The 72,089-nt window shown below is 38.7% G+C and overlaps 1 protein-coding gene, 2 non-coding genes and 1 pseudogene across 3 annotated transcripts; 2 read left to right on the top strand and 2 right to left on the bottom strand.

Annotated features, from left to right (window-relative positions):
• Positions 1 to 1,423: 1,423 nt before the first annotated feature.
• On the top strand, positions 1,424 to 2,020 carry LOC105075270 (ubiquitin-conjugating enzyme E2 E3 pseudogene; annotated as a pseudogene).
• Positions 2,021 to 19,163: 17,143 nt separating this feature from the next.
• Positions 19,164 to 19,236, bottom strand: TRNAV-CAC (transfer RNA valine (anticodon CAC)). The gene has a single exon. It is a non-coding gene; the product is annotated as a tRNA-Val (tRNA).
• Positions 19,237 to 38,802: 19,566 nt separating this feature from the next.
• Positions 38,803 to 43,419, bottom strand: FOXG1 (forkhead box G1). The gene has a single exon (XM_010963025.3). It carries the CDS (start codon positions 41,813 to 41,815, stop codon positions 40,352 to 40,354), a length of 1,464 nt encoding a protein of 487 aa, XP_010961327.3. The 5' UTR covers positions 41,816 to 43,419; the 3' UTR covers positions 38,803 to 40,351.
• Positions 43,420 to 59,767: 16,348 nt separating this feature from the next.
• TRNAN-AUU (transfer RNA asparagine (anticodon AUU)) lies at positions 59,768 to 59,840 on the top strand. Its single transcript has one exon. It is a non-coding gene; the product is annotated as a tRNA-Asn (tRNA).
• Positions 59,841 to 72,089: the final 12,249 nt, after the last annotated feature.

Genomic DNA, 72,089 nt, shown 5'->3' on the forward strand with positions numbered 1-72,089 from the left:
AATGGTTCTAGAAACCAAGATCTGGATGCTAAGTGTATTTGTTGCTACTAGGTGTCCTTGCTTCTGGGCTCTCATAGCTAACTGAATACGAAAATACGTGGATGTACGTTAACCTTTGTATATAAATATGCAGACATACTTTGAAGACATTGCAAATTCAGTTCCAGAGCACTGCAATAAAGCAAATATCACAATACAGAAAATCACACAAACTTGGGGGCTTCCCAATGCACATAAAAGTTATGTTTATACTATGCTATGATCTAGTAAATGTGTAATAACATTATGTCTAAAGAAAACAGTATATATACCTTAATGAAAAAATACTTCATTGCTAAAATACGTTAACCATCATCTGAGCCTTCAGAAGGTTGTGGTAGTAGCATCAAGAGTTGCTGATCACAGATCACCATAACAAAGACACCAACAATGAACAAGTTTGAAGGACTGTGAGAATTATCAAAATATGACACAGAGACATGAAGTGAGCAAGTTCTGTTGGGAAAATGGCACCGATAAACTTGCTCAGCACAGGGTTACCACAAACATTCAACTTGTAAAAAAGCAATGTAAGTGAAGCACAATAAAACAAGGTGTTCCTTTGTCTATAAGTATTCTACCTGTGTCCTTCTGAATCTATAGTAAGCTAAAAATGAGTTTATGCTGATATCTCCAACTGATATTTCCAAATGGATCATTCTTGCCTTATTTATTTGTATCCTCCAGCTCTAGCAATAAGAGACTTGGCTCTCACCATCTGCCTTCCATCTACCTCTCTGCTCAATTCTAGTATATAGGCATGGTGGCTTCAGCATTTTTATTCCATACCCCCATGGGAAACAAAATTAACTAAAGCACACAGTTTATGTGAGTTTCTTCCTTTGCCTTTAGTCTTGTATCTCCACTCATTTCCAAATTTAATTAAGCCAACAACTTTTCTCCCCATTCCTTTAGTGAGATTGTTTTGTACTTGTTTTATGATTAGATTGTTTTGTCACAGTATGCATTACATTCTGGGATCTGTCAACCTTCTAAATGATTTTTTATTTGCATACATTATAGTTCGTTTTTGTGCCACGGGTTTTGACAATGGCAGAGTGTCAACCATCCATAACTCCAGTATCCCTGCCTCAGCCCAAACCTACCTGCCCCCAAACACAGTCAGTGACCTTGCCCTTAAAAAATAATAACTCCTCTGGAAAAAAATCTTAAGGAGCACAATCCCCTTCTACTTTCAATGTTCCACAATCCCCCGCCCAAGCTTCCTTGGCTTTTTACCCCCTATTCCCTCACTCTCCCACCTTTAGCTGCCTCCACTATCCTAAGAAAGGCTTTTTTTCCCCCTCTCTCCTGCCCTCACACTGTAAGAGTGCATTAGCAGGCCAGGTACACGGTCGATTTTTTCAAAAAGTAATGTCACAAGATGTCCAATAATAAGCAAAGATCCCATCATGACAGCACCAGCACCAGGAGTGTTAGTTCAGATGCAGACCAGAGAGACGCAGCTGCAGAGCTTAAGGAACAAGGAAAAAAGAAAACCTTCTACCATCCAGCAAAATAAAAACATTAAGCTCCACAGCAAAACCACCCCAAATGTTCCACTAGCGCAAAAAGAATTCAGAAGGACCTAGCTGAAATCAACTTTGATCCTTCTCCTAAAGGAAGTGCTAGATCTAAAAGAGTTAGCATCTACGAATGGAGACTGACCATACCTATTTGGTCCATCAGGTTCTGTGTATGAAGGTGGTGTGTTTTTTCTGGATAGCACATGTTCACCTGATTATCCATTTAAGCCACCAAATGTTACTTTTCACCCCAGAATATATATCACAGCAACATCAGCAGTCAAGAAGTCATCTCTCTGGGCATCCTTAAAGACAACTAGAGTCCTGCTTTGACTATTTCAAAGATTTTCCCGTCCATTTGTTCCCTTTCAACAGACTGCAACTCTGTAGACCCTCCGGTTGGAAGCGTAGTTGCTTAGTATTTGACCAACAGAAAAGAACATGACAAGAGATAGGCAACACAATTCACATAATTTGTATGCAGTGTGAAGGATCAGAGGCATCTTCTCACTTTATATATCTTTATAGCCTTTACAATATGGACTTCTGTGTATGTGTTATGCTGCTGATTCTACTCTCTGCTTTTATCCTTTGGAAACTGGGAGACTCCCCTAAAAGGGCAAGTGCTATCAAGAATAGAACTTTGTAGCTGTAGAGTATGGTTAAAACACCTACTTGCAAGTCTTGCTTCTTTGGATATTAAAATCTGTTTTGTAATTACATAAGATACTTGTCTTAAAGTCTGCCAAATATTATAGTGCATTGTGGCTTAACTCATTATCTGCATGAAGTTATAAAAGTAGCCATAGATGACTAGGAATTAGATCATTTGTAGTAAACTCACATCTGTTTCTGAGTATGTGGTTCACACCGTTGTGAAAAATGTTACACCCTTTACTTTTGTCATTTAGTAATTAGAGGATTTTCTCTTATCCTTTGTAGCTCAGAAAGCACCTGTTGTATCATCTCAAATACAATAAATAAGATCCAGAAGGGGAAAAAAATTAAGGGTTTTTGCAACAGCTTTATAAAATACAGAATTTAAAAAACTATCGTGTAATTGCTTCTTTACATGCTTATAATTTCGTGAGAGCTTACCTATCTTATCATGAATGCCCAGCACATGTCTAGCACATAGTAGGAGTGCAGTGATCATTTCAGAATAAACATACTAGGCTCAGTTTATCTTAATTAAAATAACCAATACAGAGTTTTCATTTTGAATTTTTTTTCTGATTTTCAAGTTTTTTAATATAAAATATGGAAAGGTAACTAAAAGCTTGAGATTCAATTTATTTTCTATAGGCATATTTATAATATAACACATTACTTAGCTCTATAGAGTCTTACTAACTCAGAGGGGATTCTGTATACACATAGTGAATATTTCATCATATCTTTGCATATACATTGAAAAATGTAAATAATTTTCAATATTTTAGATTTCCACTTTCGCAATGCTGCAAGAAATTTTGAATAAAGAAATTATATATTTTTATGCTGCAAATAAAAATATTCACAAACTTTATTTCCTACATTTGGAATATGTTGTTTCTACAGATAAACAAGGTCAAGCTTATAATTTTCATAAATGTGATTTTGCAAATTTTATAAAAGCTAAAACTCTTTTTACTGAAAGTAATGAACAGGTGATGGTTACATGCATAATGCAATTTTCACAAATGAAGGTAAATGTAAGTTCATATTTCTGTATTCAAGAAAAATATGAACTAACTCAATAAAGATAAGCAATATTAACCTTGAGGAGTTAACCATCAGAGTGAATGAGGGAAAATAGTATAATTAGCAATATATGAAGGTAGTCATTAAAGTGAACCAAGGCACATAATATAGTTTACAATATAATGTAAACAAAAGCCAAAGTTCCCATAGCAGCACAAACTTTTCTCCAATGTACACATACTGTATTTTGGATTACCAGTTAGAGTTCTAAATTTGTAGTTTCTTATACATGTGAGTAGTAAGGGTATGTCAGCATGGTTCTGAGAACAATAAGGCTTATATATTCAGGTTCAGTGTGTTTAAATTTGCAAGCTTCACACTTAGTTTCCTATATAGTTGACATCCCCTAAAATTATACTGGCATTTCAAGTTAATGCCATGGAATTACATTTATCTCACTTGTGGCAATGTTTGTAAGTACCTTTATTATTTAAGCTTGTATGTTTTAGGATGCATATATTATGTGGTGTGTGAAGTTCAGTTTTTAAAACTTTGATGATTAAATTTAGTAGTGTTAAAATATAAAGTTATATAAATATTAGGAAATCTAATAGTCCTAAATTATTTCACATAAGCAATAAAATAGTAGATATCATAAAATAGTCTTTGCTCATCATGGACAATTATATTGTTACTCTTTCTGCAGGGAAATTTTTTTTCTACAATTCTAGCTCAAATAATCCACTCCATTATAGCTATATCTTTACTTTGTTTATCTTCTTTATAAAATAAAATAGGGCTGTTTAAACTTACATTTACAAAGTTTTCACAATTATTTGCATACTAATTCTCATAAAATTTTTGTGAATGTGCCAGACAAGTGGTACTACAATTACTTGTATTTTACATATGGAAAAAGAGGCAAATACCCAAGGTCACACAAGTAGAACAGATTTGCAATACAATTGTTACTTAACATAATCAACTTCAATTTATATATTATTTATAGATAAATAAATGGAAAGTGGAAACAACTGGGGGAAAATCTTGTATTTTATTTTATACTTACATATTTTATTCATCTAGACATAAATCCTTATTCATTTTTATTAGGAGGCCATAATCAAATGCTTAGAATATTCTGGAGAGTCCTAGTGGCTCTTTATTTCAAAGAGAAATTGAACCTTTCAAGGTTTAACTTACTGAAAGCGTTTGTTCATTTTAAGATGGAAAGAGTTTAAAAGATGCTTTAATTTTACCAGTCTATCCACCCTCAATTTGAATGCCTTCAAATATTTATGTCTTTTGAATTACATTATGAAAGAGTTGGAAGGATTCATCTTTAAGTGAAGATTAGCATGAAGTCTCAAGTTAAATCATTTTGAAATTAGAAATCTCAGTGGCACACAATGAGGCACATAACAGAGCATCTGACATATGGGAGATAATTTTTTACACTTTTAATAGGTAGAATAAACATATAAAGTCTTACCAAACTTTCCAGAAAACATAGGTTTGTATTCCTCCATTAGTTAAAATATATTTATTTGATAAATAAGGGTATAAGACGTCAGAGATACAGGGGAGGATATGGCTTAAGTGGTAGAGTACTTGCTTAGCATGCACAAGGTCCTGGGTTCAATCCCCAGTTTGTCCTCTAAAAGAAATTCTAAATAAATAAATAAATCTAATTATCACCCCCCTCCCAAAAAAAATCAAGAAAAAAAAAGTCGGAGATGCCAAAAATAAGGATAAGGGTTAAAATTCCTCTTCAATTAAAAAAGTAACATATAGTAGTAAGAAGGCATATAGATGACATCAATATTTTAGCATTTTCTAGCCCCTAGAATTGTTCTAATTGTGGTACAAATATAAATTTCATGTGTCAGAATACAAATTTTAAAACAATGATGTCCGATTTCAGGGGGAAAAAATCACCACTTTTGAAGATAATGATAAATATTCAAGTTTTCCTCTATGAATGTAATATTTTTTGTCTAAGTCAACATACTTTACCATTTTTAAACTTTTCTCATCATATTCTTGACAGCAGGTTTTCCAATTTTGACAGCTCTTTAAAAGTAATTTTAACAGCCGAGTGATTTCTCTTCTAAGCAAAGTCAGATTATGTGAAATGTCAATGTAAAAACTATACACTCTGACACATAATCATTTTTAGTTGAATTTACTTATTAATTTTGCTTGCTATTACTAATAAAACATAAGTGCTTAGCTAATTGTATTGCTTTTTGAAATATTTTAAAGGTATTAAAACTGTATCCTTTTCACTACAAAGTGTCTCACTTTATCACAATTAGTTACTCTTCTGAAAATGGAGAGGAGGGAGGAGTAGCAATGCTGGGTAGGTAAGAGGCGATTGAGAGACTTGTTTAAACTGTAAAATGTAATTAATGTTCCTAAATTCTCAAAAGCAAGTCTACTCATTCAACATGAAGCTATTATAAATAAGGTTGCCATGAATATTTGTATACAAGTTTTTGAGTGAACATATGTTTTTGTTTCTTTGGGGTTCATAGGAATAGAATTGCTGGGTCATCTGGTAACTCTGTGTTTAACATTTTGAGGAACTGACAAACTGTTATACAAGGTGGTTTAGCCATTTTACAATCCCACCAGCAAATGTATCAGTTTCAGTTTCTCCACATCCTTGTCAACACTAGTTATTGTCCATCTTTTCTACTTTAGCCATCCTCATGGGCAAAAAGTAGTATCTCATTGTGGTTTTGATTTGCATTTCCCTGATGACTAATTATGTTGGGAATTTTTTCACATGATAAGTGGCCAGCTTAAAGTTTTCTTTAGAAAAACATCTATTCATATCTTTTGCCCATTTTAAGATTGGGCTCCTTTTTCTTGTTGAGTTGTAAGAGTTCTTTATATGCTCCAAATACATGCCCTTTGTTAAATATGTGATTGACAGATATTTTCTCCCAATCTATGGGTCAGAATATTCTTTTAACCTTAAATTAATTATATTTTAAGATACAGCTATGTGAAATGATTTTGTGTGTGTGTATGAATGTGTGTGTGTTTGTGGGTTTGGGAAGGGATGTTAATTCACCTGACAATTACCTTGCACTTGAGAATAGAACAAGACAAACCCAGTTCCTACATTTGAGTAATATGCTTGTTTTCATATTATGCAAATTAAACAAAGTAGGTGGAAGGAATTTTGAGTGCCCTTAAGTTTCTCCACATTCTCTATTTTTTCTTTTCCACTCTCTGCCCCTTAGTCTATGGATGCAAATAGGGAGCTGAAATAGAGAGAAATTGGGCATTTCTTAAAATGCTGTTATAATGACAAAATAAAAACATGTGTACTGACGTAAGTGTTAAAAGAAACAAACTTAACAAATCAGCTTTTTCAAATTGAGTTTGGGAATAAGATCTTCCTCAAAACATCCTAGAAGAATGCAGCTTTATCACAAGTTATTCCCAGGCTTTTAGAAGAGAACAAGAATCTAAAACAAATAATAAAGGTAAAGATTTTTGTGAAGAAAACTACCAAAAACCTAGGTCAGCACGATATGTTTGCTCTATGTTAACAGAATGCATTTTTCAGGTGATGGATCTCAAAGTCTTGAATCTTACCATTATAGACTGTAGGGAGCAATGATATTTATATACGTGCCCGTATTTATCCTTAATGTCACCGCACAGAACTTAATGCATTTAACAACCCTGTGTTAAATACTTGTTATGCACAGACACAAAATGCAACAAGGAACAAAGCAGACACAGCCCCTGTTTCATTCTCTCAAGAGACTCAGTTTAACTGATTAAGTCCTATCTCTGGAGAGCAGAAGTGCCTAGCATAATAGACCCTTATTAGATGTGTGTTCATTCGTGGCCACTGAATTATATAATACATACACAAAATAAAGTAAGACAAAAGCTCTGCCTTCAATAAGTTTAAAGTCTATTTATTATGACAGCCTGAAAAACAGATAGTATCACCAAAGTGTGATACATATCATGATAGAGGCAAATACAGCACTTCACCCAGTCTGCAAAGCAGGAGGTGGTTAAAATAAGATTTTTATCAAGAAAGTGACAGCTAAGCTGAAACTTCAAGGAGAGAGGTTGAAAAGTTGAAAAAGGAGTCGAAGTATTCTGGACCAAGGGAGAAGTAGGTACAAAGGTCCAGAGGGGAAAGAGATCATCAACACATTCCTTCTGATTGTAATTTCAAACATTTCAGAATAGGTAAATTTAAATTACTCTTATTCATACAAATGAAGTTTATAAATAGCCACTGACTAGCATCCTTTTTCAATTGAGAAATCTAGAATCTGTAAGAAGATTAGATTATTACGTGCCTGATATCAGAATCTTTGAAATTAACTAGTACATGGCATTGTTGATAGGACAGACCAGAAGCATCAGAGAGGAAAAAGACATCATTAATTATTACTTCCCCAATCCATCAGACACCATACAATCTGTAAACAATTTTTAAAAATTAAAACTTAGTAAAATGTTGTCTTTAGGCAGCCCTCCCCAAATCTTTACTTATTCATCCATCTATTCATTAAACAACTTATATCAACCAGCGCCTTGTTATAAGCCCTGAGATTATCACAAACTAAGATAAAAGACAAAGCTCTGATACCATGGAGTTTCTAGTAGGAAAGACAAACAGCAAGTGACATAAATAATACATTTGTTAAAAGATTAGGAGAAAAATAAAGCAGGGAAGAGTCACAGGAAGCATGGCGGAAGGGTTGAATTTTGATCATATGGTCTATAAGGACTCATTGGCCTCTAGGTAAAGGAAGGGAGTGAGTCCTGTGTAGCTGCCTGCGTGACTGAGGGAGGGGAAACTTTCACCACAGAGGGAAGAGGAAATGCAAAGGCCCTGTGACAGGAGCAGTCTGTGTATAACTGAGACAGTTGGGAAGCTAGAATGGCTAGAGAGAACAATGGAGGAAGAGGGTAAATGGTTATGATGAAATCAGAAGGGTAAGGAAGAGCACACAGGTCACACAGGGCCTTGTATATCTTTGTAAGGATTTTGGCTTTTAGCCTGAATGAAATAAGAAAACAGTAGGAGGCTGAGCAGAGAAATGAGATTATGTGAGTTCGATTTGAAAATATCCTTGCTACTGGCAGAATTAAAAAAAAAAAAAAAAGCTAAAGAGAGACACGGGCAGAAGCAGAGTCTGTTGTAATAACCCAAGTGAGACATGGGGAGTGGCTTGGACCTGAGTTATGGCAATGAGGATGGCAAGAAATGAGTGAATTTTGTATACATTTTGAAAAGAGCACCAACAGAAATTACTGACAAACTGGATGTTGTATGTGAAAGAGAGGTAACAGCCAAAGACAATTCTAAGGAATTTTGGTTTGTGCAAATGGAAGAATGGAGTTGCTTTTCCCTGAAAAGGAAGAGACTGGGTGAAGAGCAGCTTGAGGGAGAATCCCAGAAGGTTGCTTCTGGACACATTGAACTTAAGATGTAAATTTGCTGTCTGAGTGGAGATGTCTTGTGGGTGGCTGTAAATAATGGAATTCACAAAAGAAATCTGAACTGATCATTTATATTTATATTTTTATATATGTGTATCAGCTTATATATTATATTTTATATGTAAGTATATTTTACATAATTTATATTTTTATATTATTACTATATTAAACATATGCTTATATATTATATCAATGGAAATTGAAGCCTTGATAGTGAATTAAGTCCAACAAAGTAGTTATTAAGGATAGAAAAGAGAATTGATGTATTTACTGAACCTAAGGACACTGCAGCATTTGGAAGTCAGGAAAATTGGGAGGAAAAAAAATCTGAGATGGAACATTCAGAGGGAGGAAAACAAAACAAACATAAAACACAACCACACTGCAAGTTTGTTGTTCTGGAAGCCAAGTAAAGAAAAGGGGGAAAAAAATGCTTTAAGGAGATGGTGATCAATTTGGTTATATGTTAACAAGAGTTCAAGTAAGATGAGGCCTGAGAACAGACCACTGGAGTTAGCAACAAGGAGTTCATGGTTGACCTTGATAAAAGTCATTTCAGTAGAATGCTGGTGCTAAAAAAAATCTGTTTGGAATGGATTAAAGAAAGAATAGGAGGGAGAAATTGGAAACCATGCTTAGAAACTTCTTTTTCAAGTTTTATTTTAAAAAGAATGAGAGAAAAGGAAAGGTTGTAAAGGGAATGAGCCAGAAGGGGAAGTAAAGTCAAAAGTGAGTTTCTTAGGCATGCAAGAAATAACAGCATGTATATGTGTTGATGTAAACCATCCAGTGTCAGAGGAAACGTATATGGTGCAGGAAAGAGGAGAATTGCTAGACCCACCTCAGAGAGTCGGTGGCAACGGGACAGAATCTAGCACACTAGTTGAGGGCTGGCCTCCTTTTCTAGGAGTATGGTAATAAAAAGTCAAGTAAATTTGCACATGTAGAGTTACATCAATAGATGTAGAGGTAAGAGCTCATGAAATGTCTCTTCTGCTTGCTTCAATTTTCTTAGTGGAGTAGAAATCGCAGTCAACAGCTTAGATGATGATGAGGAAAGAAGTGTCAGAGATTTGAAGTGAGATATAGAATATTAATGAGCCAGGAAAGTGCAGTATGATCTCTAGACAGCATGAAGGAGCCGCTTGTGAAAAGTGATCCTAAATTTAAGGTGAGATCAGTCAGTGTTGTTTTGGGTTTTTTTTTCTCTAACTGCATTCAGTTGCCGGTGGGCAAATGTTGACTAGGTTAAGGGTTTGATTTAACAGAAGTGGTGCTTTATCCCACTAAGCATGATGAAGCAAGAGTAGGGCAAGGAGTGGATGGTGTTTGCTGGTGAGTGATTATCACTGATAGAAGGTCTTTAGAAAGTCATACCAGTTTAAAGTCAAGACATATTCTTAGCATTTTTAGATTTCATCATTCTAAATGTTATGGTACTCCTTGGCAGGACAGAACAAACACAAAGTTTTATATGAAACTTTTCATTTTATGGTTCTAGAAAAGATGCTTTTATTCTCTGCTAGTCTTTAAATTGCATCATTTGAAAACCAGAACCCTTCATTATCAGTACAAGTATTAGGATAAAGGTTTTTCTAGAATAGCAAAAAGTTTTTTTAAAAAAAATCAAAGAACTAGTAATGTTAAATTATCCCTGAGCGCACATTATTTAGTTCCTCGTTAACTTAATTGTTTTCCAGTGAAAGTGGAATGTGCAATATGCAAATTAAATAATATTACATGTCAGAGTTTGAAAGAAATATTCATTTAACATTGGAAGAGGGTTTTTTTTCTTTCCAAAGGAAATCTTGTTCATTTATTTTGCAAGAATTTTTGTTTGTCGCTATTTGTTTAAAACATAATACAATTGTGAGACCCAGTGCCTGCTGGCAAAGTTGGAATAGCTGTCAGCAGGAAATGGCAAACTAATAATAAGTGCTGGTAAAATATTTATATTATAGTTTACTGGGAAGCTGAATGTAGTTTTGTATTTCATTAGTGCTTGAGGCAATACATAGTAACATAGCTCTGCTTCAAAATAAGTGGATAGAATTCTAAATACTATAGTAACTTATCTTTCAACTATCTGCAGAGAAGAGAAAGAATTAATAATAATAAAGCCTTTTACAAGTTGAAATTTAAGAAATTTTAAACGCAGTCCATAGGGCAGTAATTAGCAGCATCTCACATTCAGTGTTATTGGACACTAGGCTGTTGGATCAACCACTTCTGTATGAGGCCTAGTAATTTAGCTCTGGTTCATAATTTTCAATAACAGAGCTATTCAAGAGGGAGGGGTGGTCCTAAACCACCAAAGAACTCAGAAGTATGGTGATGTTCAAGTACAACACTGTGTTTATGTACTCCCCAAAGTGTATCAAAGCTCAGATCCAGAGAAATAAAAGAAAAGTCAAACAAAACAAGCATTAGACTGCGTAAAATAAGGTATGGACAAGGCAAACAGGTGAGGCATTGTTTAGGTGGCTAAGGTAGATCAATATCTATTCTTCCAAGCCAGGAATCCTGCCTGCTTTCCTCTGGCGCTCTGCGGATCATCTTACGGCTTGCAGACAGACTGTCGCCTAAACCCAGCTGACAGACAACCTATTTCACCCCTGTAAAAATCATACCCATCTTCTTTCTTTGTGGTTCACTGAGGAGAGAAAAAAATATAACTGCCAAAATAAAATGATTACCAGATTGGTTTTACCACATTTTAACATCCCTTTTCATGAACTATAATTATGCAAGACTGGCTCCTAATTTCTCTTTCATACATATTTTTAATTTATTCAATGAAATGTAAGTATATTGTGAGCATAATAATGTGTATACATGTGTGTACATGTGTGTGTATGCAGAGGTGGCCAAATTTATCCAAACAGTAAATAAACACATGTAAAGTATCTTGCACATAATAATCACTCAGTAAATATTAGTTAATATTAATATTCCTACCATAATTTTTAAAACACAACAGAGGGATTCATAAAGAATCAACTGAAAAATGAGAGAATAGATGTTTACAATTATAATTCATAGGCTAGAGGTAATATTTCAGTAATTTTTAAGACATTTAACAAGTTCATGATAGCTGAACTTTGAGTAAATGATAGAAAATTAGATTATGTTTTGTGACGTAGTACCATCAATTTGCTTTCTTCTGACAAACTACAAGTTCAGGCATAACCATTAGTTATCTTAGTTTTCCTATATAAAGTTTTAATTCTGGTGGGAAAATCAAAATCAGAAATGTTTTCTCAAAAATAAGTATTATACTTTGGTTATGTCAAAAATAACCAAAATACAAAACCTGTCTCCTACTTCCACAGGGCTTTAAAAAAATTATTCAAACTTCCTTGCAAATTGAGCATCACATAAAATTTTTTACTTTACATGTATAATTTTTATGGTGTTATTTTTTTCGCTTCATAAATTTAACCAGAAAGGAGATTGCCTTTACTATAGTAAAAGCAATGGTACTTGCTATAATAACAAAAGCTCTGTGTAAAGAAGAAATTATAACAAAGATTACTTAACAAAATCTAAACTATAAAAAATGGACACAATCCTCCTAATTCTGCTTTGGGAAGTGGGAGACGTTCGTATGTTTTACTTTTCAATACAGTATTTACTGAGACATAATTTTTCATACATGTACAATAATTTATAGGTTTCATTTTATCCAGATTTTTGTATCAAAATCCACCCTGCTTTTTTTACCCTCTAGGTTGACTAACAAAAGGAATGACAATTTTAATAAAATATTTAAAATACCAAAAAATCAAGACAAGTCCTTATTTTAGTAGTTATAGAGCTTTTGTCTTAATCATGGAAGTGGAAAAGGTCATATTTTGTAGACTAGTGCATATCATATCTCTGAGTAATAAGAATATGTCTTTTCATCACTGCTACAGTTTTCTGCTTACCTCTTTATGGTGGGAGAAATGTAATTCACTTGTCAGATTGAAATGTTTGATATAAATTCTTATCCTACCTTTTGAACTAGTATTTCTGAAACACTACATTGTAAACAAATGGCATGTTTAATTAAACAACTACTCAACTACTAACTGAATAAGAGAATATGATTGTATTAATTTAACAGCAAGTCATGTGACCAGAATTTAAAGAAACCATTAATTCAGCAAGAATGTATGATTATACTAATTTAAAATCAAGACATGTAGCTGGCATATAAACAAAATATTTTAAGTTCCTGTTCAGGATATCAAAAGAGTTTTCTTTTAAGAATTAAAACTAATATGATTTAGAAAATATTAGTTTACATGGAAATTTCTTCTGTAACTTACTAATCTATGTACAAAGCTGAATTTTAAAGTCAACTTACAGCTTACTCTAATGCTAAAAATTTGTTTTAAATATAAATATATAAATATAAATATAAATATAAATATAAATATAAATATAAATATAAAATTGTGATTTTCCAAGAGATTCACTTTACTTTCCTATAGGATTGATTTTTCACAGTTACAAGTTAGCAGTTCCAGAAGATACTAGCTCTGTTCTAACAAGAATGAAAATATGGTGATGTAAACTTAGCTGAATAATTAGGCAAACTTTATCATACATGATTACATATATGCATAAATGTTTATGTATATATGTATATAAATATACATATTTAGTATAAATATGATTTTTTAAAGTTAAGGATTAATTTTACCTTCAAATTTTAAAATATTAAATACCATATTTGCTGTAATCACTTAAAGGCATTTGATGCTGAAGGTCAATCCCTTTTTACTCATTTGTGGGAACAAAGAAAACTTTAAAAAATCATTTGGGTTCTGACCTAATCAAAACCATAAGTTGTTATTTTTAAAACATGCATTGTTAGGATCCTAATTATCTTATTTGTGTTTGTTTAGATAGATAAACAGATGAAACGTTTCTAATCCAGATGTAACAATCTCAGCACTGTCATTTACCTTTCAAGGATCATAGAATTTTTGCTTTTAACACATTCCCTTGAGTACCTACATGTTTTCATTATAAACCAGTAGTTGAGAAAACATGTCAGATGCTAAATTCAAAATCTACCATGCAGGAAACATGGAGAAATGTAACAACTGTTTTGGGAGAAAATGTCTTGAAGTCAACTTACATAAAATCTTTAAAGGTTTGCCAATGAATTATAATTAGCATTTACATTACAACTGCAAGTGCTAAATAATTTCTGCTTGACTACTATAGGGCTGAAATTATTTTTGTCAAATATTCACAAAAACTTAAGCTTAAATGTCTGTTGTGTAATATAAAAGTTTAGTGTTACAAACACAGAATTTATAATGTCAATTTAAGTTATGAAACAAAAGGAACACATTAGTTTAAACCTTTTAAATACTTAATATATTATATGAAGCTCATAAAGAACATGTAGCATTCAATGTAATTTCTGATATGAATGTCCAATAACTTGTATGTCCAAGTAGACTGAAAACTTAGAAATTCTCCTAGAGGTTCACATTTACTAGACTAAATAAAATGAATGTTTTAGGATGCCTGTGTAAAGGTCAAAATAACTCTAATCATTTGCTCTGTAAACACTTCCTCCTCTTCATCAATCATTATTTTAAAATATAAAGAAAATTATTTATATAATGCAAACAATATAATCAATGAACTGTTTTATGCAAATATAAATAATGCAAAACAACTGAGCTTTAGGTGCATAACACCTAAAATATTTAGTCATGGTTTTATATGACTACACACACTAATTTATTTCTACTTAATAAAATAATGAAAGTGTGATTTTACTTTCTAAAATGTATGTTTGCAAACATTTTCTCTCACAGAATTGTTCATTTAAATAGCACGCATTTCCAATTAAAGAATGAGTGTATTTATGAATATTCATTTTTCTACACTTATTTATTTAATAAAGGCTAAAGTTGGTTAGGCTAGAATAGAAACAAAAATTATGTCATTTTGAACTCTATAACCTCTTTTAATTTGCAAACAGGTAATTATATGAAAACTTGTAGAATGCACTAAAAAAGCAATTGAAAAACAAACATTTCACAAAAGAATTATTAATTAGTGCTATAACCACTAAAAACAGAAGCTTGCACATGAATATATAACCATCTAAAGAATGTCGGTCTTTAACGTCACTTAATTACTAAAATGGTCATTTAAGAAATCTTAATGAGTATCACAAACATATCCTTTGATTAAACATTAATAATAAGGGGCAATTTAATTTCTAATAAAATAGCAAAATGTAAGACCAATTTCATATATGCATATTAATTATAAGAAAATAATTAAAATATTTATGCATACCAAAATATTATCAATATAATTAAAAATACCCTTAGTGTAAATGAACCCATTAATCTACACAGCCAGTGTAACACATTATTGGTATTATGAAAATGTGAGTGTTGAGTGCTGGTTGCTATCATTTGTGACTTGTTGGGTAAAGTGTAAAATAAGCAGTTTGAATCGATTCCTTTAACCATGATGAATAAATACCATCATGAAAACATTAAAAATCTGTCTTTTGGAGAGTGCCTAGGAATCCATGTGCAAAACAGATTTTAATATAAGGAACTCTTTCATAAGTAAAGTGGAACCTTAGGAAAAGTCGTATTTTGGAGTCATAGCAAAGCTTGCATTGTGTGTAGTTTACTGTCACAGCAACTCTTCATAAAAAAATTCTTAAATCTAAGGTTGTCAATCTGCTGTTTTCTGAGTACTGTAGTCACTTAGAAATAGCAGTTAGCAATGAAAAAACCTCTTAAGAGCATTGACTTTTATACTTTATTCTAACAAAACAATTCACTATTTACTTATTTTACAGTTAATCTCCATGCAAAATCTGAAAGTATGCTCTCAATAACAACTATAATAAAAGAATGTTGGGATAATGACAGAAGATGATAAAAGCTAGGAAAATGCTCATTTGAGGATATAATCTCTTTCATATATACAAGCTTCAAGTAGAAATAAAGTAAGATAAATGCTCCACAAAAAGTTACCCAGAGAATTCCTACAGAACAAAAATTTACCAAAAAGTGGTAGAAAGCCTTCCTAGACTCCAATCTCTGTTGATAAAGGCTTTCTAATATGAGATAGAGAGCTTTATACAATTATGTGCAAATACATTTTGTAGGCAAAAGTTCCTCACCATCTTTAACTAATTGATGAAATATTAGAGAATAGTCATAAGACAGTTTTGTTGGTGGAAGTGTTTGGTTAGTGAGGTAAATATAACACTATGTGTTCAGCAAACCCATTATTTTTACTCCTAAACACACAAGTAAATTATATTCGCAAACCTTCCCTGCAATTAGGTTGGGCCTAATGTGACTGACTTCAGGCCAGTAAAATAGGTATTATCTTTCATAATCCTCAACAAGATTTCTTCTGTCCCTACCCAATGCAGAGTATCCAGTGGAGGACTCCAGGGCTCTGGAAGATGGCAGAGCCATTCTTGGGTCCCTGAATGACTGAATGAAACTGTATGAAACAAAAAACCACCCACTCTCTACCTGACCCACACTGAAGTGTGACATAAATGAGTGATAAATCTTGATAGTATTAAGCCACTGAGACTTGAGAAAGTCTAGAATATTATTCATTTTTATCTAGTCCTCAGAATATTATGAATAATAGGAGTTATAGAGGATAAAAATAAAATTTTGTACTTCAGTGGAAAGCAAAAGTGGTAACTGTACAGGGTCTAAATACTGGAGTAGGAATTGTTCTTAAAAACTGTATGATCTTAAGTATTTTACAATTGGTCTGTGTCAAAGTCTTGCTTCCCCAGTCATGTGCTGAACCTGTGTCATCTTATTATAAGAATATTGTTATTACTCTTAGTGATATATGCTTAAAGCATTAGCTAATATTCATTTGTCACCATACTTTGGGCTGAGTGCTAAGCACTTTATATGAATTATCTCATTTAATTTCAAAGTGACCCTATGAGGGAGTTTTGACAATATACTAATTTTATGAAGGAAACTGCTGTCTGTAAAAGTTAAGATAATCTCACAGCTAATAAGTTGTGAATCCAGTACTCAGAGTCTTTTTAACTCCATGGCCATCCTGTTAATATATAATATTGCATTGAGGGTAATATTTCATCCTAACCAATTATTACTTGAGCAATTCTAATTTACTTCAATAACTATCCTACCCACAAACAGAATCATATGGTTGTATGTTCATTGTGTAGGTCATAGGAAAGGCTGACAGGAAGGGTGGACCTTAGTAAATACATTATAATCCTGGGCCTGCTCATCATGGTAGAAACCTTACACCTTGATTTTATCAACATGCCAAAATGTATTCATCTATCAAAGGCAGATGTACAGTAATCACCAAATCAAAACTGTAATGTTTTGACCCAGAAATCAAATTATTCATTTATGATGAATAACTTAAATGAAAGTAACTTCCCTGAAGGCCTGGGACATAATTACTCACCTAAAGGTAACTACTGTCATAAGTAAAATATTTGAAATTCATGTGATTAGTGTGTATTCTGGGAACAGATACTTTGGAAGCCAAATAATGATCTGAATATTGCTTGGAAAAAATAGATTCAAAATGAAGGTATTTTTGTGGATAGAATGTTTAACAGCATCGAGTTTAAATATCCTGATATCCATTCACAATAAGAATTGCCTTTCATTGGACTGAAGTCTAATGGAATTGAGTCCATTCCCTCATCTCTGAACCATATTTGGATAGACTCTGCCTACATTGCTTCTAACTTTCATCTGCTTTCATGGCTAAAATTCTTTCCATGGATATGTCAATACCTTCAATTAGTTTATGTCAAACCCTGCTGCACAGGAATTTATCTGTTCTTTTAAGGAAACTGTGTACACATCCTTGTGCTGGTTGTGTTGCTCTGGAAATTTAACAATCAAAAGGCAATCTCACCTGTGTCCTTTATTTCAAATTTCTTGCTAATACCTCTCTCATTATAATTTATAAGAACAAAAAACAGCGACAAGAATTAAAAGATAATGTTCTATGAAAAATCATGCCTATTTGTGAGAAATGAGTGAGGATGAATAACAGCAGCTCTTCTCTTTTTCTTTCACTTACGGTAGAAACAGTATATCCACAAAATTCAGTTAATCATCTTAACCATCTTGATTGCTGGGGTAGAACTCTCCAAACTCTTCCTACAACAGGCACCATGTTTTTCTTCATGATAGTACCAATCCCCATACTAAGCTAGAACTTTTGCTCTGGAAGGTGTGGCCCCGAATAAATCAATGCTGGCAGATGATGCTATGCCAGATGCACCCTGTGAATGAAAACTAAGCTTGTTCAAGCTTTATGCTGCCACAGTCCCGTGCATTTCAAGAGCGAAGTCCAGTGCCACCGTCCTAATGTTCTCTCATCCAACTAGGCAAGTGCCAAGAGGAGGACTTCTCCACAAACAAGTCTGTGGGAGATAGTAAATGCAATAACAAGGCTAATTAACCCACCAGGGTGCTTCAAACTGGAATGATTCAGTCAGACAGAAACAAACAATTTTTATTCCTTTATTATAATTTTTTCTTTATTTGTGGAGCCAGAGTGTGGGAAAATGACCAAAAATTCAGATGTGGGACAGATCTGGATGAACCTAGGAACCTATCTAGTAGTTGGAGTATACTGAGGAGAGGAGTGTTCCAGAAACAAAAATTAAAAAAGAATGCTGAAGCATCATGCACACTTTGGCAATTCGCAGACGCCTTTCTGCCTGGATCCAGATACTTTCCTTTGAATTGGAGAACTTGTATTTGGAAACTTCTGACTGATAACAGCACACCAATAAGTAGATATCCTTTGATTCTAAGTGAACAATTGTGCCATCAACTTGCATTGCACCAGCCAATGAGAAGCCTCTGAAAATAGAAACATGGAAAGGACAAGAAAATAGATGATTAGTACAGAAGAGGCAAAACTTCTTAATAAGAGAGAAATAGTCAAAAATAAAAATTAACTTACAAAAGCAAAAACAATTTTAAACTATTAATACTATATTTGCAATTTTTAAAATTGTGGTATTATAGTATATTGTATGCTAAATTTTATTTTTATTATTAGAACTAATTTAATTCATAATGAAAGGAGGGAAATTCCATTAAAGTAAGCATTGTCTGTGGTGTCATTGTAAAACATTGATAAGATCTGAATATTCAAGCTATTTCGGTAAAGCAAAAAAGAACACATGTGAAAACTTGTTGCATTTCATTGAGCTTATGCAAAGTTACCCTCCCCAAAAAGGACGAGTAAGTAAATTAAAAGAATTTAAAAGAAAAAATGTTGAGTGACTTTTAAAAAATTATGTTACAGACCCTAAAAGTCAAATTATCTTACTCAATTCTTTTTTTGGGGTGGGGTTGGGTGGGGTAGTAATTAGATTTATTTATTTATTTTTACTGGAGGGACTGGGGATTGAACCCAGGACCTCCTGAATGTGAGACATGTACTCTACCCCTGAGCTATACCCTCCTCCCTCAACTCAATTTTTAGCCGCAGCAAAAGATGAGACACAGCGGACTAAACTTATCAACTATCATAAAGTTTCATTTAATTCTGCTTAATAACAGTTTCCTACAGTTAACAACAAGCTGAACCATATTAATGAATAGAAATCAGAAGAAACACAAAATTCTAAAAGGAAAAAAATATATTCTAAAGAAAAAACTTAAAGAAATATCCAATTAAACACCTGAAATATGAGCGAATTACTGTACTGTCTGGCAGAACTAATGAAAGGGGGAAAAAAATCAGAGCAGAATTAAAGTTTTACTACATCTTTACTACCACTGAATCATAAGCTTGAGGTGCTTGTCCAAAAGCTGTTTTTTTGGACAATGACTTCTGTGTTGTTGTTTTGTTTTTTTTTAAACACTACCGCTAAACAGTATGTGCATTAAAAAACAATGGGCCATTAAACTTTTCCTAAGACTCTTAAAGATTACTTTCAAGAAACCATCACAATTGTAATAGTGGAGGAAGTTTACACTGAGAGTAACATTAGCTCTATGTAGTTGTATTCTGAGAGGCAGGATTTGACTTTCAAGTCCTAAAAAGTCATCATCATGAAGCTCTACTTGAGTCATGTAACTGCATATTTGATCCATTTCCTTTTCTAAAAATGGAAAATCAAAAGGAATAAAATAATAGCCATATTTAATCTTTTCTTTAAATTTATGGGAAACATGGTGCCTACTGTTCATTATTTGAGTGGGACATTTGGTTTGTCTTGTCTACAACAATTTAGTGGGATAATACACAAACACGAAGGCCCTTTTAAGCTTTTACATTTTTCAGTCAGTAAAAAAAAGGCCCTCAGGTTTTGTGAATTACCTGTCCTGCTTCACAGGTAGCACCTGTATTAACACAGATCTGTGGAAGCACAATATCAGCCAACTGTTAATCAAGGATCACTTCCCTTCAAAGTGACTGATGATCCACTGTTAAAACAGCTTATAAAAATAACTTCTTCAAAAAGGTGCTTCAGGGTTTTCAGACACATCTCACTGTTCCTGCTAGCTTAATGCATGTTTGAAAGTTAATTTCTCATTAATATTTAAAGAAGAAATGGCTTCAGAACAAATTTTAAATGATCCATTACATTTTAGGAATAAAATATTATTGGCATTATTTTCATCTCAATTACAAGGAATAATAATGTCCAAGATTAAGATTAGCTTTTAAAACTGTTAATGAGCCATGGCAATGTGAAAAAAGATATGGATTAGGTAGATGTAATGAGATATGATTAAAGGGTGCGGGCACTGAAGGGTGTTGGAGAAATTCTTTTCAGAAAGAGTATAATTAGTGTCTGATAAAAGTACTTAGTAGATAAGATTTTTGAAGAAGAAAGGTTAAGATAAACACATGCTTTATGACAAACTTGCTGAATTTTTCCCCTTTGGTTCTCTTACATACTCAATATTGTGTTCAAGTTTCATACATAATGTTTGTCGAATACTTGATGCAATTCTACCAGACAATTAGAGTGTTTTAATTGCCAGACACAGAAAGCAGAAAATGTGTTGAAACATCTTATTCCATTTTCAGTGTACATTTCTTTGTTGATTTATGTAATGTAGCTAATAATATGCAACCTACCCTAGTTTTTAAACAAACAAATGAACTTCTAAAAAGCAAGCTTTCCATAAGTTGCTAAGCAACTCCAAAGGCACATTTTATTAATTTAATAAATAACATTTAGATGACAAATCCTTAAGGATGATTTCTAACTCTACTTTATAAAAAGTAGCAAATCCAAGCAAGTACTTTCTGATTTTCCTATTCCTAAGGCCTCAGGGCCAAGTAGAGACACTGCCATTTTCAGAGGTACATTAGACTCACTAAACAAATAGAGCATTTCTTCAATTGAAATTGTTACTATAATAGAAGTTAGGTTCTGGGACTTGTTGTGGAGCTCTCCAGACTTAGAGCTCATGCTTCATTCCCACAACTGAAGGTTTCTCAGCTTCAGCACTATTGACAATTTTGGACTGAATAGGATAATTCATTGTTGGTTGGGTGGTGGGGCAGGGTGCTCTCCTGTGAATTGTAAGATGCTTAGTAATATCTATCCCTGCCCTCTACTTACTAGATGCCAGTAGTGGCCCCATAGTTGTTACAAGTAAAAATGTCTCCAGACATTGCCAAATGTGCCTGGTGGAGGAGAGGGGAGGGTATCAAAAATCACACCTACCCAAGAACCACTACAACTGAATAATAGGTAAATAAGCTAAATGAAAAAGATATCTTGAGCTTAACTGGTGATGAAGATATCTCGTTCTATACCTAACATCATTCTATACCTAACATCCCCCAGCACTACCAACAATGAAGAATAAAATTGTAGTACTTACTCCATTAGTACTGTGGCTCTTGCTCTAATCAAGGCTCATTACTGATTTTATCATTTCAATGTAATTCCCATTGTATAAAAACTGGGAAGAAAGAGCCTAAGGATGGCTCTGTCTTTAGCCACTCTGTAGTAATATCCCATTTCAAAACTGCACCAAAATCTTTTCTCCTACTCTTTCTCCCTCAATTTTCACTATGCTCAGTTGCTGGCTAGAATCATTTTAAATATAAATCTCACTCTCAATTTTAATCATGCTGTCTTCTGCTTACAGGGCCACCACAGTCTCTATCACCTCTACTATCTAATACAAACTCCTCTGCATGGTCTTAAAACTTCCTACAAATTACCACCAAACTCCATCTCATCAAACATCTTTCTCATTCTTCTTTTATGCCTCCTTCACCCCCTCGAACACAAACAGCTTGCATATTCTAATCTTCCTCTGTTGCACATAAAGGACAAATACATTTTCTCCATGAAAGTTTCCCTAATTAATCCTCCCTGTATTTCTTATCAGTATCATATTTCTGTTAAAAGAATGACCTGACTGCAAATTAATTTGTGAGGCAATTGTTTACTGAGTGTTTTCAATATGCCACACACTGAATATTGCTTAGTAGTGGTTTCTATCAATTTACATTTACATTATTTATGCCCAACTAGATTGTAAGTGCCCAGAGGATAAGAACAGGTCTTATTGTAGCCCTCTCTGATGCCTCTTAATAATGATGCTAATAAATACACTTTAAACTTGTTTAACAATTAAAACCTTTCAGATTGGTTTCATGTTATCAGCTTATTGATTACATATTTTCACTATTTTACAGTCAGTGAAAGTGGGACAGTAAATGCCCTAGAGAGTAGTCTATAGGTTATAAACTGGTGCTCAGTAGAATATGAATTTATGATGTGCTGACTAACTGAATCCAGCCTCACAACTTCCCAACTGTAAAATTTCTCTCCTGTTATATAATGTTCTTACAGCATTTACAAATATATGTTATTGTAAAGAACAAGAACAGGTGAATGATACGCAGGACATAACACAGAAAAGAATTCAAGATTGGCAAGGATTAGACTATAACATAGAAGGAAAGCAAAAGAGGAATCAGTTTCTGCCTCAAACTGGCTACAAAAGATTAACTTCTCAAGGGCTTGACCTATTCCACAGAAAGTAAAATTTTAAACAGAAAGCAAAATAGGAAAAACTACAGAAGGGCTGATAAACCCCCAAATTCTAAAAAATCACATCAATTTACCTCATACATATGAAGAAGTTTCAATAACTCCAAGAGATTTCCTCCCACTGTTTTGGGGAGTCCCTAAAAAAAAATCAAAATGTCTGTAAAAATCATTTATTTATCACCCTCTCAACTGAATTCAACAAAACCCCGAAAGTCAAGTCAGTCGATTTCTCAGGATATCTACCAACCCTAAGCACTATGTGCCTAGCAGAGCAGCATCATTAATTCAGTAATTCATTCAACACTTATTGCATGCCTACTAAGTGCAGACACTGGCCTAAGCCCTGCTGGAAAACAGGCCTAAATCTCAGTTGCTGATGTGAGTTTGTGCAGGGAATTCACACAGGGAAATGGGGATCTGAAAAGACAAAAAAAAAAAAAAAGTTTTCTCTTCAATGGGCTTTTTCTCTCACCTTCTGGCCTTCCTCCATTCCACTCCCCACCCTCACTCTCACGTTTAAGGAAGTGAAGAAATTAAAGGAGAGTCAAAATAAAAAGAAATGAAGGGACAGGTAAAGTTCCCACCAGCTAGGGAGAGATCTCAGTGATATCCCTCAGCCCCTTGACTGGGCGGTAGGGCAGGAACCCACGGGCCGGAAGTGCTGGGGGAGGGGAGGGTCCGGGACCCCACGGGGACCGGAAGTGCGGGACCTGGAGTGCGCGGGAGAAATAGGTCTGGGCAGCGCTTGACTCCAGACCTTACGAGGCTTCTCAGGGGGTTCTCTGACCACACGGCCCCACCACACCATAGCAGACTTTCTGCAAACTAGGCATTTTGGAGCTTTTCCGAAGAGGTTCCTAGATGTGGCGGTCACCTTGACGTGAGGTCTGCAGCGAGGGCCCGCGCTCCTCTCCCAGCTTTTTCGCGGGCGAATCTGCGCCCCACACCGGTACGCGGAGGGGAACCGACGCCACGGCCTCGAGTCGCGCGGGCGGGGTAGGGGTGCGGCCCTGCCCGGCGTCGGCCGCGCGGCGCCCCTTCCCGAGGGAGGAAGACTGGAGTGGGAGGCGGGGCGGGGTCCCGGCGGACGGGGAGGTAAAAGGCAGGCCCTCCGGGGACGCTGAAAATGTGTGTGAGGCCGGGGCTCGTAGCGGGGACTTTGTCCTGGCCGCCCTCCTCTAAGGCCCCAGCCGCAGCGGCGGAGCGGGTGGCGGACCTGGCAGAGGACGGCTCACGCCTCGTCCGATGCCCGGGGGGGGGGGGGGGGTCCTTGCGGCGCTCTGCGAGCGGCAGAGGGGCACCTCAGGGCCCTTTTCAGATTAAATTGTTAAGAATGAAGTTGGCTGCAGGGTTTTTATCTGGGGTGTAGAAAGGAGGATAGAAACTCGGAGTCTGTCTCAGTTTGTCTTCCCCCGGCCCCGAATTAATTGTGAAGCTCTCGCCTGGCCTGCAAACGCAGGAGCCGGACGAGGGGAGCGCCTCTCTTTTTCGTCTCTCAGTCTCTCTCCCACCAGGGACCTAGTCGCCCCCGCCCCTACCTTCGCCCCAGACCCTTCATTGGACCGTCTTCGGAGACCCTTACATATTCCACAAGATAAAAAACATCCGTAGAGCTCCACTTCACTCGTTCTCAGCACTGGGCTACTTACTTACATCAGACTAGGAGAGCTAGAGGGCTTCTTACTGGTCTTAATAGAATTAAACTTCACCAGCCCCGTGTGTTCCCAAAGGCACGAGAGGGAAAGTGTTTGGACTGGGCGCTGATGGTCAGTGGATCTGCACAACATGGTTTATAACATCACTTTTAAACTTTCCCCAACCTAGTCGTCACTGAGAATTCGGGTGTGAGAGGAAATAGCTCTGGAGATGATTTTTCATCACATTAAGTGTATAACTCCTCCCTACTCTCTACTCTCTTTGAATGTCCAAAGATGGAGTGGAAACTCTAGGTTAATTTTCAAAGGTTAGCGACCCAGAGGGGCCCTAACTCAACTCCCTGCCTTTCCTGCACCCTATCATCCTGGGGATGGGGAGAAACACTGGTACCCGGTGGCTGCAGAACTGAGGACCCTAAAACTTCTGATTGTTGAAAGAGGGAGGAGGGATGGAGGAGAGAAAGGGAAAGGGAAAAAACACACACATTTGTGTTCATTTACACATTTCCTGTGCAGAACAAAAAAGTCCCACCATCAGCAAAAGAAGTCTCTTCCTCCAAAATAGCAGCCAAAGAGGGAAAATTAGAATATGCATAAATTTCTTCATTTTCATTCTCACAGAGCACGATTTCCGGCAGATTTGTATTTAAACTGCTCGATTAATCCCAATTTCTGAACAGCATTTTACTTAGCATATTCCCAAAACTCGCCTAAAGAGTATTGCTTTCCTCCCGCTACACTGTTTTGAAGCCTCTTTCCCAATTCTCCAACTGCCAATGAGAATTTTATTGATAAGACTTGTCACTTTATTTTTCCTGTCCATTGTCTTCTTTTCAAAGTTGGACTGGAGCATTAGATTGCACTTTAATACAAGCTGACTACTGTCTATGAAGCCATAACTGCAGATGAGAGCCTATCGGAAAGGGTATGTTTTTGAATATGCACTTTAAAGAAAATAAACGTGATAGGGCAAATAGTACTTGCAGCTCCTCTCTTGGCATGGGATTATGTCCTTTTCTACACTGGTCACATCCTTTCATCATTAGCAATAGTTAGGATGCTTGGACATGTCCACCCTCTCAAATCTCTCCCCCTCCCCCATTTTAAAGGCACATGATAGATAGTCACACAACCCTCTTCAAAGGAGTATTACTCTTCATAAATATTCAGATAGATTCAGTCCATTAAATCCCTCTACAGCCCATTTCTAGAATATTTGCTTTGCCACTTGTGCAACAGATCTGGTTATACCTGCCTTGAAAAATTCTTTGTTGGGAAAAAATGTTAGCATCGTTTGAAACCACTCCTTTTCTGAAATACCATAGCTTGACTTGGGCTTATTTTTCCTATCTTTGAAACTATATATTTCTTTTATTTAATAGTAGCATGTGAATGTTTAAAGAATGAAATTACTACATCTTGGTTTACTGCAAACATATATAAGACCTTAATTCCACTTACTCTTAAATCCCTCACTCTTGCACACCCCAAGACTGGAAGAAACCTATATTTGCTTCATAATACAATCTAAGCAGAATGCAGTGGTTCTGGCTTTCCTTCAGAGTTTACAGATCACAAATAAACAATTATTGGTAGTTAAAAAGCTAGAAATGCTAATTGTTTAGTTCTCAGATTCTATTAAAAATAAATACATATTTGAAATATATGCAGCATGGTGTATATAATATGTATGTGTAAGCATTTTTATATATTGGCTAAAATTTTTTTAAGATATTGGGATATTAATTTTGTTAAATAGGTACACAAACTGAGTGCAGGTGAATGTCTGCACAACTTTCACTACTTTGTGAGATACCTGCTTTTATTGTTTCTTTACTTTCTGTCAAGTATTCTCATTACAAAAGTGTTAACTTAGTTTCCTTTAGGTAAGCATGTCGCCAATAACTCAGAGGTTCTTAGTTACACACTATTAAAACCAAAGTGTTTGAAAATAAATTCTTAAAAACCATACTTTGGGGGTGTACATAACAGGACTGAGGGCTACTTTTACTGGTGATGTTGATTTCTTTTAATTTTCTTATCGGAACAATTGATAATTGTCTTTTAATCAAAGGAACAATCCAAACAAAAGACAGTAACAATATTTTCCACAAAATATTATTTTAATTAGTATTGGATTTTATATGGAAGGCTCTCGTTTGATTTCAAGTTGCATAGCTGTACTTACAGAACAGTTGAAGTGAACTTAGTCATTATTAGTTGTTATTAGTGCACAGAGAAAGCCTGGGGGTACCATTGAAGAGCAGAGCAATATACGGTCTGTGAAAGGTGAAGAGATAGATGCATGGTATGACCAGCAAGGAAATTGCGTCCTTCTTTTCCCTCCCTTTCTTCCTTCAGCTACTGTTTGGTTTAGTTATGGATTGTGTGTATTTGGTAATATCCAAAGAAAAAAGTTTTCTAGAGGACAAGATGGCTCCTGATACTTCTGCCTTTCTTTTTGTAGTTGTTTTTTTTTTTTTAACAAGGTGTGCCAAGTTTTATTTTCTCACAAATTTTCAGGGAAATAGATTTGCAGGAATAATTTGCAGGAAAATAGAACAAAGCAAAAATATTTAACAGTCACCCTTCCTTGCTCTCAAACTGTCCTTCTATTGCGAAGGTCCTTTTGCGTTTGGTCCTAGTTGCTGGGCTGCGGAGAAATTTCTCTTTCTCTGCTCTCCTCTCCCATAACCGCCCTTCCTCTCCTAACCAGCTTTCTTTTTCCTCCAAAATGAAAGCAGTTACCAAACAACCTGCTTTAACCCCAACAATTGCCTGACAAACACCAAATCTAATTCCTTCCTCACCCACTTTTTATTTTCTTTCAAGTCCTCTTTCTTGGGGGTGGGGTGCACAGGGGACTCAGGAGATAGGGAGAACTTTGGGCTCAGAGGAGAGTTCGATTCCTGCAAGTACAGACTCACTGGCAGATCGTTCCCAGCCTAGTCTCAGGAACTGGTGCCTGTTCTTGCACCTAGAGGGATAAACCTTGGCAGGTTCACAATTAACAAAAACACCCCTCCCTCCTCCTAAGGAGATGGGTTAGCATTACCAGCTAGATCACCACCAGGTACAAACATCTTTCACCTGGTCTCTGTCCACTTCTTTTCCCTTCACTTTATTGTCCTTTTTCCATCCCTCCATCCCTGAAGGAATCAAGAGTTCATCCAGGGGTCCTAATAGAATTCTAAGTTTTGTGTCCTGCCCAATGACCTGAGTTCCTTAGGGCCAGTGTTCTCTTTGGATTCACAGGAACCTCAGTTACTTTGCACTTCTCAAATCAGATTTGTGAACATGATTCCCAAATAGGACACCTTGCCCATTCACCAGCTGAGCTCCAGCCAGAGGCACCAGATCCTTCTATCTAAGAATCCCTTCACATGTCTGCCAGTCTCTTTCCCAGGTTGATTTTTGGGGAAATGGTGTCCAAGAGGGACATGCCCATAGCATTGAAGAGGAGTGGTCACAAAAGTACTCAACAACATTAAAAAGACCTACCGTATTAGACCAAGGGAGTCTCTATTAGAACACTTGAGTTGGGCCAGAATGGATCATCCATCTAACCAGTGAAACAACAAATCACAAGAATGTCCAATTGCAGCTGTGAAACACACATTTCAGACTGAAATGGATTCCATCTTCATCCTGTCAGCCAGAGAAATTATTTTAAAATTGTTTCTGCTATTATTGTTTGCATTATTATTATTAACATTCTATTTTTGTCATTATTGCTGCATTTTCTGCTATTTTATTTTTGTTGTTGTTGCAGCTATTATACTACTCAACAGAAGTTTAGAAAGATTAGTCAGATTAATTAGTTTATTGGTAATTTAAAGCTGAAAACTAGTAATTAAGCCAAAAACTAAAAATGATCAGGGATGATTCATACCAATGTAGGATTTGGGAGGAAGAGAATCTAAATTTTGGATATAAAATTTGGCAGCTGTAAAATAAACAGGACTTGAGGATCAGAACTATGATAATTGGAATATACTTAGTCACTCAATCTCTCCCCCAACCCTGCTCCAAATTCAGCTAAGATCGTTCTGTGGTTTGTTTGATAGAGGAGAAACATTATATTTGTTTTTGTTGACAAGGAACAAAGACCCCATGCTTGTTCTTCATGTAATTTGAGTTTGCACATGAATTCCCTCTGCTTAGGACTATCCACATACCTAAGGTCTCTCCCATCCAAGTTTGCCTCCTTCATCTGTTTGCTCTTGCTAGGCACCTCACTGAAGAGGGTGCATCATATAAGACAGGTATACAATTTCAGCCCTCTCCACAGACACATTCCATGGAATATAAATTAAATAATGCATTTCTCCCCACAGCAAGCTCTCTTTCAAATATAATTAATGTTTTGATAGTGTAGTTCTTTAACTGCATATATACACACAGAAACAGACGCACCCTCTAGCTTTGCTGTTTGTGAATCTAAAACAGAAATGGATGCAGCTCTTTCAGTGACTCCTAAAATTCCTCAACTCAGCCCACAGAGAAGAAAGCTGTTTAGGTAATAACTACAGTCTGTTGTGTGTCCAAAAATACTTAAAACAATAAAAAATGCAAGCCCCTAGTTTTTGATAGTCATTTTTGTCAAATTTCCTAGAAATTAAAGGATATTCTGAATTGATATTCTGATACAGACAAGTCACCAGATAACAGTCAAAATCAACAAAAACACTGTCCTAAACTACTGGCTGTCTTTTCCAAGTTTTGATGCTGGAAACTGAATTTCAATACCTTCCATTTTTTTCCATTGAGGCTAAATTGACAGAGATGTATGAAAACTAGCAACAATAATAAAACTCCAACGACTTTCATAGGAAATTGCTTACTCCATCAAATACCTCAATTATGTGTCTTAGGTGGGTTAATTCATTTAATTGCAATTGGTTGACATATTCATATGTGAAATAGATGGTCAGAAAGACAGACAGATATGTAGATGACAACATACCCAATAGGAGTTAAGTGAACAAATGCTGAGCTTCCATATTCAGGGGTATATCCCTAACATTTCTACAAGCTGACTACAATTATAAGGACAAGTGACCTTTCAGATTGTAGGACGTTATATGCTTTCAGTCTTTAAAGAACAATAATGCAATCTATAATACTTAGTTTTGAAAATGTAAACCTTAATATCCTCCTATTGTTATTGAGTTGAAGGAGCTAGTTATTTGGAACTGATACACTGATTTCCAAGCATCTTGGCCATTTTGTTTGATTTGTGAATGTATATGAGGTGCTGGTGAGGGAAACATTTTACATATTTCTCCTCTCCACAGAATTTTTAGAGACGATATGTAAAAGGGATTTTTTTTTTTAATTTTGAGGTTATATTTTCTTACTCATCACGTGGTATTTGATGTTTGGAGTTGTAAAAGTAGGTAAAAGAATGAACGAGGTAGGAGCACACGTGGCTGATTCCAAGTAAGTAGATCTTTTTTCTAGATGAGAAAGAAACAAAAATATTTCCCCAGTATAGTTGTGAAAAAAAGTGGGGAGGGGATAGTGATTCATGAAGAGTTCACTGTGCTCTTTGTTATTGTTTTAGATGATGGTGGCCCATCAGGGTTCCTTTAACATTACTTTCTTCCAAACTGTTTTCCTTGAAAGTATAAATGTGGGAACTACTTATCCCTTTATTCCTGCACAGGCTAATATAAACAGCAAATACTTCAGTTAAATTTTCATTAGAAAAAAGTATTTACAGGTTGGTTATTTTTGTCTTAGTACAGGACCACATCATCAATCCCAGTTGTTTAGATGCAGTTAACTTGATATTTGCCTCTAGTGAGCTTAGATAGCTAGCTAGCTATAGATATGATTTTTACAATATTGATCAGCAATGATACGTGAGCTATCAAAAAGATCCTCCATCAGACTTTTATTATTTGTTCTGATTTCTTCCTCATTTTCCCTTTCTTTCAATTTGTTTTTGAGGCAGTGACATGACTACTTCTCTGATTCTCAAATGAGGTTTTGTTTGGCTCAGATTAATATTAAAGAAGATCACATACACGGTTGGAAAATATTGTTATTTTTCTTTAATGGGGAAAATTGGACTCCCGCGTGTCAGATCTGTGGTTTTCTGAAGGGCAATGGAAATGGTACTGACATCACTTTGCACTTAAACAATCGGATTTGGTCAGGGTACAAGTTGTTTGTTTAACCCGACAGCTCGGTGCACCCCGTCGCACGCTTTGCACACTCATTAAAACGATTATTCACGACCTGTCGAGTGTTTTCGGGTTCATTCACAGGAAAGGCTTGGAGCGAGCAAGAGCAATTCAAGTCAACACTGTCCACTACCCCATGCACGTGAGGACGAGCTGGTGTGTGCGTAAAAAGAGGGAGGGAGGGAGGGATGGGTGAGCACGCCTCAGCTCTAAGTCCCGTTCATCTGATGCTCTGGAATCTCAATCTCGAAAAGATTCTGAGAGTGCTTGGTCTTACAGGGCCACATCGCTGTGTTAACTTCAGGGGCTTGGCAAAGGACAGAAAAACAAAATAAACCAAATACATAAACGCAAAGCTCTCTCTCTGCTCCTCCTCTCAACCTTCTTCAAACCTTAAGGTCCCAGGGCTCGCCCACCTTCTGCCTGCAGCCGCCTGACTGAGAGGCTCCACCTCTCACAGCGCTAATGCTGAGGATAAGTAGTTTCAGGAAAACTCTCGCTATGGTGAAGAGAGTAATTCCATCTCCCAAGGCCCTTTCGATCTTGAGAAAGAATTCAGTTATTTTCCCTCTCTGTATTCTTTGCAGGTACGGGGTGGGGAGGGCAAGAGCTGAAGAAAAGGACTGTTAACCGTATTTGGTAGATGTATTCCAAATTATTAACAAGGAAAAATTCATCCTCCAAATTGCAAGAAAAGACCTATGAAACAGAATAGCCCTCAATGAATTAGGCCACTTTTTTTTTTTCTATTTTCAACTCATCTTTCAACATTTTGTAATGACTGTAAGAGGACAGATACAAATGTATCTCAATCTCCCACTATTGCCTTGTACATATAAAAGACACACTCGTGGTCTTTAGTTGTATTTGTTCAAATGAACCCTGATTCACTTGTGAACTATTATTTTAAGGTGAATGTCTGTCTTCGTAAGGTATAATCGTATACACTAAATAGTAGATATATAATGTCTAGATCCATTTAATATGCACTGAAGAACCCTGGAATATCCTGTTCAGCATAAATACCACTGGCAAAACTTAGTGGTAATAGATGTTTTAAAACACTGCTATTTCTATATTCAGATCTCGTTGTTCCTTGATTTTTCATCTACAGCATTAGTAAACCCAATGGCCACCTTATTGTCATGAGGGTAAACTAGTCATGTCAATGGAAAAAGACTCTTTCATCAGTTTCACTCTATCACAGCCAACACCATAAAATCATCTGTTTTCCTATTTGATTAAAACACATCAATACTATGGAGGGAAGAATGGAAGCTTTCGAATAGCTTGAGGTTTTAATCAGAGACAGGATCCTAATTGCTAACAAGCAAGTACGAATAAGTAATTTCATAAACTCTTTGGGTTGCTATAATTCACTACCAAGTTTACTTAAAATTGATCTGTCAAATGTGTTCCCTATATAAGCTCTTTCATTAAAACCAACCTGTGATAATCAAGAGAGATGCTGAAATATGTAAGTAAATAACTGAAAGTCTCTGCATAAATACACACAAATCAATGCAGTAATAGACAACACTATCGATGCAGGAATGATCGATTTTAGTCTTCCCACCTGCAATCAGAGCTCCTGATGCATAATTAAAAGTGTATTTTTCAACTCCACTACTACTACTACCACTACTACTGGAAATAAATAAATAAACAAGACCTGCTGCCACTTCTACCTGATTCTACTTTATTCCTTCTAGAGTATTTTTGACGGGGTGGGTGGAGTACTCTACTTTTTCCAAGAAAGCTTTGCCGAACTTAAAACTACATTAATTATAAAAATTATAAAAGTATCAAATAATAAAATTACTACCTTATTCATGTTCTGAATTTTCAACCATCATAGCCACTAATTATTCATTCAGCATATTTTAATGGGAAAAACACGTGGAGTGCTCATTATTTTTAAAGATTTTTTTCAACTACTATAGTACCTTTGGCTTTAAAGATCCTTTGGGCCTTTTGTTAAAACAAATGAGGGGGAAAATGTCATTTCCTCAATATACCCTGGAAGCTCTCATGCCTATGCCTGCATATGCAAGCAGTCTGAAACAAGGAAGGGGGGAAAAGCATCTGCGTTCTTCCAAAATTGTTTCATATAGTGATTGCAAAAACAAACAAGTGTCTGACTCAAAGAAATAAATACACTTTGAATTTCTAGAAATTCACATCTACAACATTTCAGATTTTGCTTAAAGTTAAATTTCCTTTTTGAGAATATTTATCCCTGGAGGGCAGAATTAATTTAGATCAGCAAGCACCGGTGTATGATGAGTTTGGGTATTTAGGTTTTGTAGAGTATTGAGAATATGATGTTCATATTTTTTTCTTAATCAACAAAGATGCTTATTTACATTCATCTTTGAATTAGTGTGGTCCTTCTGAAGCACAGGCCTTTAAAAATGTCTTATTTATGAAATTCAGCTTCTTTGAAAATGATTTTTTTTCATACAGAATATCACCAGCACATAAATATCAATTTTGATTATCTTTATATTATTATGTGACCAATTTTGATATCTGTATATTATTATTTGATTCCCCTCCTTTCCATCCAAGGAAAAGAATTCAGGGGTGACGGAACCCGAAAGGAAAATACCATCAGTTATTGTTTAGGGTTAATTTAACAGATAATTTAACTTCAAACAACAATGATCAGGTCATTAAATTTCAGAGCAGTGAGAAAATGAAAGAACTGAGAGAGAATTCTCCCTAACCCCACTACAGTTTTTAGTCTTCCTGCTCAATCAACATAATCAACGCCTTGCCATACAGACGTGGAGCAAGATAGGTTTGCACCTAAACGCATTCTGATTCAAAGGATGGGACAGTAAGAAGAAAAGGGGGAGAAAACTGAAGACACCATCTCAATTCTGGGAGTGCTGGCCGCGGATGAAAATTCAACCTATATCGAAAATGAATACCCCAAACATGTCTAGCAACTGAACACTCTTTCATTCGGACACTAATCTACAAATCTTGCAATGTGCAATGTGCTTTCCTACTGCACAGATTTTCCGCAAGGCTCAAGACACGGGGACAGGCTTATAATTGTTCGACAACAGACCATGAAAAGGACATGGGACATCTTATCTCCCCTTCTACCCTCATAGGCATAATTCTGAGAGTTATTTGCTATCTTAAATGACTTTTTGATCAGGACAAATCTGGGATTTCTGCCTACCTCAAGTTTTGATAGAGGGCCAGGTCAGGATGGTGTTGAAGCATGGAAATTGGGTTTTATGGAGGACAGGGAGGGGGACATTCAGAAGTAGAAGAGCTGTATTCTGCGTGGTCCTTTACTTCCTGTCGTCTTTCCAAGGCTGAAGTTCACTGCCTGAGAATCCCCCACTCAGGCAGGATGCTCTGCCCACCTAACCCTCTGCCTCCGTCTCCCCAATCCAGGACTGTCTTTACTGCTAAGGGAATTACTACCCCAAGGCTACTTCTCTTCCCATAAGAATCCTTTGCTTTGGACCACAGGCTTGGGCAAAAAAGAAACAGGGGGATAAAAAGCGAAATAGAAGAGGAGTAGAGAGTGGAAAGGAGAAAAGATGTCTACCACAGAGAAAACAGTTTTATCAACCAGCAGATAAGTGCTGAGATCTGAAACTGCACCAGGTAAACAAAAAGAAACAACTTTCGGGGGGTGGGGGGAAGGGGCGTGTAGAACACAGAAGAATAAGAAGAAAGGAAAAAGGTGGCGAAGCGAGCCAGCCAGGGTTCTGGAGTCAATTTTCCTGGCATCAGCCAGTGTGAGCTACACAGCTCTAAGCTCGGCTTGTCCTGGACTAGAGCGCCCTCACCTTGCTGCTCCCTGCGCAGCGCCCGGCTTCCCCGCCGCCGCATCCCGGCAGCGCCTCCAGCCAGGCCACCGCACCGCCCGCACTGCCGCGACGCAGCAGCCTAAGCCACGTTTCTACGATTCCGAAATGCGAGAAAACAACGCTGCTGGGTCCCTGCAGCGATGACTTCAAGTCCCGCCGTCGTGCCCCTCTCGGACTTAAGCCTGGAGTCCCTGAGGCGCCGGGAAGCCTAATGGGAAACTGCGGAGAGGGCCCAAACTCGCTTCGGGACGAGGCGACCTGAGTCTGGCGCGCTCGCCGCCACTCTCGGGACAGCCAGGCTCTCGAGCTTACACGGCCGTCTCCTAAGTGCGCATTAAGAATCAATTATTTGTCTGAGATTCCCAAAGCCGAGAACTGGGATATTCCCCGTAGGGACAAAGTCAAGCCAAGCACCGTGCTCATTTCCCTATTCCTTCGAATAGAGGAAAGAAAGCCTCCCATCCCCGATCCGTGCCGCACTCTACCCGGAGCAGTGCCGCTAAATCCGGGAGGGACCCTGGCCCAACCCTGGCCAAGGAGCTGGGGATGGAGGGCCAGCTCTGGGGGAAGTTGGCAACGTTCGTGTGAAAATAGGGGGTGGAGGGGCGTTTCATGAAAGAAAGGAAGAAAGAAAGAGAGAGAGAAAAAAGAAAGAAAAGAAAACTTTAGACTGAGGCAAGTCCTTGGCTCTGGAGCAAAAACCTTTGTGTCAAATAGGGGGGGCAAATACCTACGGGTAAGTCCCGTTAGTGTATTCCCGCAGCTTCCGTAAGACTCGGAAATCATATTTCCACGAAATGAATTACTTTGCACTCTTGGACCTATTTCAGTCCACCACTAACCCTGCTCCATATAAATTCGTCTCCTTCTCCCCTCCATCTCCTTTTGCCATGTCTACATCCCCGTTATTTAGGGATCCACCATGACTTCTGCTGCCGTGGGGTGAAAATCACGCATTCTTTCAGCTACTTCTACTGATAGCGCGCCCTTTAAGAAAATTTTTCCAAAAAAAAAAAAAAAAAGAGAGAGAGAGAGGAGTACTTTAGTCCTGACCTCAAAGTCGAGGTTTACACCTTAGTCAAAAGCAGTCTATCGGGCATAGACACCCTCCCCTCCGTAAAGCACTTTCACTTACCGATTTTGGGGTAAGAGCGCTCCCAGTCCTTAAATCTTTTTCCTCGGCATCCTTTGGACAACCTCAGGCAGTCTTGGATGGAGGGGAGAAACAAAAAGATAGAAATCGGAAGGCAGAAAGACTCAAAACGCAACACTACATCATATATTCCCCGATATTTCCCGGAGCCACCTTGGCCTACATCCTCAGGACAAGGTCCCGGGGAAGTGACCGCTAGAGTTGGGAAAAGGTCGGTATGGGGGCCGAAAACTAAGAGGTAGATTATTTTAACTGCTGGTAGCTGGGGGGAGGGGAGGCCCAAAAGGGAGGATAAGGAAGGGAGAATTGTTGGGATGAGAAAAGAAAGCCTTAAAAAAAAAAAAAAAAAGCGCGCAAAAGAAAATCAAGAATGAAGTACTGTGAAAGATAGCGCCTTTGAACTCTTACAGGTTGCTAGCTCTTAGGAAGAATGCAGGCGTGTGTATGCGCAAAAGGAGAATCTAGATGACCCCTATTCTTTCCGTATCTCCAGGATCTGGCCTCAAGTAGAAAAAAGAAAGAGGGGAGAATTTTAATTCCAGTTTCACCTACCTGGCTTGTTGGAATGGCTGCGCAGATTTTCATGTTGGAGAGTTCCATCTGTCTGGCAGAAGCTGGAGTGGTGTTGGGGGCAGGTTATCTGGTGAAGCAGGAATGTACAGGAACCCCGCCCTCTAGGCACAGTTACACAACCCCAGCAACCCGTCTCAGTCAGCTCTAAAAACTCTAATGGTCTTCACCTTCACCCTTTGTTAGCCTATTTCCCAAACAGGCATTTAGTCCTAAACACAACCAGCCACTTTAGCTATTCATAAAATTAATTTCTCAAAAGCAAAATTATTTCCATGCATGCAAATTTCAACAATGTTGTAGAAAACACGCTTAAAAAACACATTTATATATTCAGAGTTCTAAATATCTTGGATTTATCCACCTATTTGGGTGAAATATCCACCAACTTATATATAATTAAATCAATACACTACAACTCTCATTTTTTTTTTGTCTCTCTACCCCTCGATTTTATGCAAGTCATAGAAACCACATGAAATCTTCCACGACCATAAATACATCTGTATTACATCTTATTAGCTCTGGGCTTCATGTTCATTTGATTTCCAATTTTAAAACAAGTTGAAGAAACATATTTGGAAGAATCCTTCCATTGCTCTAGTTTAACTAAATCATTTTCTCAGTGTTTTATATATTAATAATTTGTATTAACTTGTACCAGACAAATTCAAATAAAATATTTGAAATCAGGATATAAACTGTAATTTGGGATTTCAAGTTTTAAGTTGTGATCACTTTCATTTCCAAAAATCTCAGAAAGAGCAACCTTCATCTCAATAAAAACAATTTTAAGTATGAAAGAAGAAAAGCTTCAAAAAGTTTCAACGTGTTATTCTGGCATAAGTTAATTTTAACTAGCAAAGGTAGGGGACAACAGATATCAACACAACATTATAACCAATTCCTTGCAAAAAATCTATTAAATGCTAGATTGCTGTGTGATTTTGACGAAGGTAACTTGATGGATAACAGGACAGATTGAGATAAATGAAATGTTCACTTTGGGCTTCAGGAAATCTTCACAAAGTTCTTTCTCTGTGTATACCCTCCTTCGTATCTAGTATGCCTATTAAACAAGCCATTCTTGTAATCACATCCATTATATATGTAACTTGGACATGTGTCCCAGTAGAACTTTTCCTCTCAGTCCTTAGTTCCTAATGAATTCAAAGAAGTCAGTTTTACTCTTGACCTCAAAGTATTAACTTTGCCATTGAAATTCTACTTTTCCATCATGCAAATAAACAATCACAAATAAGTATAGTTATTTAATGTGGCCAGAAAAAATACTAATGGGGAAATTTTTCTTCTATAAATATGTCCCTTTACCTCAATATAAGTCCAACCCTCTTTTTAACTTTTGATATTTCTTCAGTCCCAGTACAATCTCATTCTACAAATAAAATCCATGGTAAAAGCAAACAATACATCATCACCTTTTTCAGTCTAAACACATGCTTTTCCTTGAGCTGTTTTGGTTCACAAATGTGTAATGGGGATTTCCTTTGCCTAACCTCATTTATTTGGACTCCTTTGCTATTTTAAATATCAGCCATATATTTGGCTTCTAAAACAATTTAATTATTTGTGGAATTTTCTTTCATGCTTCACCCTAAAGAACTGTTAAGTTTCAAGAAACTAGGACCTCTAGTGAAACTGCTCTGAGACTGAGAAGATAAAATCATGTCCAGTCTGCTTAAAGGACATAATTAAACTAGCTGTCTTGGTCTATTTTGGTCCATTTCCCATTTGTGTATATTTGGTTCCAGCTCTTTTAATTTTTCTGGCCTTTATCTTTCTTTCTTAGGCCTCTCTCTCTCTCTCATTCATTCATTCTTTCTTTTTGGTAGTGGGGATTTTTTTTTTCTTTTTTTAGCTTCAAGATTCTCTTTCCCTTTCCTCTCTCTAGCTCTTTCTTCCTCTATCTCTCCATTCCACAGCCCATCCATCCCCATGTTCCAATACTTCCAATATTAACTATTCTGTATTTCTATTTCAATTCTGTTTGAGTCAGCCTGTTTCTCTCCTAGGCCTTTTCTTTTTTCTTTTTTCTTTTCCCCTGCACAACTCTCTAAGTGTTTGCCGATAACATCTTGGGGACAGATTATTTTTCATTGGGCCCATTGTAAGAAGTAGCCAGCTTATTGCATTACTGCAGAACACATTTCAGACTATACAATTGTAACAAATGAACAACTTGTCCTCCACGGACTCACCACAGGATCCAATTAGTTACTAAACCTTTTAGTTAGGTTTTCTAATTATTTTCTGGAGTCATAGCAATTGGGTTGCTGAAACAATTCAAAAAATGTTTTCATTTTGTTTCAGATTTATATGTATGCATATGTATGCATGCATATGTATACTGCAAGTTGAAACAAAAGTATGACTGTAAGCAAAAGGACAATCTCTAGATATAATTAAACAGACATATTTAAAAGGGAATCAAATAAATACCTCTATGTTGTAAAAATGAAAGAAGGAGAGAGAGGCATTTCACTTCTTCTGAACATCTAGAATTTTAAGTTGTTATAATTTTAAAATAAAATATAAACATTGATCTGCAAGTCATTACAACAGGTGATCACTTCAGCAAAATCTATATTGCAACTTCAGCACATCTTTATTAGAACTCTTTCATTGTGGGTAAACAGCCACAAAAATAAATGCTGACTTAGAAAGTATAAATACAAATATTTAAACAAAAATATTTGCAGCATTCATAGCGCAAATTGTACCTGAACTGAAGGGCTCCGTGTGTCTATATATATTACATATGTGTGCATTATATTCACTTCTATCTAACCATATACATAGATTTATTTATAATTTGCCAAGTGCTATAAACAAGATACCTGAAACAAAATATATAAAAAGCATTCTATTAACTGATTTGAAAATAAACACAAGGTAAATAGCTATGCACATAAAATTAAATAATCTCTTTTCGCTGTTTATCTACAGAAACTTAAAGGTATCAGCTGAAAAGCCTATACTTTGTTTAAAGCTAGCGTTTATTACACAGTCTGCTCCTTGTAAAATTGGACTCCACAATGGAAAAAATACTATTTTCAAAGTCTTAGTTCAAATAAAAGGAGCAGTTTAAATTTTAGTTGGCTGAAAAAGCCTTTAAATTTCCTAGAACTTGAATGGTCTTTCAAAAATTAGCTCTACTTAATAAAAGAGACAAAAGTATCAAGATATATATGAATTTAGCCTATTTTTTTATTTCTGTGTGTTCATAGTAAACATTTTTGTAAGTGACAAACACGGGCATATGACCACAGTATCACAATCAAGAAATTTTAAGACAACATTAACAATCACTCAAATTTATGCGGCATTTGCGCAACACAGGTTACATATTTGCAAGGTTTACCTATAAGTACAATAGGTATTAACATTTCACTACATTTAGAAAAAATAAAAGTGACCTGTTAGTGACCACGTACATCAAAATATACACAACACAAACTGAAGGCAATCATTAATTTTGTCCCCTTCCGATTCATTTGAATGGGCAGTGCTGCCAACTGAAACAACTTTCCTTTTTTTTTGTTTTTTGTTTTTTAATACTTATTATACCAAGTGCATTTTCTAGAACCCAATCTTTGGTCTAAAAGTAAACAAAAGAAAAAAACAGTTTTTTTTTTTAAAGAAAAGGACAAAACAATAAATGGCCAAAATAATTTCTTGGGCACCTTTACTACGTGAATGCTTCTTAAATACAAATTACAGTTTAACATTTTAAAACTCTCCCCATAATTTAGGTTGTTCTCAAGGTCTGCGTCCACCATATAGATCCATGATAATTTATAATACTGCACACATGGAAATCTGGCGGCTCTTAAGGATAGACTTGTCAGGTTTGAATGAAATGGCAAAGCAGTCACTATTTAGATACACATTCTACGATAATTTTGACTTCCAAACCTTATATTCTACAATGTATTCTCCCCACATTGCACCTCGCTGACACTCCACACCTTGTTAGAATAATAAACAACCCTAAAGACTGAACAAACGTACAGAAATGGGGGCGGGGGCTTAATAAAAAATACCTGGACTTATTTTTTAATTATCATTTACAATGCAAATGTGTGTAAAACGTTCACTTACAGTCTGGTCCCAGGGATGTTAATGTATTAAAGGGTTGGAAGAAGACCCCTGATTTTGATGTGTGAAATAATCAGACAGTCCCCCGGACAGTCCCGTCGTGAAACTTGGCAAAGAGGGTCTTAAAGACTCACAGGGCAGGGTCGAGGGGGCCTGCGGCGACGTGGAGGACGACGCGGCCCGGGCGCTCATGGACGTGCTGCTCTGCGAAGTCATTGACGGGTGCGGGACGTGGGGGAAAAAGTAACTGGTCTGGCCCGCGAGCAGGTTGACCGAGCAGGGGTTGAGGGAGTAGGTCCCGGAGCAGGGCACCGACAGGCCGCAGGGCACCGAGGCGGCGAGCGCGGCGGCGGTGAGGTGGTGCGTGGCGTACGGGATCTCCCCGTTGACCAGCCGATCCACGCTGAGGCCGTTGGCCGTGGAGAAGGAGTGGTTGTTGCCCAACGAGTTCTGAGTCAACACGGAGCTGTAGGGCATGGGGTGGCTGGGGTAGGCCGACGTGGTGCCGTTGTAACTCAAAGTGCTGCTGGCGCGGGGGTGGTGCAGGGATAGGAAGGGCGACATGGGCCAGTAGAGGGAGCCGGCGCGGTCCATGAAGGTGAGGCCGGTGGAGGTGAGGCGCGCCCCGCGCTTGAAGGCCAGCTTGGCCCGCGACGTGGTGGAGCGGCGCCGTAGCTTGCCCGTGGTGCCGCCGATGAACACGTCGTCGCTCGACGGGTCCAGCATCCAGTAGTTGCCCTTGCCCGGGTCGTCGTAGTGGCGCGGCACCTTCACGAAGCACTTGTTGAGGGACAGGTTGTGGCGGATGGAGTTCTGCCAGCCCTGCTTGTTCTCGCGGTAGTAGGGGAAGTTCTTCATGATGAACTCGTAGATGCCATTGAGCGTGAGCCGCTTCTCCGGGCTCTGCCGGATGGCCATCATGATGAGCGCGTTGTAGCTGAACGGCGGCTTCTCGTACTTGCCGTTCTTTTTCTCGCCCTCCTTGCCCCCCTCCCCGTCCTTGCCGCCCTCGCCCGCCCCCTTCTTCTCCTCCCCCCCGGCGCCCTTCTCTTTCTCGTCCGGCCCGACGGGCGCCAGCTCCCCGGGCCCGCCGCCCGGCTCGCCCTTGCCGCTCAGCCCGTCCGCTTTGGCCCCGTCCAGAGCTGCGGCCGGGGGCGGCGGCGGCGGCGGCGGGAGCAGCAGCTGTTGGGGGCCCTTGTCGTCGTCGGCGGCCTGGGCGCCCCGCGCCTGGGGGGGCTGCGGTGCCTGGGGAGGCGGCGGAGGCGGCTGCTGCTGCGGTGGCGGCGGCGGTTGCGGAGCGGGTGGCGGCGGGTGGTGGTGATGGTGGTGGTGGTGGTGGTGGTGGTGCTGGGGGTGGTGGCTGTTGTGGTGGCCGTGGCTCGCGTGGTGGTTGTCGTTCTGGACCGCCTCTGGCACCAGGCTGTTGATGCTGAACGAGGACTTGGGGATCATTTTCACCTCTTTCCTATCTCCCATGTCCAGCATCACCCAGTCGTCGGGGGGAAACGGCGGCGGCGGCGGCGGCGCGGGAGCTGGGCAGCGGCGCGGCGGGCGGCGGCGACCGGTGGGTGCCGAGCGGGGCGCGGGCGGCGCGGGCGGCGGCGGCGGCACTGAGCGCTCCGGCAGCAGCGCAGTTGGACCGCAGGCTCCTGCGCTGGCAAGTCATGTAGCAAAAGCAGCAACCACCCCTCAGGAATTAGAAGGAAAAAAAAGGAAAAGAAAAAAAGAAAGAAAGAGAAAAAAGAAACAACCACCGCCCCGGGGGTGAAGCTCCCTCGCTCCCAACTCTACTTCTTGGTCTCCCCCCCACCCCCCGCTCCCCCCCCCCCCCGCTGCTTCCTCCTCCTCCTCCTCCTCCTCTCGCAGCAGCAGTCACAGCAGCAGCAGCAGCAGCCCAAAGGGGGGGAGAGCCGGGCGGCGGGCGGGCGCGTCCCGGAGCGGCCGCGGCGAGGCTGGGGAGACAGCGATCGAGGCGGCTATAGCCACAATTAATTTTCCGAGCTACAGGCGCACACTAGGGCTGTAAAAAAATTTTTGGTTTAACCTTTCCTACCGCTGGGCCAATCAGAGCCGGCGGCGTGCGGGAGCGTCTCTCCTGCCGTCGACCAATCGGCGGGTCTGGGCCCACCCACCCCCGCCCCGCCCCGCCCGCCGGCTCCCGCCCCCTCGGGCGCTCGCCTCCCCCTCTCCGCGGGCCTCGGCCTTACGGCCGCGCGGAGCCGCGTAGGGATACGCCGGCGGGAGCACGCTGCGCCGCGGTCCTTCTCTGCGCCCCCTCTCTGCGCCCCTTCCACCCCCTCCACCCCTCGGGTCTGCTCAACCGAAATTCCCCTCTTACGGCAAATATCTCACGTTTCTGGCTTCTTTCTCACTATCTTGGGTCATTTTCGTTTGAGCGTCAATATTTGTCCTTATCGATTAAAGTTGGTATCCAATTTTATTTTTAAAAGTGGGGGCGGCGGCGGCGGCAGCGGTGGCGAGGAGAGTGGGAGTGCAGGGAGAGGATGCGAGGAGAGGGCAGGAAATGGAGGAGGAAGAGGCGAGGCACTACTTTCCCAAGTCGGCCTTGCAGGCCCGGTCCAGCATTGCTGAGCCCGTAGGAAAACTGTGGCCCTTGTAGGTAACACTCCAGCGAGGCTCTGGAGGCTGGGGAGGGAAGGCCCACCTCTGGCGTGGGGAGGAGGGGTGTCCTACACCTTAGGGGAGGAGGGCCAGGGAGCGGTTTGGAAACCGAGGAATGAGGAGGAGGAAGTGGGCTGGCGAGCACTGGGCCAGACAGGGGTTACTTACTCGGTTCCTGCGGTTCGGGCAGCGGCGAGCCCGGAGCTCAGGCGCCGCGAGGAAGCCGGGCCTGGGGCTCCCCGCGCTGTGGCGGCGGCGGCGGCAGCGGGCGAGGGCGGCTCAGTGGTGGGCGCCTATGATGGCCTTCCGAAAAGCGGGGTGCACAGAGAGAAAACAATACCAAACAGTCTCGAAATAAACCAGGTAACACATGCTCTATGCGTGTCTCTTCCTTCCCCTTTTCGCCGGCTCCACACCGTCGCTCACGCTCTGGGTGACTCGGTGCCGTTTTCTCTTCGCCTCTCTACTGTCTCCTCAGCTTCTAATCCGAACTGGAAGCGAGTAGCCGCGAGCGATCACCCTGGAAATGTTTTCATTTTGCTTGTTGACATTGGAAGGAAAATAAGGGTGGGCGTCTGTTTCTTTCCGGTTTTTAAAAGCCTTCCTATTTTCACTCCCTCTTTTTCTTTACGTTTCTCAAATGCTTTTAATTTGTGCGGGCCTTAATCCTGCAATAACCGCATGCTGCAGCCAGCCCTTTCCCATCCTGAATGCTGCTGGAAGGCGCCTAGGAGCCTTGGGTACGTGGGTCCCACAAGTCCAGCTCCTTGGGCTTTAGGACTGGGAAGGTTTGGTTGAGGTTTGAAGTGAGTGGGGAGATTGTGATTCGGGGGCTTTAAAGGGATCCCGTGGCCAGGGGCAGGGCTAAGGCCCAACATTTCCCAGGGATTGGAATTTGTTGTGGAGCACACTGATCAAAGGCTGTTTCATCCCACATGGGCACGAAACATAGAACATTTTACGGAGGATGTAGCCTGAGAGAAGAGGGAGGTGCAGGAGAAACACAAATGAAAAATACCTTTTCCTTCCTCTATAAGGTAAATAATCATAAAATGTGAACATTTCTTCACTTTGATAAACTCCCCATTAAATTATCTGACAGATTGGATATTCCAGAAAACGGACGAAAGAAGTGGTGCCTATGGGTGATGTTAAAGTCCAATTCTAATATAAAGAATGCAGTTGATGAATACTCAGGTTCATAGGGAGTTATTCCACGTTCTCCACCCCCACCTTGAAATTCTGAGAGAGACAGAATAAATAGGCAATTACAGAAGAGAATAATAGGCAGTTACAAATAACTAATTTTTAAATACGTATCTGTTAGGAATGCCATAAATGAGCTCTGAACATTGGGCTAACCTCAACTATCCTTTCACTGTATTTATGTGTTTTCCCCCTATTTCTACAGAATTCCTTACTTTAAAACAAACTCTATTCACATGTGGGAAAATGCAAAGTTTCCAGCTATCAGCGTTGATGGCGAAATGGCCCCAGACTTTGACTTCTAAGCTCCGGATTTCTTACGGAGCCCGGTGAGCTGATGGGTTTTGCGGACCCGGCTGGAGGGAGATCTGTGGGCCTTCCTCTTTCTGCTCACTTTTCCTCCTCCCACTCTTCTCTCCTCCCCAGGCCTGTTATTCCTACTTTTCCTCAACTCACATTCCACCCTCCTCCCCTCTTCCCCCCTCCACCCCCCTCACTCCCCCCACCCTTCTCCTCCCTCTATTCCTCTCCCTCACTCCATTCCTTTACCTACTCCTCCCCATTTCTCCCCCCTCAGCCCCCCTTCTCATCACCACTTAGAATGGCACACAAGGGCTCCCTCTGAGGTGGACGGCCCGGTACGTTTTCGTAGTCGGTCTAGCGTGAAATGATTCGGTGTAACCGGATTCTTGGGAAAGGACAGGTTACGTAAACATTTACTGATGTGGAGTAACTATACTATTTGTACTCTGATATGCAGGAAGGAAAGTGTTGATTAACACAGAAGAAAAAAAAGCGAAATTAGCTGATTGCATGCTCATAAGTGCAAGCTGTCATTGAACTGCTTTTAAAATAGACACAGCTGGGTGTTTGTGTTGAAAAATTTCTTGTGTTTTTGCTAATACTGAAATAAGCATGATTTTGTATACCAAACATTTTCAGATCATTAAAATTTGTAATCTGTGCTGGTTTTAAACACAAAGAAAAGAAACAGAATCATTTCGATGTAAAATTTGCTGATATTATATTAACTCAATCAGGTCTGTACAAATTGTGCATTGTGCCTCCTAAAATCTGTTTGATCAATTTAATACACAAAGTGCCAAACGTGGGTATTGTTTGTTAACATTGGACATTTTATTCAAATCCGAGCTCAGCAGCAAACTGGAGGAGCATTCCTTGAATACAACACCAGCAATGACTGATGAATTTTTAATGTTTTAAGGTGTTTCTTAGGTCAAAGCTGAATGTTCATTGTTTTGTAATCCTGTGTAAAATTTTAGCAGGTGAAAATAAGTTTTTCTTCTGTTTACTTTCAAATGGCAAAAAACTGGGGGTCTGCTAATGAGAGCTGGAATAATCTGAGTTTACGTGCCAGGAGCTTATATTGACTGGAAAATATTTTGCATGCAAATTAAAAATGTGTTATATTATTTTAAGGATTGCATGGATGCAAGGCTTAAAATAGGATATTTGTGTAGGAATAAATAGATTATAGTTTAATATAATCACATTCAAGATGTATTCTCCCTAATGACAAAAGTTATTTGCAGTTTGGGGGGAAGTGAGTTTGAATTCCTTTTACTAATTGTAATTATACTTTATAGTGAGATAGAGTGATATATATATGTGTGTGTGTGTGTGTATGTATGTGTGTGTGTGTGTGTGTGTGTGTATATATATATATATATATATATATATATATATATGGGCTTGTTCAACAAAACATGCACTGTTTACTCAGCAGCCCACGTTTGTCTCAGCAATGGCTTCTTTTTAGAACTGCCACTAGATGAAATGGAGGGGGAGGGGTTCTTGGACAGAGTATTGTGCAAGTTGAAAGTCCCTGGATGGAGCTTTGTATATCCTACCGGCCAATTTGGGTGCAAATTGGATTTGAAGGACTGCCCACATCCACCTCAGGCCTCTTTCCTAAACACATGAAGCCCTAACTCTCTGTTTCCACCTCATTCAGTCTCTGTGATTACCTTCAGAAGACAGAGGGCATCCACTAGTCTCAGATCTGAAAAAATTCTATATCCCTTTAATAGTTTCTCATCATCAGCTTAATCTTGATCTCTTATACGTATAGATCTATAAATGGACACTATTTGCCTAAGTCAGAGCAAAGTTAATTTTCTGGCATATATAGTGGTAAACTTCTCTTCTGTGTGCGCCCCACCCCCCATCCTTCCAAAAGAGGACAGGCCTTGAAAAGAGTGAGTAGTTTCAGCGGAAGAACTGCTTGGGAAATGAATTAGATTATTCTGTCTCTAGTTTTAATTAATAGCCAAAGCTCCACAGCCAATTGCAGGGAGCAGCATGTTTAGTTTTTCCATTTGGTGGTGTTACGGTTAAGTCTTCCTTAGGTCCTATTTCCCGCATTTGGTCGATGCCTTGCTTTTTTCCTTGTTACCTGCTGGTTAAAGGAGGGGAAGGCATTTTTGCCTAAAATCCACCCTGTTCTCCGCTGCCTGGATAGGGTGTCCTTGGAGCAGCACCGAGTGCCAAGCTCTGGATAAAGCTCTGTTCCTGCAGATACAGGGGAAGTCCCTGACCCTGTGACGTTTGGGAACTAGCGGAACCCATGCAGAGGCATCCAGGTATTTCCAGAGAACCTGTGACAAGAGAGTCTGCCCTCACTCAAGCCAACTCGTCCATAATCCCTTCCTAACAGCAGGTAATGGTGCTAGCATTTAGTGATTATAAGTTACTCTTTAGCGTGTTGTATCCTTGTTCTGTGGGTTTTGGTTACAGGTTATACGATTAGGTTTGCGAGAACAGTAGTGAACTAAACTTCTCAGTAAGAGGTCTTCACACCAGGGAAGTGTTACTTTTCTGCAGCAGCCCTGCCTCGTCACTCATTAGGGAGCTGCAGGTTGTCAAGCGGCTGCTCTTAGAGCGCGCCCGCACCCTCAATATCCCCGGGGGCGCGCACAAGCGCGCGCGTGCACACACACACACACACACACACACACACACACACACACCGCACTAAAACTAAATTAAGAAGCCGATGATTAAGACAAGCGTCTACTAGGCCTGTCATTTCAGCATCCTTCCATCATAACATTGTGGCACCGGCAATTTTGCTTGAGAACCTAGAGGAAAAAAAAGTCCATGGTGGAAGAGCTTCGTATTTGAAAGTCGAAATGTTTAACTTGTGTAAGCTAGAGAACCACTTCCGAAGGGGGAAAGTCCGAAGTTTAAAAAAAAAAAAGAAAAGAAAAAGAAGAAGAAGCAGAAAGGAAGAGGAGGCTTGGATAGAGACCCTGGGACTCCCCAGGCAGGTTTCTGTGACTCTGCCAGAGGCTCCAAGCTCTCTGAAGGCAAGCACATACTCATCCAAAGGAATCGGCCTGAGACCTGCAGCAAAACACACTTCCGAGAAGCTTCTTCCCAATATTAGCCCTCAGAGAGCCAGGAGTGGAGAAATGCAAGAGGAAATATTACCACTCAGTGTCAAAGAACCTTTAAAAACTCTCTCTGAACAACCTCTCAGTCAGTCGAATACTCTGCACATCTCTTGTAAATATAAAATGCCCACTAGCCTTTTATTTGTTTCCTGTTATTTGCCATCGTGCTTGGGACCTCTGAGGGTGGACAATTTGCAGAGGAAGTTGAGTCCCTGATAGCATGAGGGCAGGCCTGTTCCGTTTCTTGACTTGGTCCAATTGAGAGAAATAGTCCCACACCTTTTGGGCAACCATGCCCTGAGAGGCCAATTTCTTTTTTCCTCTAGTTGCCCTAGGAAATGGCGCAGCCCATCCTTCAGAGGGGTCAGGAAATGCTAAAGAGAAAGACAAAGCGTCGGAGGGATGATGGTAAACGGGAATGACGGAGGCTAGTTCTCAGGTCCTTAGCTTTAACCCTTGAGTCTGTCTGAAAAGGGAGGAAGTGAAAATTGGCTAAAGTCAGCACACAAGACAATGCTACCTTGGATTTTCCATCAGTGGGACACCGAAAGAGGTAAAAAAAAAAATGACTTCATAAATATACATCAGCCTGAAAGAAAAGTTTACAGGCCTCAAGATGCTAAGCTCCGAAGAGTCCTAGCGCCTGACTATCCAGTCACTGTTCTCCTTAGTTGGAGCTTCAATTTGATTTCCCAGCGAAGCCTGAATAATCTACTTTGGGAAATGTTAACAGCGCTCTTTGGAGAATGTGGGGGCATCGAGTCTCCTCTACTCTGAAGCACCCTTCCAAAAGGTACCCTGAACTCCAGTCGTGGTGAGGAAACATGAACCGGTGCGGCTTGGTCACAATTATTAGGGCGGTCAGCTCTGAACCGGTCACCCTCTCAATACTTAAAAGTACACGAAGAGGGCTGAACAGCCCAAGGTCCGAGTAGGAGATTGATGAGTATGTTTTAGGAAATGCTCACACCCACTGATGGTCTGTGGAGGAACGGAAAGAAAAGTGCATGCGTTGGAGTAAGCAGGCCAGGAGGCACGCAGAGACCCCTCCATCCCAAAGTCCCCCTTCGCATGGGGAAAGTCACAGGAGGCAAAGTAAACTCCTTAGTAATCAAATACATTTGATTCCTTTCGAAAAACCCAGGTAGACAAACCAACGAGCCAGTTTTTACTTCGTGTCTATCTCATACCCACCTGCCTCCTCACTCTCGAACTGCGGTTCCTGTCGGTCTTCCCCTCCCCCTCCAACTCGAAGCAATGGAAAACACGTTGGAGCGGCGTTTCCCAGAAGGTCCTGATCTTCTCCCTCCCCGGCTGACCCCTTGAGGTTGTAACCGCGACGGTTCCCGGCGAGGAGCCTCGTGGAATCCTGGCTCCAGGGCCTGCGCGCCGCTCCTCCCTGCTCGCACCCGCGCGGTTGCCCCGCGCTCCTTTGTCGCCCGCGCCTGCCGGGCGCAATCCTGCCAGAGGACTTGCTTTTAGGTTTCATTTCCGGATTTTATCCCCTTCAAGTTACCTTTCCAGCCCAGATGTGTCGTGTTTGCACATCACGCCGGAAGCACGCATACAGATCAATATTTTTGAGCTAAGAGGTCTTCTACCACAGTGAACGCGGGGGGAAAAAATAAAGCCCAGTTAAAGGTTTTAAGCTTATTATTTGCATATAGCACAGCTCAGAGTTAAAAGACTGGTGGAGTTAATTCAGATATTCAATTACACGTAAAGGGTGTTGGACTCAGTGAGGGAGAGCAGTTATATCCCTATTGCTCTCCTGCCCTTTGGAAGGAGCCGAAGGCAGGGAGCAGAGGAGCGGCCAGGGTGAGCTGGATGCGGGATGGCTTCAGGAACAAGTTACCGTTATGATGTGCAAGCAAAACAACCTGACTTCAATTTCAGGATCTACAACAAAGGTCGTGGTGGTGTTAGGAGGATTTTTATTTTAAAAACAATCCTAGATAGATTCTTGTTTACCCATTTTGGTACCTTCCTTCCGGGATTGTCCTAAGGCATGCAGGAGAGAAAGTAACGTTCAAGGAGAATGCCGGGCCGGCAAGTTTGGCTCCCGAGTGTGTGAACTATGAATCACCACGGTGAAGATCTTTTCTTTTTTTTCTCACCCTTTTCTTTTCTCCTGGAGCGTGAACTTGTTAGATAAGATAGATGAGGCCACGAGGAAATGGAATCGCTGAGAAAGCCTGGCTCTTTGGAGAGCAGCCTGTGAGGCTGGCAGACGGCGGCTGAGCGCTGTCTCGGAGCTGAGGGGCGCGGGGCTCCTGCCGAGCTGTCCCAGCTCAAGTCTCCGCGGCAGCCCGCGGGCCGCACCCCGCGCTAGGATCGCTGCTCAGGCATCCGACCCTTTGGTCTTAGGAGAAACACCCCGGAAGACGACCAAACGGCCCCTAAGTGAGCTGAGTGTCTGCTTTCCGTCTTGGAACACTAAACGGCCCGCAGGTTTTCCTGGAAGAAGTTCGAAGTCCAGACCACAAAGCAATCGGAGAGTGGGGGACACTAAATTTTAAAGAAGTCTGGAACCACGCGTGAAACACTGTTTTCCCCACTGATTAGAAGTAGTTCCCTTTCCCCATTTATGTGTGTATATATATATATATATATATATATATATATATATATATGCACATGCTTGTGATCACACACCGAGATTTACTTGAGAAAATGCTTAGAGTATCTTTAGCACACACTCCTCAGTCTTTGTCCCCTCGAACATTTTCAGTTGATAGTGTGGCTGGTTGGGATCAATTAGCACTGGATTTTGCCCCAGGATTGCTCCCCAGGGCGGACAAATGGAGCCAACTCATCTCCAGCGACTTTTTTTTTTTTTTTTCGCCCACGTGCGTATCTATGCCAGGGCTTTAGAAGCAGTTCAAAATCCCCAGCCTTGGTTTCACTTGATTTTGTTGTTGTTGTTGTTGTTATTGATAAATATTGGGTCATACACAGCCACTTGTCAGAGCCTTTGGCTCCATTTCGCAGCTGCAGCTCTTAGCGGGGCGTTTGAGTTGTGTTCTAGGAACTGGAGGGATTTGTTGGGGAAAGAATTGCATATTTTCTCCTTCAGTTGCTGAAATGGTCTCTTAAAATCCTATGTCTTGTCTGTGTGCTGTTTATTTCTTTATTTGTTCAAATTTCTGAACACTGAGTAGATGTGTATCTTTTCCCCTTCCTTATCCTTTAATTAAAACTATCTTTAAAATAAGAAGGAATAAACTATTGATCCCAGTTCTCTTACATATATCTAAAACTAAAAAGAACATATGCGAGTAGACAGATAATTGTAATTGCTGAGGGATGGTTGAGATGGTAGGACGTTTGGGGGTTGTGTAATTGGAGTAATATATACAGTTTATCTTTCCACTATGCTGTATATATTCTTTCCCTTGATACGTATTGCATTCGAACTGAGCCCATAGTCGGCTTGTCTTGGCATGTTTGAAGCCCCAGACACCCAACAGTATCATTACAGGAAAGAGACAAAACCCCAAAGACTCAGGCAGGGAGGCGTCTGCCGTTGGGGTGAATGGGGAGTTTGTCTCATTGTCGGACTTTTCGGGTAAGCTCACCCACCGGCTCCGATTGCCTGGCAGCGCAGAGTTCAGGTCTTCCCCGCGCTGAAGCGCAGGGAAGGGGTGGGGAAAGAAACAGCTGATTTTCGACATTTCAAAGGGACTCTTTCTATTTATCAGTGTTACCGAAGTGTACGTTACTGAAGAAACAACAAAACAAGCATAGAGCTGCAATTTTCAAGAAAATAGGATCCCCAAATATAAAAATAAAAAGTAGCAGATAAGATGTATAATTCAATCAAATTACACAAAATTGCTTGAAAATCCAGAACAGTAGCGATCCATTATGCCTCTGTTTTATTAGTGACAAGTACAATTACTCTAAAATAAAGAACACTGGTGAATATATAATTGGCTGTAATCATGTTAGTGTTTGAATAAAAATGACGGGAACATTTAACACTTTGACAACAAAATGTTCAGAAATAACTTATTTATTCAAACAGTTTTTATTTTCCACCAAGTGAAGGAGAAACACAGTTTGCTTAGAAAAATCAATGACTTTTCCCTGCAATAAATAAATATCCAAAAGGGGAAAAAAACAGCCCCACACCTCTATATTATTACTATTATTATTTTTAACCAGCAAGAAGCTTAATCCTCTGTTTGGAGTCAGCACCGCCTAACGGTTGGCGGGTACCAACGTCCGCCACCTAGAGGAAGAGCTCTGCAGCTCACCCAATGCCAAGCCCGTTTTCCCGCGGTGACCTCGGGAATCGAAGTTAATATTCCTTGGCAAATTGCTCTCCAAACTAACTCCCCCCACCCCCACCCCTCACATCCCCTTCCGCCCTGCAACATCGTCACAACATTTTCTTAGTAATGGCTCTGTGCAATTGACAGAAGCGCCGAGTCTCCGGCAGCGCGGTCCTCTCCCAGCAAAGCGCCACAGCGCATTGGGGAAGCAGGTCAGGGAACATTTGGGTCTGGAGAGATAGTCCACTTTCGACCGAAATTCATCTAGAGCAGCCTGAATTCGGGCCTCATAAAGCAACAGCTGATGCCGGAACCCCACATTCCAGTGCCTTTTTTTTTTTTTTTAGGGCATTCTTAGACAAAACACAGCCCGAATCCCTCTGTCCGCCAGCTGCTTACCGCGGGGGCTTTCCCCGACTTCTCCCCGGTCTCCACAGCCATCTCCACCACAGACACGGAGATCTGAGGTCCTGGCTCTCTCTAGTCAGTTCTTCGAGTCCCACAGGTCTTTTGATTTTCCTAAAAGGTTATTTAAAGTACTGAGGTAAAGGCATTAAGTGGGAGGCCGGCGTTTGGAGGGCTCACCCCCGAGGCCCGGGAGGCCGACCTAAGAGAAAACTCAGGTCTTTACACAGAATCCTAGAGTTTCGGGGAACTTCCATTATCTACGGGAGAATTTGAGGCTGGGCCCAAAGGGACTAGGGGCCTTTTCGCATTTTAGTTTAGGTGGGTCCAATAGTCTCCTCGCGCAGAAAAAGCAAACTTTACACCCCGATCTTGCCTGGCTGCTCTCAAGCAAATCTTGGGAAAAGGAGATGCTAAGCGAGGGTGAAGGGGCTGGGAAAAGAGAAGTCAGGAGGCTGCTCGGTGCGTTCAGTGGCTGCTTGATAGAGCAGCGGACTGTCCCCATCCCTATGCCAGCCCTTCAGGCGTCTCTCCCCACCCTACCGTCCAAAGTTTTGTTTTGCCTTACTGTACCTAGAACACTGTTGAAGCTGAAAGTTTGCTGGAAAGCCGAGGAAAGAACAAGCGAGCTGAATTCGTTTTTGTGGCGGCGGGGACCCTGATAAATAATGGGGCTGCAATTGGATTTCATTCCTTAAGTGTTCCCACCCCTCTCTTCCTCTTTCCTTTCCTTTCCTTTCTCTATTTCTCTACTTCCCACCCCCATACCCATCCCTACCTTTGATTTTTTACACCTATCCAAACCTCTCTCTCTCTTAAGTGTAAGAGAAAAGAAGCAGAGTGAGGTGGGCGAAAGTGACCATATTCCTGCTGACTTTCAGAACCTCCTTGTCAGTTCTCAGCCCTAACCCTGGAGTTTAAAGGAAACATCTCAGAGATGATTCTTTGTCTTGTGCTTCTCAGAGGCAACCTCAGAACCATAGACTAAGAACCTCTTTTCATACTGTAGAAATTATTTTTAAGGTAGTTGAAATGTGTGTGTGTGTGTGTGTGTGTGTGTATCCTCTAAAATGACTGTCCCAGAGCATGCCTCCCTTACAGAGTGAGGTGCCGCCCCAACACCCTACGACCTTAAGTCCTCAGAATTGTTTCTTTTTGTTTCATGTAAAACTAGCGCTTCTACTCTCACCCCCCAGGTCTATCATCCCTCTCCCGCGTTATATTAACAGGCAATGTGAGTCTTCCTCTACGTGTTTAGGCTGCTAATGTGGTCCACTTAACGCAACAAAAATGCTCATCTGTGGAGATTTTCCCAAGGCTGGCCGCGATGCTGGCTCCTTTTTCTTTTCTTTTCAGGGCATGTTCATTCCTCCCGCCCCCTTCTTTTCTTGAGGTGGGGGCTGAAAAGGGGGTCCAACAACCTTAAGCAAGTGTGTGAGAGCTCCCTCCTCTCTCTCCTGCCTGCCAATCCACCGAGGGGTAGTGAATTTTTGGTTTTCTCTTGGGATCAGAAATATCTGGAAGCTTCAGCCGTGGAACTTGGTTGCCTCTTTCAGTTAACTTGCCTTCACCTTTCCTTCAGTCATCCCTTTTCTTTATCCTCTCCCCAGTCTGTGAAAGCCATTCAGGATGGCTCTTATTCCCCTCTGTGCACCCTTCTTAGCTTCTGCCTTCTGAAGAAAACTCTGCTGCCTTTCTTTTCTGTTTTGGCAGGAAAGCTGGGTTGGAGATGCTCTCTGTATCAGATTGTTTGTGCCTTGTGTATGTTCGTCTAGTTTTTAATAACTTTATGGAGCAGAGTTTCCTGGGCTTGCTGGCACTTCCCCAAACCCTGTATGGAAGAGCTTCTCTGCAGGAAGGAACCACCTGAACTTAGCTGATGGCCTTTGTCAGGTTCTCTTACTCTTTAAAGTCTGGCCTGGGAAAATCATGTGTCATCATGAGTCATATACATATATATATCTAGTTTCCAAAGAGAGTATCATCAGGGAAAAAGCAAAATAAAACTAACTCTATATGTAATAAGTATTACTATATAGGTTTTGGTTGAAAACATGATTGCCTTCATTGCTCCCAAGTGGGACACTTTAGATTTCTTTAAAGCCTAGAAAGTGTAGACATGAGAACAGAGATTTCCAACTGACTCTACCACTGTCTCCTAATGGATCCTTAGGCAAGTTGCTTCACCTTTGCCATTCTTTCTTTTTCATCTGGAAAAATAAGTGATCTGCACTCACTAATATATAAGATATCATCTACTAACTAAAATCCCAAAAGCACTAGAAAAAATAATTCCTCAAATCCTAAGAATCATTTTTTCTTTCTTCCTTTCTTTCTTCCTTTCTTTCTTCCTTTCTTTCTTTCTTTCTTTCTTTCTTTCTTTCTTTCTTTCTTTCTTTCTTTCTTTCTTTCTTTCTTTCTTTCTTTTTCTCTTTATTTCTTTATTTTTCTCTTTCTCTCTTTCTTTTTCTCTTTCTCTCTTTTTCTCTTTCTCTCTTTCTCTCTCTCTTTCTTTCAGAAGCAGGAAGAAAAATCTCATCCAAACAGCAGCAGCGCCATCTAGTGACCATAGTGGTCAACAGTAACGATGGTGGTATGGGATAGTTTACTGCGGAATGGGTTTTCAGAGAGGCAGCTTGATTTTTCTAATCTTGATTGTCTGGCAAACACTTCTATTTTGCTACCAAAGAGTATTTTACTGAGTTTAGATTATGGTAATGAGATAAAGGAATGAAAAATGCACTTAACAACTTCAAGTTTGCATACAGTGCAGATAAAATTTGTAAGAATATTCTAATATTTTAAATTCCATGTCAGGAGACTAGTTCTAAAAAACAATTTTGTGAGTTGTGTTTTATTTAACCCATTTTACAAATTAAAATCCATTGTATTGCTGCACAAATACTTACAAAAATTGGAAAAGGTAGACATTTCTGAGATTTCCTTTCATCAGGACTAACCATTTAGTTGAGTTGAGATTGCTGTCTACTCAATATCAGGGAACATGCTAAAAATAACTCCCTCATTTAAGTCACCACATATATGCTCTGTCCAAATCGCCTATGCTCAAAATATTTTGAAATTCAAAGAAATGGGATTCTCATTCTCTTCTTGTAGCAAAGGTTATCAGGGCACAGGTAAAGGCTTAGCAATCAATGGCAGAGAGACCATGTAGCCCAAGTCTTTTCAGAAAGACAGTGTTAGCATTTTCTTGGCATTGAACACTTTGGACAGAGGTGAAGGAGAACTTACCTTCTTCTCTGTGACTTTGTAAGCTGGCTGTGTGCGTGGGCGTAGTTTGTTCATGCACTTGGTGAAGCATAAGTGTAAGTGTGTTTCAGTTCCTATTAGCAAAGCAGGTGATGACTACTGGAATATATGGCTTCATATTTTATAACTTTAAAGGAAGGAATATTTATTGTATTTTATTTTTCACCAGTACTTTCTGTGCTTTTACTATGGGATCTGGCTGCCGATTGCCTTACTAGCTAGGTTAGCCAGGTAGTGTTCTCCTGTAGTAAGATAACTAGACTCCTTGTTAACCCCTGGGAGAATCTGAGTTTGTCATGACACTTCTCTTGGCCTTAGTTTCCTTCAATGCAGAATGAGGAGGTTGAATGCTCCACTGTCCTTTATTGCTCAAAACATCTATAAATCAATAAATCGCCTACCCTCATTTGTGAAGACCCTCTTCTGGTGGCTCTGTTGGCATCTGTGATTCTTCAGTGTCAGTTCTAAATTCTCCAGTTAGGCACTTCATCAGGAACAAGAACTGAAAGAATTGACAAACCCTATGTCTCCATGTCCTGCCCCTCTTTCCCTTTGTCTGTTTTTTTTTTTTTTAAATAACAAAAATCTTAGACTTTCCAGCCAACATTTCCCAATTCACTGGCATGCACTCAGCTCTCTTGCTGGCCATCCAGAAAAAATACCACAGTGTGGGAATGGGACTAAAGTGAACACAAAACTGAGGAAGCTGTATTTGAGTTTCTCCAACATGTTCCCACATACTCATAGTACTGATTATTTATTATTATTATTATTAACCAGAGCTGAAGTATTCTGCCTGCAAACAGCCTCCCTGCTTCTTTGGCCCTATGAAGAAATGTCTTCAGGAAGTGGCGGTAAAACGTCTCCCACTTCTCTCTGACTTGAAACATCATGACATACATTTAGCAAGGGGAAGACTGTTCCCAGGAGGCAAATATTACTCTGTGATGCAAAAGTGCTCAGCATTTGCTATAGACCCCAGTGAGGCTGGAAACATATATGAGGGGAATCCGAATTATAATGACCTGGATTAATAGAAAGAATATGGTTCATTATAAAGAAAATTCTGAATCTATCAAGGTTTTTAGATGCTTTTCTCTTGTTCCCGAGATGTCTTCCTGTTCTTCATACTACTCAAGACTGGTAATAAAGATTCCCTATATTTGTGTAAAAATAACAAGCCAGATGTCCTTCTCTGAATTCCTCTGAGATCCAACAGAGACAAGTATTATTTTATTTTAGAAATGAGGAAGTTGACCTAGCGAGGTGAAATTACTCTTGTAAGCTCGCTCCTACCACTAGGAAGACACAGAGCAGGAGCACGAATCCTGGCCTGGGATAGGCTGCATCTCTCTTCTGGTCGTCCTCAGGGTTGAAGCCCTGGGAACCAGAGTTACTGACTGGTCTGCTGCTGCTGGTTAGGCCTCCCCAAGATTCCACTGCATGTATTTGAGAAGTCTCTACTTTTAGAGGATTCTTGGGACTCTTGCAACATGGTAGAGTCTGTGCTTGCTACTCTTCATTCATGTATGATTTTCTCCTCTTTCCATTATTAATATGTTGTATTATTTGTATTTTTTACAGGAGGGAGAATCTTTGTAAAAATGATTGTAAAAATAATATAAAAATATATTATTTATATTTTCTACCAGAGGGATAATCTTTGCAAAACTATTGTACTCAAAGCATGTTCGTTAATGATCTTAGGATCCAAGATTTTGAAATTGGAACGAATGTAAGGCATCATCTGATTCAACAGCTCCGGAGAGACATCACTCTCTGAATCAGTGACTCCTGGGCGCCGTGCTGAGTCTGAGTCCGGGTTATCCTGAGTATCCTGGCATTCTTTCCTGCCTATCTCCTTGCTTCTTGGCTTCATACATTAATGTATTTGGAAACTCCATTCTTTCTGGCTACCCTGTGGGTTGGGTTTCCAAATGGGCTGCCTCTTCAGTAGCTCACTGTAGATCTGGCGAAGGACCCTACTCTCAGCTGGGAGCTGTTAGGTCTTCCTCTTGAATGTTGTTTTCTCTGAAGTAGCTCTTTGCTGCCCTCCACTGGCGTTCAGCCACTAGAGCTAGCTAGCCTTCATCAGCGCTAACACACTGCATCCCTGGCTCCAAAGGAGATCTGGGTGCATTATTAATCACACTATGCATGGTTTTTAAAGCACAAAAAGCAGAACCCCGACCCCTTCGTGTCCAGTTATACCCTATGTTTTCACTTATTTCCTGTGAGTTAGCTGATTGGCCATGAACGAGTGTATCTGACTTTCAGTATTTTCAAGTACTTGTGCCAGCATATTTGGAAAGGATTACTTGAAAGTGTAAAACTTCTATTTAATTATCAAATTGAAATGCACTTCAGCTGACATGATTCTGGACCACAAATTTCTGAACTTGTTGTAGTTAGTCTTAAGGAATATTAAGCATTTTATTTTGTTTTGTTTAATTTAAAGTTCATTCTTCTATTTATTATTATTTAAATTAAAAAATTTTTAATTAAAACATTCTGGGGAGAAATAATTAGGTTTATTGTTTATTTATTCATTTATTAATTATTATTATTATTTTTAGTGGAGGTACCAGGGATTGAAGCCAGGGCCTCATGCATGCTAAGCATGCACTCCACCACTGCACTATACCCTCCCCACTGAACATTTTACCTTTAATGTTATCAAGATATAGAGAATTATATGAGGTCCCTAAATGCTATGCACATTTTTCATTTATTCAATAAATATGTATTAGGCACATGCTATATGCCAGGCACTCTTCTTGGTGCTGAAAATGCGGCATTGGATAAAGGAGACACAAAAAAACAAAAACACCGTCTGCCTTTATTGAGCTCATTTCCTAGTTGGGGAAGATAAACCTTAAACAAATTTATAAGTAAAATGCACTTTGAGGGAAAATGGCAGTACCATATCTATTTCCTACTGGAAATACAATGTAGTGATTCCGTGTTTTTAAGAATGTTGAAAGAGGCATAACCAGAGGTTAGATAGGGACTATGTATGCTACAAATATTCAATGTGTTATTCATTCATATATTTATTGTGAATACAGTGTGAGCCTATAGAAGCAATTGAAGCAGGTGAGTGTGTGAATCCCTCAGCTGCAAAGATGTTCCATCTTTTGGTTCTGTCACAGTCTTCTCTCCTGTTAGGGTGTCTGGTGATTGCCACCTTGTCACCCCCCCCGTAATAGCTGTCATGGAAGCCCCTGCTATTGCTGCCATGATGATGGGCTCTGTTACTGTCTTTCCTTTGCTCTTTGTTTTTATTATGTTTTCTTTCTGTGTCTCCAGCTTTCCCCACAGATAAACTCTAACAGATATCACTGGCCAAATGGAACAAGTTTTTCCTTTGTAACGTGGCAGAATCCCCAGTCATAATTAAGCAGGTACAACCACCTGGTCTTCTCTAATCTACCAGGTGTATTGGAAAGGAACGTTTGTCTCAGGTGAAACACAATTGGTTTGCAGAAAACAAAACCAAACCAAAATAACAAAGTAGTATTGAAACTAATTACAGACACAGTTTTTTAAATGCTATATTGATTGAAGAGTTTTTCCAGGTGTGATATCAGGGACCCAGGGTCACAACAAGCTGGCTATCCTTCGTCAGGAATAATGCCATAACCCTCACCCAGGTTCTGAGCCAGAGACGTATAAATGACTTGTCAGAAAAGCAGCTTGTAATTCTCCCAGTCAAATCTGAAGCTTAATGGCTCCATACTGTCATTTTTGAGTGAGAAGTGGGGCAGAAATCTTGGGCCCTTCTCAGAATCTTGACTGTCATATAGAAAGTAATATTTGAGCAGACATCAGGGGATTGAGAGAGTGAGCCATATAGGTACCTGGAGGAAAAGCATTCCAGGCAGGAGGAACAGCCCTTGCAAGACCATAAACTTGAAGTATTTAGCATGTTTAAATACCAGTAAGACTGGGGAGGAAGACTGTGTAGCTGAACAGAAACACTGAGGGGATTGGAAGACAAAATCAGAGACATAATGGAAGGCAGGATATTAGGTCATTGTAAGAACTTCAACATTGATACAAGTGAAATTGTTGCCTGGATAAGGCTCTTGTGGAAGATTTTGATCAGATGAATAACATAATCTAACACTTTAAAATTCTTCCTGCTACCCTGCTGCAAATAAACTATAGAGGGTCAAGGTGGGAAACTAGTTGATGAGTTAGAAGGATATTCCAAAAATTCAGTTAAGAGACTATGACGGGGAAGGTATAGCTCAGTGGTAGAGTGAGTGCTTATTATGCACAAGGTCCTGGGTTCAAGCCCCAGTACCTCCATTAAAACCAGTAAATGAATAAACCTAATTACCTCCCCCCAAAAAACAAAAACAAAAACATATAAACTAAAATATTTTTTAAAAAGCAAACTGTTTAAGAGAGCCTGGAACATAGCACACATTGAACATAAATAATCTACAGAATGGGACATTATACAACACTAAAGAATATCTAGAGAGGGTAGTTATCTGCAGAAAGACAGCAAACTAATGCTCCTTTGTCTCTCCTTTCACACACACACACACACACACACACACACACAAAGAGAGATTATAGGGATCTTGAACTAGGTCATTGGCAGTGGAGGTAGTAAGAAAAGGTTGTATTTTGTAGATATTTTGAAGGTAGAGTCTATAGGTTTGTCTGATGGGATAAACATGAGATGTGAAAGAAAGAGAGGAGTCAACATCAATTAGAAAGAATCTGGACTGAACAATGAGAAAACTATTGGGATTTTGAGAAGGGGGAGAGTTTGGGTGGACCAGACTTGGATATGACATCAGAATATCAGTTTTGTTATATTAAGCTTAAAATGTCTAGTTGACACTGAGTGGAAATGTCAAGCAAACAGTTGAATTTGTGAGTCTGGAGTTCAGAATTAGGTCTGGACTGGAGGTATAAATTTTTTATATATTAGCATATTAAAAGATATTTAAAGCAAGTAAATCTAGGTAAGATCAAAGGGGAGTAGTACATAGAGAAGAGGACAAGGATGAGTCCAGCAGGCTCCAATGTTGAGGGGCTGGAGAGAAGAGGAGGACTGAACAAGGAGAGTGCATAGGAGCAGCAAGTGAGGTTAGAGAAAAAAACCAAGAGCGCATGGTGACCTGGAGGCCAAGGAAAGTAATGTGGGTGATCAGTTTTGGCAAGTGCTGCTGACAGGCCAACTCCGATAAACAGAGAAAACTGACTGGACTCAGCAACAAGGAGATCATTGGTGACCATGAGGGGAACAGATTCGTCAGAATGGTGGAGGTAAATTTTCTTGAGTGATGATTTTAAATGAATCGAAAGAGAAGAATTTGAGATAAAGAGTACAATTTATTGAGCAATTTGCTAAAAGAGAAGTGATGGAAGAGGTATTAGCTAGTGGGTGGTAAGGCCAAGAAAGGGTGTTTTTTTTTTTTTAAATAGGAGAAAAGGTATGTTTCATTGCTGATGGAAATGATCCAGCAGACAGGGAGAATCTGATGACAGGAGAGAAGGGAAAGGATTGCTGAAGGCATGTCCTGGAATGGGGAAGGGAGATGGGATCAAGAACACATGATGTGAGGAGTTGGACTAACTGCCTGGAGTGTAAAGAGGAGAGAGAAAGCATGAAGCGCTTACCTGGGAATGCTGGAGAGCAAACACTAGGCAAATGTAACCTGACTGTGTCATGGACGTACCTGAGATTCATGTTCTTGAATTTAAATGAGACCAGTTCACACACTGTATGTTTCCTTGAAACATGTTAGTTGCAGAGGTTCTAAGAGCAGCAAAGCAGAAACGTGTGTAACCAGGGTGGTGATTCAGCAGAACGAACATGAAGTTAGGGAGGAAAGGGAATCGGGGATGTAGAAAGGAGTGATTGCAATGATAGCTCATGGAATTTAAGCTGGTGAGAAGGGAAAAGACTTTATCCCAGAGGAGAGAAAAGTGAAAAGCATATATTGAGGAGCTGTCATGCACTATGGTCGACTTTTGGAATGAACTGATACAAGCCTTTCTTTAAAACCGGCATTCTGATGATCCCAAGGCTATACTGTACAAAGTGCTGGGCAGAGGGTAAGTGCTCCTAATCCTGAGCTGCTCATGAGTTCAAGGTAACTCTCTTCACAGTGATGTGTTTTGACTTTCATAGTTCCTATCCTCTGGTGCACATGTGAAGGAAGAAAAGGACAGAAACTAATCTTTGTTTTATATCTAAATATACAAAGGTAGACATAGAGGGAGGATCCTTGGATAAAGTTGTAAAACAAAGTTCAAAATTTATTAATTACTCCAATCACTATTTCTTGCAGGACTTTTAGCTTCCTCAGTTCAGCTCAGCACCCTATGCTGCCTCATGGTTGTTCCCTGTTCCCCACTGCAGCCTCCCTCCCAGTTTCACAGGAGCATCGTGTTCCGGAATTTTCTCTTCTCTCAGGCTCCCTTCATTAAAAATTGCACATGAGGTGTTCAGTTCTACTGAGTAACCCTTTACCTACTTTGGTAAATGAATTCCAATTTGGGTTAAGTTCTCAATGTTCTTCTTTCTCTTAGAGTGAAGGCTTAGTTTGCATCATGAACTAGATCACAAATGTGTGTGTCTGTGTGTATGTGTGTGTAGTAAAAGATTTATGAGATTATACTCTTATTACTTGTGATGCACTCTACTTTTTATTCTATTTAAAACTTACCGGTAGGGACCCCGCTAAGTGATGTACCAACCACCAATGGCTTGATGCACGGCCATTCGACAGCAAGAGGGACTTTTGATGCTTATAATGCAGGTAGGTTGTAATCATGGAAGAGGTTTTAGGGAAGTTCCAACAGGAGACATTTTTGAAAAGGAAGACCTATTGGTTCTTGCTAAATGATCTGTGGTAATGCAAAAAAAAAAAAAAAAGTGGTCTTAGGTACCATGTTAGTGACTAGCCTGGTATACCTAGAATTAGATTATGATCTTAGTTCTACTAAAGCAATGGAAAAGATACTAAAGAATAAATGTCACACTGTGTGTAATCTTTAAAAGTGAGCTTATGAAACATGCTAAATAAGAATAACAATATTAATTAACATTAATTAATAGTCATTCCTTTTGATCACCAATTTCTCTTCTCACAGGTACTGATACTCTATTTGTTAAGTGAAGACAGTAAGTGCTGGTCACTGCTCTAAGAGCTTTAAGAGCAGTTCACTCTATTCTCATAATAATTCCACATTGTTGTTATTCTGTAGTTCTTATTCTACAGGTGAGGAACCTGAGGCACAGAGATTAAGTAATATGCCATAGGTTCCCTGGTCAGTAAGAGTGTCGGGCAGTTTGGTTCCCAAGTCCATGCTCTTAACTCCATGGCTACTGCTGCTCCTTAGCGTTGGCCAAGTCAGAGTTTTGTCCTTTTCCTGTGTCTTTGGGACCTTATTTCCTAGCTTTGTTATTAAGCTACAAGGGACTCAGTGATTTCCTCCTGTATTAACAATGTTAACATCTGCTTTCATTGAGTACATTGTACTAATTATTTTTATCTCTTTTAAAGTCTATGGCACCCACAAATTTAATGCTTTTATTTTTTCTTTCGTCATTTTTCACCGTACACTAATGGTGAGAAAATTGAGGCTCTGTAACCAAATAATCTATCTGAGCAAGACCCCACAGCCCAGGTGTCAAACCCTGGTGTCTGTACTCTGAAACTGAGATATTATTTGATTCCTACCAAATCCTGACGCTCACTTTATCCTCTCACCTTCCCTCTGGAACACCATATTTACCTGTAGTTTCTAGATGCTCTGTTGTGTAGAGAAACACTGGGCTGCCTTTCTGTCAGCTGTGCTCTCCTGCTCTGCTTTCTGTTCTAAACCTTTAGCCAGTCCACTCTGACTTTCCACTGCAGCTGAGATTCCACCACGAGACTCACCCCTCAGCCCTGGCTGGCGTCTGTATTGTCTGCTTTTTAATTATTACATAGCCTGTTCTTTTGAAACTGCCTTCTGACATGATTAAAGGGGCTATTTAGTTCCATTTTGTTGTCTGGGGTCAGAAGTCTTGGTTTTCCATCGCAGTGCTGTAAGTGAGAACTTCACCCTGGGAAATAAGAACACACTTCTTCTCTAATGGTTCCTATGTTTTCTACTATGAATCATTCTCCAGATGCAGAAAAGCATCTGTTTTTACTGCTCACCATGTGTGAATTATATGTTTATGATTTTTGGAATGCCTCAACAGATCTGTTGTATTAATATTAGAGCCCACAGTGAGGGAAAAAGCACAGTCCAAATGTCTGTCTGCTTGGCGGCATGGGCTACAGGGATCTTAGGGTACTTAGGGTAGCTTACAACTCAGTCAAAATTAGAAATACTAATTTTTTGTTTTGTTTTGTTCTAAAATTTCTAGGATGTAGTTAGTAAAATGTTCCAGGGTAAAAATAAATTCTTTTGAGGAGATATGATTATAACTAAGTCAAAGAACTATAACCAAAAGATACACGTGTATACATACAAGTTTGTTCAATTCAAAATTAACACACAGAGTGACATTTGTGTTTTACTCAGATTGTTCAGAAAGATCATTTTAAACATAAGGATATTGTAGGCAGTCTTTTTAATGTAGCTTATAAAAAATAAATGTTTCTTAAACTTCTTTCATAATCGGTTAGGACTTACCATCACTCCTAAATCCTTCATTGGGCAGGTTTAGAATATTGGAGTAGGTTTCATATGAAGTGTCTCTCATTTCTCCCATTTACTCTACTTGTGGTGAGTCATTTCTTTGGATCTGGGAGGGGGAGAGGCTTTAAAAATTATTTAGTTTGGAACCAGCTCATTATAGGCTTCTATTATTTTACAAAATGACTCCTAATTGAGACCTGATAGGATATGTGTGTTTTAGTAGCTGAAAAGGACTGGAAACCAGCATTTAGTGGAAAGACCATTGAACATCAGAAGACTCAAATCCTAGACTCCATTCTATTAGTCAGTGCTTGCCTGATAGAGGGCTTTTCAGTCTAGTCTCGCTCATGCTCCTTCTATCAAAATGGAGTTCAAAACACCTGCCACATCTAACTCTGAAATCTTTTCTCAAGAGCAAATGAGATGTAATGATGGAGGTTTATAAATTTAATATTCTGATTTTAATATTCTGATTTTATTTCTGGATTTGTTTTATGTTGGGACTGTGAAAGTCACACAAATCCTCTGAAAGATCAGAATATTTGTTGTCACCAACTATTTACCTTTGATTGATCTAAAGTCCTCATAGATTCCACAAGTATATCGAATAATTTGTTTAAATATTCTACTGTTCCTTAAATACTCAAATATCACCAGAAAAACTTTGCAACTTAAAAAATTCTATACTTTATGTGGTTTCTAAAACTTTCCATGCGTTTTTAATAAAAGTGAGTCATTTTTTTCAATATGAGGTTTTGATATAAATCCACACATCAAATTGGAAGCCATAGTTTTAATGCAGCTGCTGTATATTTTCTTCATAGCTTATTTGTAATGTCATTAGTCATTGTTAGGTATATTAGTCAGAAGTTTCAAATCTATAATGTAGTTGTCATATTTAGTAATTATTTTTTAATATGCTGACATACAATTTAGTGTGTTGAAATTCAGCTTTATTCAGATTTCTCCTTCTGTTCTTTTGCAAATCAATTTAGATAATCTCAAAATAACAGTGCCTCTCTACACTCTAAGCATTTTAGATGTGTCATCATATTAATTTTTGCCCTTTACTATTTCCATTAATTAATTGTGCCCTTTAACTTTTGCTGATCAATGTGGACTAAATTGTAATTGCAGCATTTCTATGAAATAATAGCAAATTAAGGCTGATAGTGGCATGCTGTGAGTTAGTGAAGGATTTTAACATTTTTGAACTTGGTACTTTGTTTTAAAACCAGACAGACTTAGAATTAGCTTTTGATTTATGTTTAAATTCTAGGTGCATGGGATTTTGAATATTACATTTTGGTTAAAATTTTCTTGCAGTGCTTGCTAAATACTGGTGGTTTGGAGACAGGTAGTTTTACATTATCACTATCCAATTCTACTGTCATTAGAGAGTTAAAATATGCAGTGAGGTAAGGAAAGAATTAAATATCTCATGAATGTTTCTATAAATTCTCACTAATGGATTGAAGTATTAACTCTAATCTAGATTACCCAATATGGTTGATTATTTATTAAGTGAACATATAATCATTACTTATTCTTCACCAGATGATGTACCAGAGATGAGGGTAGAATGATGAATAAAATTTAGTTCCTACTCCAGAAACACATAGAGTCTGGTGGAGGAGATGAACACATAGTCACTTGTGTGCAATAAAATTAGTGCCACATTGGAGGTATGCATTAAGTACCACGGAAGCACAAAGGAAAGCCACTTGGATCTCCAGGTTTAGGAAAAGCTTTCTGGAAGACATGCCACCAAAGATCTCTCTTTAAAAAAATTTTTTTTTAATTATAAATTGAATAGTTGGACATGTAACAACAACAAATTAATTTAGAAGAGTTTGTGATCAAAGTAACAGAACCATTTCTATTCAACAGTTATTTGGCTTCCTAGAGGCAAGCTCTTTTAAATATTTTTGATTACATTTCCATTGGTGGTTCCTCCAGAATGCTAAATTATATGATTACACTTTCTCTGTGTGTTTTAGAGTCATTTATCATTTTATTACTTCTACATGTTACTTTTGTGATAATAAATAGTACCCTGATATACTATTAAAAAGTGATATTATCACCTCTACTGTTTAGTTCACCTTTTTAACTTTATCACTCTCATCATTTATTAGCTACTCTATTATTTTTATTTTGTAAGATTGTTATCATTTGTAATTTAATATGAAACAGCAAACAAGTCTTTCATTCTTTCTCCATAAACTGATTCTGAAAGTTTACATTTTTATAACTATGCTGGGTCATGTACTGTGCTATGGTGGGATGGTTTTTCTTTTCTTACTATCAATTGATTAAAATCATGCCACAGATTTATTTTCTCCACATTTGAATTGTGTTGTTTTTTTTTTTACACAACTTTGTTTTTTCCCCTTTGGGTTAGCAATTAACTTTTCTTTCTTGTTTTAAAAAAGTAATATGCATCTCATGTATTTTTCCCGTATCTTCTCAAATTGAGATCTTCTCCCGAATGCCTTCCTCCTGGCACCATCAGTCTTTCTACCCTAAACTAAATCAGTCGCTTTCTAGGTCTACTGTGCAGCACTTTCCAGAAATTTCCTTCATTGCTTTCCTGAGTGGGATCCAACTTTCTGTCAATCTTTCTTTCAAATCCCATCTCTCCTCTTTCTCTTTTTTCTTTATTATCCCTTATTTTTCTAGTCAGCTTCATAAAGTAGCTCTTTGAGAAAAGATACATGGTACATCCTTATAATATTAGCAAGTGCCTCTATTCTGCTCTCACTACATGTGTTAGTGTGTGTGTGTGTGAGTGTGAGAGAGAGAGAGAAAGAGAGAGAGATTAGATTATGGACTGGGTATATCATTCTAGAGTCAAAAAAAAAATCACATCAACTGGAAGGCATTTGTCTATTTTCTTAACATTCAGTGTTGGTGGTAAGTCTAAGTCAATCCATTGTCATTCTTTTTTAGGTAATCTGTTTTTACTCTGGGAAACTTTCATCGTCTTCTCTAGGTGTAGCTCTTAATTACAATCATGCCACTTGCCACTTTGCACTTTAAATAACCATATCTTTCAGCTGTGAGGGCTTGTTCTGTTATTTCTCTATTAATTTATTCTCCATTTTCTGCTTTCTTTTTTTTCTGAATTTCAGTTATTTAGATGTTGGACTTTTGTGATGGTCCCCATAACTCATCTTTTCCCTTATGCTTTCTGACTCTTTGCATTTCTGCTTTACACTCTAGGGGAATTGCTTGACTTTATTTTCTAAGTATTTATTTTTAATTCCATTTAGTTAACTGTCCATGCTGCACTTTCCAGCCTTTAAAAGTCTGTTGATATCTCTCACTTACTGATAATCTCTCTCCTACATTCTTTTCAGTTATGTATTAATTCTATTTTTATAGATTTCTGTTAAATTTTAGTGAAGTGTCAGGAGAGATGAAGAGTAAAGGTGTATCACTGAAACCTAGCATGAGTTTGTGGGGGAACTACAAGCAGTAACAGGTTGTAGTTCAAGCATTAAACTAGGAATAGAAGGACACATGACAGACATCATTGCTAGGCATCATAGCACGAGGAACTTGCAGATGTACTCTACTAAGAATTTTAGATTTCATCTCATAGGCACTTAGCATTTTAATCGTGAAAGTAGTAAGATTAATATGCGGAAGATATATTAAAAGACCAGAGGCAGGGAGGAGAGTTAGAAGGTTAATAAAAGAGTTCATGCTGGTAATCAGGATCTGATCTAAAGCAGAGAGATCAGAGGGAAGATGAAACAGAAATAATAAAGAGATGGTACAGAAGAAATTTCTAAAACTGATTTAAAATATCAAGGTAAGAAGTGCTAAAAACCCCAGATAGGATAAATGCGAAGAAAATCACACCTAGGCAAACTGCAATAAAGCTTCTGAAAACCAAAGACAAAGAGACAACTTTAAAAGCAGCTAGAAAAAAAAAAAAGATTTGTTACCTGCAGAGGAGCTAATAAAGGCAAAATAAGAGTGACAGTATCCTTTCTAAATAAACTATGGGATCCCGAAAACAATGGAAAAATAACAATGCTAAAATAGAATAAGATATGGAAAAGTTTATGATTAAAGTTTGTTCTACTTCTACTTTTGTCTAATTTTCTATTCAATAATGAATGTCACTATTCATTAAAACAATATTTTCCTGGAATAATGTCCAGTTCCACAAAACCATAAGAGAAGAAAGATTTCATAGTGGAAAAAACACTGAACTGAGTTCAGGAGATTTGGAGATCATGGTGACAAATCATAATTTAAATAGTTAATTTTGTAAAATGATGGGCTAAGTAGAGTAAGAGAGTTAAATGCTCATCATTTAATAGGTTCTATATAGCTAAAGAATCATGTCCAACCTAGAGTCGACTATTTCTTTTAACCCGCCTCAGCTCTCACATTTGATAATTTCTAACTCTCTTTTTCATTACACTTGTCATAAGAAAGTTGACTCTTAGATTAACTATGGCAATATTTGATAAGCATTTTAAGACTAATAATATAATGAAATAAAAATTATGAATAGAACATTGTGTACAATATAGGGTTTATAAAGAGAGATCAGAGTGGATCTTTTTAAGAACTGTTAGGTAATAAATATGAAAATGAGATTGTGCAATTTATGTCCAGGCAGATATTACAAAAATAAAATTGAAAGGCAGTATACCACAGTGATAAAAGATAGTCTCTGGAATTTGATTTCCTAAGTGGAAACTCCAGCTCTTCAAATTACTAGCTGTGTGACCTTCAGAAGTTTATTAACCTATCTGAATTTCAGTTTCTGCATCTATAAAACCGTTTAAAGATTGTGGCAGAAAGTTTTAAGCATTCATCAAATATTAGCTATTATTATTACAATAAAATTTTTGCAAAGCAAGGTTAGTGCATTCATAGTAATTGTATGTTATCTTTTGCTGGATTCTGGTATTTGGTGCAGGCAAAAGAAGTACCTGAAGAACTTTGCGTTTTACAAAATAATGGAAGAATGAAAAGAGAAACAAAAAAAATACTGAATTGCTGCTCAATGGTAGGAATTGTGTTGACACTCCACATACATAATTTTCTTTAGCCTTAAAGAGAGTTTATAATGTAGGTAATAATTTTGTTATTTTATAGATAAGGAAACTAGCTTAGAGATGTTAAATATCCTAGATTACTGTCAGTTTAACCAAATAATCATTTATCATGAGCAAGTGGGGTGAATTTAAGGGGAGGAGGCTGATTTCCTTGTATGAGTTCTAGAAAAAAACATATTTGGTGGTTAATTGTATCCATATAAAACTGATTTCTATCCATAGATGTAGTCACACATCTCCTGTTCACAATGCTGTGTCCCTCCCTTTGTTGGCTGATTATTTAGTCTATACATTGATTACTTTTCTTTTTATTATTTTATCTGCAGCAGAGTCAATCAATTCTAGACAAAATTGAAAAGTAAATTAATTATACCTTTTCATCCAAAGAAATACCTCTCTCATTTCTACTTTCCATGCACACTACCCTTCAATAAAAACTATCTTTGGAAAAATATCTGAAGTCAATCATTTATAACTAGATATAACTTCAAATTAGTTTTCTTTCTCCTCAGATGATTATCTAGACTCCTATCTTCTCTTTAATAGACGTTTTACTCTACTAAAGGGAATCTAGGCATTTTTGAGTAAGCAAGGTAGGCTTAGGAAATTGGGAAGTGATCTTTTCAAGAATTCCTGAAATGTCATAAATTAGATTGGGAGCAGTTTACTTACATAGCATAAAAACCATAAAGTAAAATAAAAAGCTAAATTGGTTATTAATACCTGCCTATTGAAAAAGATTTAAATGATTTTTTTAAAATGTCAAGTGTTACTCTGTAATAAGCCTTTCCTTTATTGATCACCAAGCTATGCCATATAAAGTCCAATCATGAAACTTGATTACATGCAGTTGGTGAATTTAGGTATCATTACTATACATGTATTATGTTGGGATGGTTGGCTCTTAGCCATACATTTTTTACAGGCTGCTTATACTTGGATATATGAATGCCTGGCTTCTCTCTATTAGACCAGGCCTACAATGATCAAGAACAATGAAGGAAGGTACTGAGAGTGTATTTCTTGGACAGCTTCAGTGAACAGGAAATATTGATCTCTGAGTTAGCCTAAGACTTGGATGCTGTGACAAAGAGAACAATGGTTCAATAAATTAAAGAAGACAGAATTTGATTTCTCCTTTACATAACAGTCAAAACTGAATGGTTCAGCTCTGCTCAATGAGATTATTCAGTGATACAGGATTCTTTCCACTGGCTGCCCAGTCATCCCCTCGAGTTGTCATCCTTGGCATGGTGGAGATGGAGTCTCTGTGAATCCTAGATGATAAGGGGAGGCATAATCATGGTCCTAATACTTAGCTCCACATTAGAGGTACATATCACATTTTATTCTATGGGGAAAAACAACCATATGAGGCTTGACATTTTCATTTAGCTTTGTGTCTAGGATTAAAGGGAAAATACATTTTGGTTGAAAACTAACAGTCTTGGCCTTGTGGTCTGTGCTGTTTCTGTTATCAATTGAGACTTCCTGATGACATGCAGTTTTTCCTCCTGAAAAGGGTAAGAATTGTTAAGTTTCTGTGTAGACTCTTAAACTGGAGAAATAATACCACCTTTGTTTTTCTTCAGACTGTGTGCATTATTACATCCTGCCTATAATGGTGAGAAATTATTATCTTTCTTTGAATAAGATCCTGTCCACTATTTTTTTTTTATCTTATTGGGTCTCAAGAGAATAGGAAGCAATATTAAAATTCTCTTGTGGTTTACCTATCTCTTGTGAATCTATTTCTAGTCCCTTTTTATTTAGAGGGAAAAGAGCCAGCCCCTACTTTTAACTCTGCACCGATATATAAATTCTTAGTGGATCAAAATTTGTAATCACATTTTAATCTCCTTTATTCCTGAACCAGGGCTCAATTTAAATAAGCATTGGTTAATAGATATCCTCTCTTGTGTCCTCTTTTAAAATAACCTAGTGTACAGGTAACTTCTTAGGGGAGGTTCACCAGGGAAATAAAACATAAGGCTTTCTTTAATGTTAATAACTCATTTTTTGCTGGGACTGAATACTAGCTACCCTGTAGTTAAAAAGAAGAAAGAATGGTGTCCACTCATGTGGGATGGTGATTATTCTTATAATTATTCTATTATAATCAAATTTATGTTTAGATGTAATATGATGTTTTGTGTGTATCAAGTCTCCAATAGACCCAGGAGTCCCTTATTAGCCAGTATCATCTGCTTTTACCAGCAGATGCCTAATTTCTAAACAGAAATTAATTCTCCATGCTTAAAGATTTGCCTTGCTAAAACTCAACTCTCTCTGGGAAAGGTAATTCTTTTAAACTTTATAATCATTTTATATTTCATTATGACTGAATTTTTCCTGCGTTTCCTTAGGTTTTATTTTGTATTTTATTTTTATCTTTTGGATTTTCTGACATACTTTCTGCTTTTTTTTATTGACATATAGTTCATTTACAATATTGCACTTGTTTCAGGTGTAAAGCAAAGTGATTCAGTTATACATATACATATATACTTTTTCAGATTCTTTTCTGTTATAGATTATTACAAGATATTGAATATCCCTGTGCTATACAGTAGGTCCTTGTTGTTTATCTATTTTATACATAGTAGAGTGTATCTGTCAGTTCTAAACTCCCAATTTATCTCTCCCCACTTTCCCCCTTTGGTAACCGTAAGTTTTTTTCTGTCTGTGAGTATGTTTCTGTTTTGTAAATAAGTTCCTTTGCATCAATCTTTTAGATTCCACATATAAGTGATATCATATGATATTTGTCTTCCTCTGACTTGCTTTACTGATTTGCTTTACTTAGTACGATAAT

The sequence above is a fragment of the Camelus bactrianus genome, chromosome 6 (genome assembly GCF_048773025.1).
Source record: "Camelus bactrianus isolate YW-2024 breed Bactrian camel chromosome 6, ASM4877302v1, whole genome shotgun sequence".
Lineage (NCBI taxonomy): Eukaryota > Metazoa > Chordata > Mammalia > Artiodactyla > Camelidae > Camelus > Camelus bactrianus.

Coding starts and splice junctions, on each gene's coding strand:
- FOXG1 (XM_010963025.3), bottom strand. CDS start 41,815: ATGCTGGACATGGGAGATAGGAAAGAGGTGAAAATGATCCCCAAGTCC.